The 72,089-nt window shown below is 43.9% G+C and overlaps 1 protein-coding gene across 1 annotated transcript; it reads left to right on the top strand.

Moving 5' to 3' along the window:
• The first annotated feature begins 14,028 nt into the window (after positions 1-14,028).
• LOC119320006 (E3 ubiquitin-protein ligase CIP8-like) lies at positions 14,029-15,355 on the top strand. Its single transcript, XM_037594151.1, has one exon. The coding sequence runs from the start codon at positions 14,162-14,164 to the stop codon at positions 15,083-15,085; it is 924 nt and encodes a 307-aa protein (XP_037450048.1). The 5' UTR covers positions 14,029-14,161; the 3' UTR covers positions 15,086-15,355.
• Positions 15,356-72,089: the final 56,734 nt, after the last annotated feature.

Here is a 72,089-nt window from a genome sequence, read left to right as displayed (position 1 = left end):
TAATGAGCAACCTTCTTTGTGGTCATGTATATTCCATACACAAGCTCCTGATAATGAGGATATCTTTGCTTGGATGGAGTCAAGACTTCAGACAAATAATACACTGGGCACTGAACTTTGAAAGCTTTTCCTTCTTCTTCCCGCTCGACCGTAAGCACAGTACTGACGACTTGTCCTGTGGCTGCGATATAAAGCAACAGAGGCTCTTTGCTGATTGGAGCAGCAAGCACCGGCTGGGTGGAGAGCAGAGCTTTTAGCTCGGCAAACGCTGCATCAGCTTCTGGAGTCCACTCGAACTTGTCTGCCTTCTTCATCAGTCGGTAAAGAGGCAATGCCTTTTCACCGAGTCGTGAGATGAATCGACTTAATGCGGCCAAGCATCCAGTAAGCTTCTGGACATCGTGCACTCGCACAGGGCGTTTCATTCGGAGAATAGTGCCGATCTTCTCTGGATTAGCGTCGATCCCTCGCTCGGAAACGAGAAAACCGAGTAACTTGCCACCAGGAACTCCGAATGTGCACTTTGATGGATTGAGCTTGATATCATACCTTCTGAGGTTGGCAAATGTTTCGGCGAGGTCAGCGAGCAGGTCAGAACCTTTTCGTGACTTGACGACGATATCATCCATATACGCTTCCACATTCCGACTGATTTGAGTGAGTAGACACTTCTGAATCATTCGCATAAATGTGGCTCCGGCATTCTTGAGGCCGAATGGCATGGTGATATAGCAGAAGCACCCGAATGGAGTGATGAAAGCTGTTTTTACCTCGTCGGGTCCGTACAGACGGATCTGGTGGTACCTGGAGTAGGCGTCTAGAAAAGACAATCTCTCGCATCCCGCGGTCGAGTCAACAATTTGATCTATGCGAGGGAGAGGAAAATGATCTTTCGGGCAGGCCCGGTTGATGTGCTTGAAATCAATGCACATTCGGAGTGATTTGTCCTTCTTAGGAACCATGACGACATTAGCGAGCCACTCGGAGTGGTATATCTCTCGGATAAATCCTGCCGCCAACAGTCGAGCCACTTCCTCACCAATGGCTTTTCTCTTCTGGACGGCGGACCGCCGAAGATGCTCTTTGACTGGTTTTGCTGATGAGTCGACTCTTAGGCGATGCTCAGCCAGTCCCCTGGGAACACCTGGCATGTCAGCGGGCTTCCATGCAAAAATGTCCCAGTTCTCACGGAGGAACTGGATGAGCGCTTCTTCCTATTTCGGGTCGAGTGTTGTGGAGATGTGGGTCGGAGCTGCATCGGGGTCGGTCGGGTGAATGTGAACAGGCTTCGTCTCACCGGACGACTGAAATGCAGATTCTGTGGCGGGTTTCTTGGATCGCAGCAAATCACTCGGATCTGCATTTTGCTTGTATTCTTCGAACTCGACCGCTGTCACCTTGGAATCGGCAATCTTTGAGCCCTTCTGAAAGCACTCTTCTGCCTTTTTCCGATCACCGGTGACAGTGATCACTCCTTTGGGGCCGGGCATCTTCAATTTGAGGTACACGTAACATGGTCGAGCCATGAACCGTGCATAAGCTGGTCTCCCCAAAATGGCATGATATGCACTCTGAAAATCCACGACCTCAAACGTCAACTTCTCTTTGCGAAAATGTTTCGAATCACCAAACACCACGTCCAGAGCTATTTGGCCGAGTGACTCGGCTTTCTTCCCTGGTATAACTCCATGAAAGCTCATGTTACTGGTGCTCAGTCGGGACATCGGAATGCCCATTCCTTTCAGTGTGTCTGCATACAACAAATTCAGCCCACTACCACCGTCCATCAGCACTTTTGTCAGTCGAGTGCCTTCGACAACTGGATCGACCACCAAGGCTTGCCTCCCAGGGGTGGCAATATGAGTCGGGTGATCAGATTGGTCGAATGTGATGGGTGTTTGGGACCATCTCAAATAATTTGCTTTTGCTGGGGTAACCATGTTCACCTCACGGTTAATGACTTTCAATCGACTCTTGCTTTCCGCATCTGCAAAGATCATCAGAGTGGAATTGATATGCGGATATCCTTCCTCACTGTCCTCCTTGCCTTCGGCCTTGTCCGACTCCTTTGCCTTGTCTTTAGACTGTTTTCCTTGAAACTGCTGGATCAGGAGTCGACATTGGCGAGTGGTATGCTTTGGGTAAATGATATTCCCCTCTTCGTCTTTCTTCGTGTGGATGTGACACGGCATATCCATCATCTGTTAAACTCCGTGTTAGCGGGGGCACGCTGAGTGCACCCGCTGGGTGTAGTCCCCAAGGCTAAGGTCGACTGCTGGCAGTCGGCCTTAGGCTTTATAATTTCAGTCTTTCTGTCATTCCCTTCTTTATCCTTTACCTTCTTAGGGTTCCAGGATCCTTTTGGTTTCCCTTTAAACTTTCCCTGAGTCACGGCCAGAGCCTCTCCAGGAGCTGCCGGTTCAGCCTTCCGCTTCTGTTTCCGACTGGTGTTTCCCTTCTCCGACTGACTCGGCTTGTGCTTGCCGCTTCAGAGTTGGTCTTCTTCTTCGCCATTGGCGTACTTGGTAGCAATTTCCATCATCCGACTCAAGGTCATGTCACCGGTTCGACCAAATTTCAAACTCAATTCTCTGTTCTTGACACCATCCTTGAAGGCGCAGACTGCCTGATGATCAGACACATTCTCCATAGTATGGTGCAAAGTGATCCACCTCTGAATATACTCCCTGAGAGTCTCATTGGTCTTCTGCACGCAGACTTGCAGCTCCGTCAATCCAGCCGGTCGCTTGCAAGTTCCTTCAAACGTTCTGACGAACACTCGGGACAGATCTTCCCAAGTGTAAATGCTGCTAGGAGGTAACTGAGTCAACCACGCTCTGGCAGAACCTTCCAGCATGAGGGGCAAATGCTTCATGGCCACCTCGTCATTCCCACCACCAATCTGAACTGCCACTCGGTAGTCCTCAAGCCAAGTTTCAGGCTTAGACTCACCGGTGAACTTGCTGACTCCTGTTGCCAACCTGAAATTGGGAGGAATCACTGCGGCTCTAATAGCTCTGCTGAAACATTCTGGACCAGAAACATGCACTCGACTGCTCGTGGGCGCATCTCTGTCGGGTCCACCTCGATGGGCTCTGTTCCGGTCGACCAAGCCTTGCACGATAATGGATCGCGCGTCGAAGCCTGGTTCTCTGGGGTCGACTGGAACTCTTCGCCCTGCACTGAACTGACGTCTGTCATCTTGCTGCCGAGGAGCGTAAGACCCACCCCTCGGAGGGGAAGTGGGCACTCGTCGCCTATCATCTCGGTCGTGTCGGTCTCCATATTAGTCTCGCCGATTCTCGCGCCCTTCATGCCGCGGACGCGATCTGGGACTGTGAGCCGACTGAACTCGTTGCCGCGCGCACTCGTCGAGTGCTCGCTGAAGATTCTTCAAGCGAGCGCGTTCGGCCAAGTTGGCCAAACGTGCCTCCTCCAAGGCGCGAGCCTCGGGGGTTTCTCCTGCGATGGGAGTATGCAGGGCATCCACGTTCCTGCGGCGAAGTTCCTCTCTTTGCAGAGAGTCGAGTGGCTCGGGCTGGTACTCTTCGTGGTCTCGTGCGGGGTCGCCTCCGTCGCCTGCCCCACCATCACGGGCGAAGCCAGGGGGACTGCGGGGCCCGTCGACCATCAGGATTTCCGCCACTGGATCACTGCTATCGCACTCGGATGCAGTCTCTACGGAGCCAGTCGACAGATCGAACAGGCCGTAGAGAGATTCGTCGGGCTCGATCGCCGCGACTTGGGTGGTGGCCGTCTGACGAGCCACCGCGTGCCTCACCCACCGCTGAAGCCTCGACCGGCCCGAGCGCTTACGCTGGCAGGAGACCGGGAGGGTGGCCGATGGGGGAGTCGACCGATACGGGGTCGACGGTTGCCGCAGCAGAACGCCGCGGACACATGCGCGAAAATGCGTCGCACCGCGGACGGGGAGCGCATCGACGTCGAGTGGAGCCTCCTGGAGCCAGGCGGAGTCGTCGGCGACGAAGGTGAGAGCACCGAGACGGATCTCTCGACCCTCGACCAAAACTCCAGCAGCCACCATGATGAAAGTACTCGGAAGAATCGCAACTTCTCCACAAAATCGCTAAAACACCGGCCCCACGGTGGGCGCCAACTGTCGTGGTTCTAAGTCTGACAGTAGAGTTGGGGGTAGGTATGGAGAGGCAAGGTCCTAGCTATGGAGAGGTTGTAAACACAAGAGATGTACGAGTTCAGGCCCTTCTCGGAGGAAGTAAAAGCCCTACGTCTCGGAGCCCGGAGGCGGTCGAGTGGATTATGTGTATATGAGTTACAGGGTGCCGAACCCTTCTGCCTGTGGAGGGGGGTGGCTTATATAGAGTGCGCCAGGACCCCAGCCAGCCCACGTAATGAAGGGTTTAAGGTGTATTAAGTCCGGGGCGTTACAGGTAACGCCCCACATAAAGTGTCTTAACTATCATAAAGACTACTTAATTACAGATCGTTGCGGTGCAGAGTGCTTCTTGATCTTCTGGTGGTCGAGTGAGTCTTCGTGGTTGAGTCCTTCACGTCAGTCGAGTGAGTCCCTCGTAGGTCGACTGGAAGGTGATCTCTTCTAAGGGTGTCCTCGGGCAGGATACTTAGATCAGGTCTGTGACCCTACCCTAGGTACGTGACTCCATCAATATCCTCCTTTTCCAAAAAAAGAAAAGAAAGAAGGAAATGAGAATGGAAGTGTAGATACAGGCTTGCATCAGAAGAAAATATATGATAACAATGACCCAAACCATATACTGCAGTCATAAAATTAAATAGGACTAATGCCAGAAACTCATATATGCAATAACAATGACTCAAACCATATACTGTAGTCGTAAAAGAAAATAAGACTAATGCCTGAAACTCGTATATGCAAGATAAAATACAAACCAATTATACCTTTGGCCTTCCTGCATAATTGTGCAACAAACTGATCTGTGCAGTAACTCTCTCTCATAGTAGATAAAGAGACCTGATCACTGATCTGTAGCTCTTACTCATTTATAACTCCATTCACATTTTAGTTTTATCATACTAAAACTCATAATTTATCCAAACATTAAGTTATGGCCCTGAAATGCATTAAGTACATAAAAGCTAACAAAACCCAAAATAAATGGTTTCAGCGAAGAACTAATCATTTTTAGCCCAACACTTTCGAATTCTAGCAAGTATTAAAAGGACGATCTCAGAAAGTAAGTATTTAATATCTTGTATTTATTTAAGTTCAGAACTTCCTTCAAATATATATATATATATATATATATATATATATATATATATATATATATAGAGAGAGAGAGAGAGAGAGAGAGAGATGAAGCTGAAATGTTGTTGGAACAAAACCGATTGTTGCTTGGGTAACTGAGGTGCATTTACTAAGCCCCGTATAAACTCTAAGAGCATGGTTAATAGTATAGCCAACTGCTGGCTATAAGCCATTGCCATGTCATCTATAGCCCATCTTATAGCCAATATGTACAATAGTTGATTAGAAGAGTATACTATTTTTTTATTATATGGCCCACCTTTCACTCTCACAAAGTGCCTAGGAGCACGTGCTAGAGCTGACTCTTCACCAAGAGCCCGCTTCCCTTCTCTCTCTTCTTCTCTTTCCTCCAACTATACTAGTTTATTTCTTATAGCCAGCTGACTCAGCTTTATTGTACTTGCTCTAACAAGGTCAGATTGTAATAAAAGGAGCGCATAGAGAGCGCACGCAATCTACTGCTTTTCTATCTTTTCCCTTGGCAGATTGCTACGATCAGGATGTACCATTCAGTATACATTGAATTCATTTTCTGTATTTTGATGCTCTTCAATCTATAGACCTTTCTGAGGTTGGTTTCCCTGTCTATTTGTTGGTTTCCTGTCTAGTTGTACGGGTACTCTCAAACGTTAGCAAAGCTGAGGCAAGGAAATGTCGCCAGAAGAGATTATGTCGATCAGTTCAAGACCGACGTGATGGCATACTATGGAATATGGATACAGTGCAGATCGTGCAGATGTTCCCAACCGTTGAGGTTGTTGAGCTACTTAAATCATTTGAGAAAAGACCCCTTGAGTGCTTGCGTACAAACACACTGAAGATGCTCAATCTCTTGATGCATATGTATGACACCACGATTGTATAGTAATCTCTGACTGTCGATTCATCGTTGGTCCATTAAGTATGTCTCTCTTATCTTGTTTGTGGGGTTCACAGACCCGTAGGAGAGATCTAGCTTGCTGCTGCTCTTTCCAAGAGGGTTTAATCTGGATCCTACGAAAGTGGTCAAAGGTTTGCTTTCTTTCAACATATTTTCTTTTACAAGTAAATATTATAGAATATCAAAGCAACCATCGTGGTTTGGACTATTTCAGGTACGATTATCTTTGTTAAGATTTAACATTGTAGCTTTCGACAAGATGGTAATATACCTTCCGCGCTTGGAAACAGTGTAATCAAATACAGTTGTATTTATTTTACATGTGTATCTTACCGGCCACAAGCAGATTTCCAGCCGAACACAAAACGATGGGCAGAGATCTGTATTTTTTTCTACAGGGGTATTTGAGACAAAACGGTAATCCAAACAAGGCCTAAGATGGTCAGCTTTGTTAAATACTACACCTTGTGGAATGAGCTACAATATCAAAGTACTGTAAACATGAAATTCAAAGATGACAAGGCACAAAAAATTGCATAGAGGAATATGCTGCTGCTGCTGCTGTCTTGTGCCCGTCTTGTGCCGCCGTGGCCGCCGAAATTGCACAGAGGAAGCTTAGAACTTGGAAGAGGACCCAGCAGGCAGCGGCAGAGTGGAGGAGGAGGAGCAGTCCGGCGGCGTCGAGCCGTGGAGCCGTCAGCCTGGGAGGACTGGAGGAGGAGGCGCGTCGGCCGTCGGGGTTGGAAATTGGGGATCGTTCTCGATTGGGTTTCTCCAGGTTTTCAGGTCGCTCCGTGAACTGAATCCATCTCATGGGCTGGGCCACAACGTGTATATACTAGTACTATATGGGCTCACTTAAACCATTCAGTTTGCTTGTTCTTCCTCCTCCGGAGCAACTAGTTAACACGAGAGCAACTAATCAATGAGTACTCCTTCGAACAAGAAGCTTGACAACCTTCTTGAAACGTTGGGGGCAAGTATGTTTTGTGTTTTATGTGCAGGTAGCGAGGACTTTGCAGAAGATATTCCTACTGGTTTGATAAACCTTGGCTCTCAATCGAGGAAAATACTTATTGCTAGATTAATTCACACTTACACTTGGGGGTTACTCAACCACACTTACGAGAGAGCAAGCAGCACCCCATTGACATCACCATGGATCCTACACCAACACCCCAAGTGAGAAGAGGACCGATGACTACCCTTAACCTTATAGGAGACATGGCTATACTACCTCAAGCAGAGACCCTATGCATACTCAAGTACCAAGGGAGCAACCATGGAGAAGCAAGGGAACAAGTTCGAGCCATGGCGGAAGAGGAGTAAAGAGAAAAAGAAGAGCCATCGAAAAAACGAGGAGAAGAAGCGAAGGTTGACCATGAACTCAGGTCGGACATCCGGACTCAAGTCCGAACAAAAAGGCTCCCTAGTTGTCCGGACATCCGAACCCTGCCTGTGAGCAGTTCGGCCCAATAGGCCATGTATCCCTCTTTTCCCTCTTAGAATATAAATACTCGTCCCCAACCTCCTCATTAGGGTTATAAAAACATACTCCATCTGTCCTAAAATAAGTGTTGTACTGACTTTAGTACATAGTTGTACTAACGTTGAGACACTTATTTTGGGACGGAGGGAGTATTAGACTAAATTTGAGAGGCCTTTGTTCATCTATCAGTCCTTTTGAAATCAAGGCCTCCTTTGGAGAAGATACATCTTGGTTTCAAGACCTCATCTCTCTTAGAGATTTGGAAGACTATCTACCTCTCAAGACCTCATCTCCCTAGTGGATTTGGAAAGAACTGCCCTAGTTACTTACTGTTTGTCAATCTTGTGACTGTTGTATGGATTTATGGAGAGAGAACATGTGTGATTGGATCTATGTACATGAGTGGTTGTGTTTGTGATTTCTTGTGTTTCCCTTGTGATTGAGTATTCCTCTTGATCCACCCCTAATTCGTGAAAGATTGGGCAACCTAGGGTTTGACACCATATCATGTTTACTTACCGCACTTTTATGTATTGGAGAGATTTCGAAAGATCGTGGATGTCGCCTAGAGGGGGGGGGGTGAATAGACGCTTTAAAATAATTACGGTTCATGCTTGATCAAATGTGGAATAAACCTAGCGGTTAATTTGTCAAGCACAAAACCTACAACAACTAGGCTCACCTATGTGCACCAACAACTTATGCTAAGCAAGATAAACAATTAGGTGATAGCAAGATATATGACAAGAAACAATATGGCTATCACAAAGTAAAATGCATAAGTAAAGGGCTCGGGTAAGAGATGACCGAGGCACACGGAGACGACGATGTATCCCAAAGTTCACACCCTTGCAGATGTTAATCTCTGTTTGGAGCGGTGTGGAGGCACAATGCTCCCCAAGAAGCCACTAGGGCCACCGTAATCTCCTCACACCCTCGCACAATGAAAGATGCCATGATTTCACTAAGGGACCCTTGAGGGTGGTCACCGAACTCGTACAAATGGCAACCCTCTTGGGGCGGTCACCGAACCTGTACACTTTGGCAACCTTTGGGGGCGGTCACCGGAACCCGTCAAAATGCTCGAGGCTATCTCCACAACCTAATTGGAGACCGTGACGCGTGCCCAGAGCTTTACACCATAATGATTAAGCTCCGAACACCACCAACCGTCTAGGGCGCCCAAACACCCAAGAGGAACAAGCTCAAGGGCACCAATCACTCTAGAGTAATAAGCTTCTCAACTTGTAACTTCCATGTATCACCGTGGAGAACTCAAACCGATGCAACTAATGCAATGGCAAGGGCACACGGAGTGCCCAAGTCCCTCACTCTCAAATCCCACCAAAGCAACGAAAGCTATGAAGGAAAAAGAGAGGAAGAACAAGAAGGAGAACACCAAGAACTCCAAGATCTAGATCCAAGGGGTTCCCCTCACATATAGGAGAAAGTGATTGGTGGAAATGTGGATCTAGATCTCCTCTCTCTTTTCCCCCCAAAACTAGCAAGAATCCATGGAGGGATTGAGAGATAGCAAGCTCGAAGAAGGTCAACAATGGGGGAAGAACATGAGCTTAAGAGATAAGGTCCAATGGGGAAGAAGACCCCCTTTTATAGGTGGGGGGAAAATCCAACCATTATCCCCATTCTCCGCTTGCAGCGGGCGGTACTGCCGCTCGGCATAGCGGTACTACCGCTGGGACCTCACACATCGCCTAAGGGAGAAGGAACAAAGAGGAGGGCTGAAGGAAATATGCCCTAGAGGCAATAATAAAGTTATTATTTATTTCCTTATAATCATGATAAATGTTTATTATTCATGCTAGAATTGTATTAACCGAAAACATAATACATGTGTGAATAAATAGACAAACAAAGTGTCACTAGTATGCCTCTACTTGACTAGCTCGTTAATCAAAGATGGTTATGTTTCCTAACCATGAACAATGAGTTGTTATTTGATTAACGAGGTCACATCATTAGTTGAATGATCTGATTGACATGACCCATTCCATTAGCTTAGCACCCGATCGTTTAGTATGTTGCTATTGCTTTCTTCATGACTTATACATGTTCCTATAACTATGAGATTATGCAACTCCCGTTTGCCGGAGGAACACTTTGGGTACTACCAAACGTCACAACGTAACTGGGTGATTATAAAGGAGTACTACAGGTGTCTCCAAAGGTACATGTTGGGTTGGCGTATTTCGAGATTAGGTTTTGTCACTCCGATTATCGGAGAGGTATCTCTGGGCCCTCTCGGTAATGCACATCACATAAGCCTTGCAAGCATTACAACTAATATGGTAGTTGTGAGATGATGTATTACGGAACGAGTAAAGAGACTTGCCGGTAACGAGATTGAACTAGTTATTGGATACCGACGATCGAATCTCGGGCAAGTAACATACCAATGACAAAGGGAACAACGTATGTTGTTATGCGGTCTGACCGATAAAGATCTTCGTAGAATATGTAGGAGCCAATATGGGCATCCAGGTCCCGCTATTGGTTATTGACCGGAGACGTGTCTCGGTCATGTCTACATTGTTCTCGAACCGTAGGGTCCGCACACTTAACGTTACGATGACAGTTATTATGAGTTTATGCATTTTGATGTACCGAAGGTTGTTCGGAGTCCCGGATGTGATCACGGACATGACGAGGAGTCTCGAAATGGTCGAGACATAAATATTGATATATTGGAAGCCTATGTTTGGACATCGGAAGTGTTTCGGGTGAAATCAGGATTTTACCGGATTACCGGGAGGTTACCGGAACCCCCCGGGAGTAATATGGGCCTTATTGGGCCTTAGTGGAAAGGTGAAAGGGCTGCCCACAAGGGTTGCGCGCCTCCCCCCTCCCCTAGCCCTATTAGGACTAGGAGAGGTGGCCGGCCACCCCTCTCCCTCTTTCCCCCTTGGGAATCCTAGTTGGAATAGGATTTGGGGGGGGGGGGAGTCCTACTCCCGGTAGGAGTAGGACTCCTCCTGCGCCCTCCTCCTGGCCGGCCGCCCCCTCCCCCTTGGATCCTTTATATACGGGGGCAGGGGGGCACCTCTAGACACACAAGTTGATCTTCGTGATCGTTCCTTAGCCGTGTGCGGTGCCCCCCTCCACCATATTCCACCTCGATCATATTGTAGCGGTGCTTAGGCGAAGCCCTGCGACGGTAGAACATCAAGATCGTCACCACGCCGTCGTGCTGACGGAACTCCTCCCCGAAGCTTTGCTGGATCGGAGCCCGGGGATCGTCATCGAGCTGTACGTGTGCTAAGAACTCAGAGGTGCCGGAGTAACGGTGCTTGGATCGGTTGGATCGGGAAGAAGACGTAGGACTACTTCCTCTACGTTGTGTCAATGCTTCCGTTGCGATCTACAAGGGTACGTAGATCATACTCTCCCCTCGTTGCTATGCATCACCATGATCTTGCGTGTGCGTAGGAAATTTTTTGAAATTACTACGTTCCCCAACAAGGGCTATTGAGCAGCACTAGTAGTGGTAGTGGCGGTACTACCGCTTACAAGCGGTACTACTGCTCCTATTGTCGCTGAACCCGACATGAGACACGCAGGTCTCGAGTCGAGGCGGTACTAGTGCGGAACCGGAGCCGTACTACCACCTATGGCCGTGGGCGGTACCACCGCTGTGAAACAACGGTACTGCCGCTTATGGCTTTCAGCGGTATTGTCGCTCTTGGGCCGCGGTACTACCGCTGGCACCTCCCTTATGCCACTTCCACGGAAACAAGTATACTTCAAGGAAAACCAGAACTGCCACACCTCCTGCAAATGAGCTCCAAAATGAGCAAACTCAAGTTTGTTGGATAGATGACGACGAGTACCCTCCAACAACAACTGGTTATAGTAAGAAGAGGCAGGGGAGGTATGCCTAACATATAGAGGAGTGAACCCTCCAACAGAGAAGAACCGACATAACCTCCAACATCGAAAATATCATAGAAGATGCATGTGAACTTTGTTTTCGATGAACTCGAGCTTGTCATGAAGATGACGAAGCTCTAAAACTCACAAAGAGAAACACCAAACAAGAACCAAGAAAGATGGTGCAAGGATGCAATAGTTTGAGCTCTCTACGAACGATACGATCAAGTTACTCATCAAGAGCCCCCGTTGATAGTACGACAACTGATCCTATAACCCGGTCTCTCAACTACCACCATGAGACCGGTAAAAACATAAACCTATCAAGGGCAAATCTTTGCCTTGCGCATGATCCACTTGAGCTAGATGATGACGACCTTGTCATCCTCAAGATGGACCATCTTTCTTGATTGCGTTGGGTCGATGAAGATTAGTTGATTGCTCCCCCATAATCCACTATGAATGAGCCACTCTTCCGCACATCTTCACAAGTCCATTGTCACAATGGACGGCAAGCTTCAAGCACTTGATCTCTTCATGATGCTCCACTTGAACGTGCACACGACAATCTTGATGACGATCACCACTTGATGTCATCCTCTCCATGGGTTGTATGATATCTTCTTCTTGACGCAAGCCCATGGACACATACCTAACCCCACATAGAACTCTCACACAGACCATGGGTTAGTACACAAAACGTAATGGACAATGCTTACCATACCATGGGATCACTTGATCCCTCTCGGTACATCTTCTACGTTTTGTGAGTTGATCAACTTGATTCACTCTTGACTTAGTCTTGATCAACCTCGAATCTTTCCAACTCTCTTCATTTGGATGATGCCTTCAAGGTAAACATGAATGATCACACAATCTTTGGATCACTTGCCTCCACCGCCACGCCCCCCGCCCGCGGCCCGCGAGATGATGCTTACAATCTTCGTACCATTTATCCTTCTGTGCAAACTTTTGGACGCAAAAAAACACCCATGTCTTGTGAGATATCATACATCTCTAACCTAACTCTCTAGGCTCACCGACTCATATCCACCGATCTTAAGAGGACACACCTCTAACCTAACTATCTCCCCCGTGTTTTTTAAGAGAATAACATGATAGTATGGCATCGAAAGCAAAGCATATGCAAGGTGAAGGCAACTTGGCGGACTGACAACAGCTATATATCTTCTGGCAGACGAGGTGCCCATTTTGCCAATCAATAAAGCACGTCATGAAGGTTTTTAGGGGACACCACCGGCAGGACGCCGCCCCTCACTACCCTGATAGCCTCTAGTTTTTTTCTTTATTGTCTTCGTTAGGGTTGCGTCGCTATGTACCTGCCTTCGGGCTTGTATTAGTTTTGCTGTGTTGTTTCGCTAAACTTTGTTGCACTTTGGCGGGCGTGTCGGATTGTAAGGGCCTCAGTTTAAGGCCGGGCAACCGCCTCCTTTCTAAAAAAACGACATGAAGGTTTTTTATAAAAAAAGAGAGAGAGAGACTTAGGGCCAGTTTATTTTTTTTATTTTTTTGCGAGTACGTAGGGCTGGAGCTGAGCCTATTGGGCGGGCGTCGTTTCGGCTAGGGATGGCAATGGGTAGGGTATGGGCGGGTACAACCTCCTTCTGCCCAAACCCATACCCATAGAAACCTTCTATACCCACCCATTGCAATACCCATGGGTATAAATCGATACCCATGCCCATACCCATCGGGTATCCTATACCCAATGGGTATCCAATGGGTACAATCTATGGTATTTAAATTTATAAAAAATAAAGAAATAAGTCTAAAATTCAAGTGATGATAAGCGAGTAGTATGGCATCAACACAGCCTCCTCCGGTGGGTGGCCTCTTGGAGGAATCAAGCGAGTATGAGCAACGGTTGGTAGAATCTCGACGTAGTGGGAGACGGCTATGGGAATTGGGGATCGCTGGATCGAGAGATGGACAGGAGTTTTCGACGACGAGAATTCAAGATTTCATCTTTTCGAGAAGACATATATGATGTAGGGGAAGTGGCGAGAAAGCGCGTGTGAGCATCTGAGCTATGGCCGGTTTAGGGAATACAAGATTTAGGGATAGGCCATGGGAGTTAGATGTTGGCACCACATATCATAGGACTTATTTTTATTTATTATTTTTTTGTGGGTATCCATTGGATTATCCATGGATGCAATTTCATATCCATACCCTACCCATATGTTTTGCGGGCATGGATACCCATTACCCATGAATACAAAACCTCTTCATGTCTTGCCCATGCCCATTATATTCGGATAGGGTACCCGCGGGTATCCGTGCCCATGGGCAAAACCTAGTTTCGGCCCAGGAGCGAGCGAGCACAACGGATCCGTTGCTCACCTGCAGACGCCGTGCACGCCCACCTCGTTCCCGTCGCCGGCGCCGGACGTCCGGTACACCAACCCAACCCAAACCCATCCCATCCCAATTTTAAAGCGCGCACAAAAGGTGGGGGAGAAAAACAAAACAAAACAAAAGCCAGGCGCGGGGCAGCGCAGCGAGTGGACGAAAGCAAACAGGGCAAAGAGAGGGAGAGCGAGCGAGCAGCACCGGCAGCGCAAACGTCCCCACCCCACCCCCACCGCACCCTGCCTTTGTGGCGCTGCCACCAATGGCGAATAATTCGCTCTCCCACCACCTCCTCCTCCCGCTCGCCGGCGACGACGACCCCGCCGCCTCCTCCTCCTCCGCCTCCGCCCTCACCTTCCCCTCCTTCTGGCCGCCCTTCCCCTCCCTCCTCCCCGACTCCGACTCCGACGCGCCCTTCTTCCCTCCCCGCCGCATGGACCGCTGCGTCGCCGCCCGGCAGGAGACCGCCGCGGCGTTCCTCGGCCTCGACTTCCACGACGAGGACTACGGCGCCGACTGGGCGGCGCTGGACGAGCCCGGCCTGCCGCTCTGCTGGGACTGCCTGCAGCTGGAGGAGCACGACGCCCACCAGCGCTGGGACCTCACGCTGAGCGACGCCGACGAGTGGGAGCAGGTCGCCGCCCGGGGCCACGAGGAGGCCGAGCCCCCCGCGGCGCGGAGCCTCGAGTGGGAGGTGCTCGTCGCCGCTAACAGGCTAGGCAGCCTCATCATCGACGAGGACGTCGACGACACCGGCGTCGGCGTCGGCGGCATCGAGACGTACTTCCTCGACGGCGGCGCCGACGACGAGGACGACATGCTGTTCGGGCAGCTGGCCGCGGAGGCGGAGCACGAGCCCCCGGCCAAGGGCGGGCGCGCGGCGGCGAAGGCCGCCGTGGAGGGCCTCCCGACGGTGGTGGTCGCGGTCCGGGGCGGCGCGCAGTGCGCGGTGTGCAAGGACGGCATCGAGGACGGGGAGGGGGCCCGGAGGCTGCCGTGCGCGCACCTCTACCACGACGCCTGCATCCTGCCGTGGCTCGCCATCCGCAACACCTGCCCGCTGTGCCGCCACGAGCTGCCCACCGACGACCTCGAGTACGAGAAGTGGAGGGCCAGGCGGGCCGCCGGCGATGCCAATGCCAACGGCGACAGGTACGGCATCGCCGCCGGTCATCGTGCTGAATGATGACTAAAGAGATCAGTAATTTGCTTCATGGATTAGGCATTGTGGTGCCAGTACATTTGCGGTAGCTCGGTCTGTTGCAGAAATTCTTTTTGATCATGAAGGGAAGCGGGATGAAATCGATATGAATTGGCGGGTTAATTTTTTTTTTCATACAGAATGATACGAATAAGGTTCATTTTGAATTCGAATAATGGTGTATGTAGATGCAATCAACCAATCCGATGAGACTGTTCTTTTCCAATGGAATGCAAAGAGAAGGAATAAGAATCACTGACGAGCCCTCCACTCTGTCGCTGAACGATATCTGTATCTAGCGGCCTAGCCACCCAAAATTCAGCAAAGTTCTTCCAGCAATTACAGATCATCTTGGAAGGAGAAACAATCCAAACTGGACAATTCTTCCAGCAAAGTTCCATTAGAGAAACTCGTTTCTGACGAGACAGGGCAGGTTTATGCACTCTGCTGGCACTGGACCATCCTGAATCTGAAGTGAAACGAAATGAGAAAATCCCAAACAAAGTGGGGGCAAAATACTCAAACACATACTGCCAACTAAACTCGTGTGTTTCTTGCTCTGCACGAGGCGTGGCGCTTGAGATAGTGCCACCCGAGTGTTGACCCTGCCAGGAGAAAGTCAGCGGGACGTTTCTGCCGTTCCAAGATAGAGTAGGCCCTTGTTGCCCCGCCGCTTTGCGTATGGAAGTAGCGTCGCCGTTCGCACGTATGCGTCGCGACGTGAAGGAGAGGAGAGGAGAGGAGGAGTACGTAGCGGAGATGCGCGGCGCCTCAGCAAACGTGTTGTGCAAAGGCGGCCACCACGCCGGCGTGCCTCGTCAATGCCAATTGCCGCATGTGCTTGCTTGTTTTCCGCACGTAGTAGTAGCTAGGGGTGGGCACTTTTGAACCGAAAACCGAAAAACCGAACCGAACCGAACCATATTAACCGATTTATCTATTAATTCGGTGATTCGATTTTTTGTTCGGTGGGAAATTTTAAGGTTGTTCGGTGTTTGGTTTTTGTTCGGTTTCCAGTGTCCAAAAACCGAATACACCGAAAAAACCGATATGTACGATACCCCATGCAATACCTTGTTTTCGAAAGTGCAGCGGGGGCGCGTCCTCTGGCAAATACTTGTTGGTTGTGGCAGACGTCAGGCCAGCCGCTAGATGAGTTTCTAATCTCACAATTTAACTAGTACTCGTAGGAGTATGTATACATGCCCGGCGCTTGGTTATGGAAGTAACTAGCAATTAGTGTATCAATTAGTGCATGAGTTGCTTAGTTTACACGCATCACACATATTCTTCGGTACATAATACATGTAACGCCCCATGTGATTTTACACTTAGTTATGTTCACTAGTTTGCTTGACCGAATAAAGCACGGACTGATGTTAAGGTTGCTAGCTCTTGTGATATATACTGATGAGTGCATGTAAATTTTGGTTTTTCGGTTAACCAAATAAACCGAACCGATATATTATGGTTAATATGGTTCGGTTTCTAAATATTGTATGATTAATTCGGTTTCCATTTCTACAAAACCAAAATTATAAAACATCGAATAAACCGAACCGTATTAACCATATAAACCGAATGCCCAGCCCTAGTAGTAGCAGTAGCTTGGAAGCACGGCGTGCTCGCTCGAAAAAGGAGTGGCCCGGTGCAAGGAATGGAATCGATCCCTCCTCCCGCGGAAGGAACCAATGCATCTGTTCTATTCGATCGGCAGCCTTTGCTTTTTTTTAATACAAACGCGTAGCCCTCATTTATACGCGCATACGCTCACCCTATATGAACGCACGCACGCACACTCTATCCTTATGTGCATCTCCGAAAGACTGAGTTGGCATATCATCTTGAGATTTTACGAGGTCACCGTAGATGTCTCGTAGTCGACGGGAACATCTCCTCCCACTAAACACGCATCGCCAGAAATCCTAAAATAAATGCAGGATAAATGCGACCATCAAGACTTGTACCTGATGATAGCAATGTCCACCTAACCATTCAATCGCATGTTGGTTCGCCTTGTCTCGCACCTTTGAACCGTGATTTCTAGAGGAGCTAGCATGGTTCCTTTGTTGATGTAGAGCGCACATGAATGTGATGCATACAACGGGGTTGCGACCGTGCATTACTATGCCAGTGCATCAAACCTTTTTCCTGGCTTGTCGCATGTGTTTGTTGGTTCTAAAATGAAAGAAAATAAAAATCGCGTGACTATATATCGTGGGACGGGATTTGTCTCGCATAAAACAATGTTGAAAACAAAAACATTTGTAGCACTAAAAATGTTCCCGCGTTTCAGACAAAATGTATGTGACATTTAAAAAAACTCACATAATTCAAAAAAGATATGTGCCATTTAAAAAAAAGTCCATGCATTTCAGTAAATGTGTTACTTTTTAAAAGGTTAATAGAATGTAAATAAATGTTCATGTAGTTGAAAAAATGTTTAGTATCATTCAAAATAAATCAAAGCTTGGTTAAAAAATAGCACTTTAAAATATTCACAGCATATATTTAAAAATGTTTGTCATGTATACAAAAACTGTACAATGTGTATAAAAATATAGACATGTGTTATAAAAAATAAAATAATAAAACTAAAACTAAAACAATAAAAAGAAAAAAAAGTAAAGAAAAAAAGAAAAAATAAACCAAAGAAAGTTGAAACCCAAGATAGAAAACATAAAAGAAAAGAAAAATAAAATAAATAAATAAATAAGAAAATCAAGAATAAGAAACAAAAAATGCAGGAAGGTTGTAAAACAAGTCCAAGCTGGTCTATAGAACCTTCAAAACCTGTTTTAATGGGCCAGCCCACTAGAAAGGAACAAGCCACAGAGCCAGAAGCGAGCCTACCGTAGCTCTGGGAGCCCCTAGTCAGCGCTGCAGGCGCCCGTTAACAAGTTGGCGCTTGCACTATCGCTGGCATGGGCCGGCCCACGAGTGTGCTCCCTCGCTCGCTTGGGGAAACAAAAACGGTCGAAATCAGTAGTTGAGGAGCGCTCCCCGCAACGATTAGTCGGGGAGTGCTCCGGGCTCGACAAGTGTCACGCGTGGGGCGGTCCTGAGACTTTTTCGGAGTGCTCCGCGCACGACACTTGTCGCGCGGAAGGGCTCTCCTGTGATTTTCAGTTTTCAGTTTTCCTTTCTGGTTTTTCCTTTTTTCACTTTAGCCCTTGTACTTTTAGTGTTTTGTAATACACTTTCGATTTGTTTCTCTCTGCTGTGGTCGAATCGTCGCCATGGAATTGTTCTTTCGTTGCCGTCGTCGTCGCCCGTCGCGCCCGCTGATCTTGTCGCATGTTTACGGCAGCGCCCGTCGCGCTTGTCGTCTGCTTACGGCGGTCCTTCTTTACCGTGGAGCGCGCATCCTCGTTCCTCTGATCGTCGTTTCCTACCGGTTGCATTCATGGGTTCCCTCTTTCCTTTTTGTTTCCCTTTTTGTTCCAATTATATTTCTGGGATATGGAGATTTATGGGGTAGTTACGGGTGGGGGCTATCAACACTATCGGATGTGAAGTTTCAACTCGGTTTGTGCAATTAGTTCTTGATAATCATTGTGTTCTTTGCAGGTACGGCTTGTCCTTTTTGCCGTATGCCGGGTGGCCCTTGTATGTGTGTTGATTTTTCTATAGATGTGTTCACTGTGGTTCTGGATCGGCGTTGTTCGACTCGTGTTGTAAGAATAACATTTTATATTTGATCAATTTTTGGCACACATGCTTATTTCTTTTGGTGCTGCTATTGCTGTTTTGAATGGAAATTATTTTAGGTTTTTTATTATGATCATTTATTTTGCATTATATTCCGTGCAGTGTTAGAGCTCATCTTGCTCGTTACATCGAGGAGTGTAAGGCTTTAGCCATAAGGAGGGGTGACAAAGATACTGATCTTGCTTTTCACTCTAGTGAGGGTTATTTGTATGGTGTTCTGTTTAGTCATGGTCGTGTGAGGAGCAAATTTCATGGTTCTTTCTGGGAGGATTTGGTCATTGATTATGGTCTTCGTCATCGTGATAGAATGACCGTTAGGCTTGAGCTCTATGGAAAGTTGATTGGTGTTGACTTTTATCGGGGTGGAAATATGTTGTCTCCTTTATCTTTTGTTGGTAAGGTTTATTTTTAAGGAAGTATTTCATTTGTTTCATTTCATATGTTTTTTCTGTTCCCTTGAACCTGTGTAATTTTATTTTGTAGCTCTTGATGGATTTGAGGGACTCTGAGAAAGAACTTATTGGGAGTTGTTTTTACACTCGTGGTGTTTATCTCAATTACCACCAGATGTATTTCATGATGCATCAACTCTTTGATGATGAGTATATACTCTGTTGTCCTTTTGTTCACAGGATTAATTCCATGAATGTTAATGCTCATAAAATAGTCAGTTTTATTTTCCAAAGTTTTTCTTTGCTTCTGTTTATTTATTTATTATTATTTCTTCTATTTATAGTTTTTAATTTTTGTTCTATTATTAATAGCTAGATGTTTTTGTTAGGTTATTCCTGGTATGGTTGTGAGGAGTTTGAAGGAGTTCGTATCATTTCCGAGGACTGGAGTTTAACTCTTGAAGTTACTTTGGAATCTCGTGATGATATATATATATATATATATATATATATATATATATATATATATATATATATATATATATATATATATATATATATATATGTGTGTGTGTGAGCACTCCTTGCTCCTACTTCATTGGCTTGGATAATAGAATGGTGTTCAAAAAGGAAGGGTTCAGTGATTTTCTGCAGGCATCGTCTATTGAAGTAAACAGCTTGGTGCTCATAACTTTCAAAGAGCGTGATGGGAGGCTTGTTGTTATCTTCAATCTTCTATCGCAGTGATGTTAGTTATAGCCTTTGAAAAGAATGGATGTTGTTTAATAATCTATATGCTACAGTATAATGTTATTTAGATATATAAAACGAATATGAACCTAATTGTTCATGTGTTGTTCTTCGTTTGTAGAAGAGGCATGGCTGTGCATCTCTTTTTTAGATGTTCTTTTGGATGGATGTTAGTTCATTGGAGGCATAGTTATACATAAATTAGAGGCACGTGTATGCCTTTGTTTTTTCTATGTTCCCTCTGACATGGTTGTAGAGAGAGGAATGTCTGTGCAACAGCAAAGAGACACGGGCTATCATGCATGAGCAGCTTGTAGAGTCACGACGCGTGTTACGCGAGGCACGGGTATGTAGGCACCAGAGTCACGTGAGTGAAGCCTGAGGCAGGGGGCACATATATAGGTTGTCGGCATGCGGCAGCACATGTTCGTCAAAAGAGGAACGTATGTGCAGCACCAAAGTTGCACGGGCGATCACGACAGTTTTCATGTGAGGCACGTGGATTGAGTGACCGGAGGCACGGAAATGAATTCAATACAGGTATGGAAGTGAAGTCAGTACAGGCTCGATTTTGTGGCTTCTCGAGGCACATGTATCAACCCTCTTGAAGTACAAAAGGTGTGAAGTTTCTAGAGGCATGAAAGTATGGTAGCAGAAGCACCGGTCCGAATACTTTGTTAGAGAGGCTCGGTTGTGGATGCACAGGTGTGAAGTCTCTAGGGTCATGGGTGTGTGGCACCATAGGTATGGGTTTGAATAGACATTTGTAGAGCCAGGGTTGTACATAGGTCAGTTGCACACAACTGTGTAGTTTTGTGGCAACGGATGTACGGAGAGGAACCTGTGTGCAATAGCAAGGATTTTCTCAATGTATAGAGCAATGTTTGATGTCAAATTGTTGCTGTGTGATTTTTTTCCAATGTGGTTAAACTAACAAAGTGCTTGTACCTTGCCTCTGTGTACCGAATGTTCTTCTGTGATATTTATTTATTGTTCACGCCAGTGTTGAATAAGCATTTTACATAAAGTTAACAACGATACAATCAAATATTCTTGTAAATGCCTCACATGAATTTCTAGGTCCCAGGATTTCTTACCATCAAGTTGGTAAATAACCTTGATTTATTGGCAATTGCTACAACTATTTATGATCTATTTTGTAAATCCTTTTCTTTGTTTACACTATTTTTTGTTTATGAGATGTCTGGAATTCTTTATTTATATCCCATGCAACAGAAGAGAATTCAAGGCAAAAGGCGAGAACAATAAAATTAAAATTTCATGTGTGGCACGAGGATTGAGTAACCGGAGGCACGGAAATGAAGTTAGTACAGGCATGGAAGTGAAGTCACTACAAGCTCGGTTGTGTGGCTTCTCGAGGCACGTGTATCAACCCTGTTGATGTACAAAAGGTGTGAAGTTCCTAGAGGCACGGAAGTATGGCAGGAAAGGCATCGGTCCGAATACTTGGTTAGAGAGGCTCGATTGTGGAAGCACATGTGTGAGGTCTCTAGGGTCACGGGCGTGTGGCACCATAGGCTGAAGGAAATATGCCCTAGAGGCAATAATAAAGTTATTATTTATTTCCTTATTTCATGATAAATGTTTATTATTCATGCTAGAATTGTATTAACCGGAAACTTAGTACATGTGTGAATACATAGACAAAACATAGTGTCACTAGTATGCCTCTACTTGACTAGCTCGTTGAATCAAAGATGGTTAAGTTTCCTAGCCATAGACATGAATTGTCATTTGATTAACGGGATCACATCATTAGAGAATGATGTGATTGACTTGACCCATTCCGTTAGCTTAGCACTTGATCGTTTAGTATATTGCTATTGCTTTCTTCATGACTTATACATGTTCCTATGACTATGAGATTATGCAACTCCTGAATACCGGAGGAACACTTTGTGTGCTACCAAACGTCACAACGTAACTGGGTGATTATAAAGATGCTCTATAGGTGTCTCCGATGGAACTTGTAGAGTTGGCATAGATCGAGATTAGGATTTGTCACTTCGATTGTCGGAGAGGTATCTCTGGGCCCTCTCGGTAATGCACATCACTATAAGCCTTGCAAGAAATGTGACTAATGAGTTAGTTGCGGGATGATGCATTATGGAACGAGTAAAGAGACTTGCCGGTAACGAGATTGAACTAGGTATTGAGATACTGACGATTGAGTCTCGGGCAAGTAACATACCGATGACAAAGGGAACAATGTATGTAGTTATGCGGTTTGACCGATAAAGATCTTCGTAGAATATGTAGGAGCCAATATGGGCATCCAGGTTCCGCTATTGGTTATTGACCAGAGAGGTGTCTCGGTCATGTCTACATAGTTCTCGAACCCGTAGGGTCCGCACGCTTAACTTTCATTGACGATATAGTATTATATGGGTTATGTATGTTGGTGACCGAATGTTGTTTGGAGTCTTGGATATGATCACGGACATGACGAGGAACTCCGAAATGGTTCGGAGATAAAGATTGATATATGGGATAATAGTGTTTGGTCTCCGGAAGGGTTCCGGAATTCACCGGAAGGGGTTCTGGATGTTTCCCGAAATGTTTGGGTATGAGAACACTTTATTTGGGCCAAAGGGGAAAGACGACAAGGTTTCTGGAAAGTGCAAAAGGAAATTTTGCGGAGTCCAGGGGCCATACGCCAGGGTCCCTAGCGTCTGGGTCCAGACGCCGGGAACCCTGGCGTCTAGCCCTGGAGTCCGAGAAGGACTCTTGCCTTTTGGGTGAAACCGACTTTGTGGAGGCTTTTACTGTTGGAAATATGCCCTAGAGGCAATAATAAAAGGATTATTATTATATTTCTTTGTTCATGATAGTTGTCTTTTATTCATGCTATAATTGTATTATACGGAAATCGTAATACACATGTGAATACTTAGAACAAAACATGTCCCTAGTGAGCCTCTAGTTGACTAGCTCGTTGATCGACAGATAGTCATGGTTTCCTGACTATGGACATTGGATGTCATTGATAACGGGATCACATCATTAGGAGAATGATGTGATGGACAAGACCCAATCCTAAGCATAGCACAAGATCATGTAGTTCGTTTTGCTAGAGCTTTTCCTATGTCAAGTATCTCTTCCTTAGACCATGAGATCGTGTAACTCCCGGATACCGTAGGAGTGCTTTGGGTGTACCAAACGTCACAACGTAACTGGGTGACTATAAAGGTGCACTACAGGTATCTCCGAAAGTGTCTATTGGGTTGACACAGATCGAGACTGGGATTTGTCACTCCGTATTACGGAGAGGTATCACTGGGCCCACTCAGTAGTGCATCATCATAATGAGCTCAAAGTGACCAAGTGTCTGGTCACGGGATCATGCATTACGGTACGAGTAAAGTGACTTGCCGACAACGAGATTGAACGAGGTATTGGGATACCGACGATCGAATCTCGGGCAAGTAACATACCGTCTGACAAAGGGAATAGTATACAGGGTTGCTTGAATCCTCGACATCATGGTTCATCTGATGAGATCATCGAGGAGTATGTGGGAGCCAACATGGGTATCCAGATCCCACTATTGGTTATTGACCGGAGAGCAGTCTCGGTCATGTCTGCATGTCTCCCGAACCCGTAGGGTCTACACACTTAAGGTTCGGTGACGCTAGGGTTGTATGAATATGAGTATGCAGCAAACCGAATGTTGTTCAGAGCCCTGGATGAGATCCCGGATGTCACGAGGAGTTCCGAAATGGTCCGTAGGTAAAGAATTATATATAGGAAGTGCTATTTCGGCCATCGGGAAAGTTTCGGGGTCACCCGGTATTGTACCGGGACCACCGGAAGGGTCCCGGGGGTCCACCGGGTGGGGCCACCTACCCCGGAGGGCCCCGTGGGCTGAAGTGGGAGGGGAACCAGCCCCTAGTGGTCTGGTGCGCCCCCCTTGGGCCCCCCTGCACCTAGGGTTGGAAACCCTAGGGTGGGGGGGGGCGTACCACTTGCCTTGGGGGGCACTCCACCCCCCTGGCCGCCGCCCCCTTGGGAGATTCCCATCTCCAGGGCCGACGCCCCCCCAGGGGGCCTATATAAAGGAGGGGGAGGGAGGGCAGCCGCACCCTGAGTCTTGGCGCCTCCCTCCCCCTGCAACACCTCTTCCTCCTCCCGCAGTTGCTTGGCGAAGCCCTGCCGGAGTCCTGCTGCATCCACCACCACGCCGTTGTGCTGCTGGATCTTTATCAACCTCTCCTTCCCCCTTGCTGGATCAAGAGGGAGGAGACATCACGCTGACCATACATGTGTTGAACGCGGAGGTGCCGTCCGTTCGGCGCTAGGATCTTCGGTGATAGGATCACGACGAGAACGACTACCTCAACCCCGTTCTCTTGAACGCTTCCGCACGTGATCTACAAGGGTATGTAGATGCATCTCTCTCTCATTGCTTAGATGAACTCATAGATGGATCATGGTGAAACTGTAGGAATTTTTTTATTTTTTGCAACGTTCCCCAACAGTGGTATCAGAGCTAGGTCTATGCGTAATTCTCTATTGCACGAGTAGAACACAAATCTGTTGTGGGCGTAGATCTTGTCAACTTGCTTGCCACTACTAGTCTTTTCTTGCTTCAGCGGTATTGTGGGATGAAGCGGCCCGGACCGAACTTACACGTACGCTTACGTGAGACAGGTTCCACCAACTGACATGCACTAGTTACATAAGGTGGCTAGCGGGTGTCTGTCTCTCCTACTTTAGTTGGAGCGGATTTGATGAAAAGGGTCCTTATGAAGGGTAAATAGAAGTTGACAAAATCACGTTGTGGTTATTCATAGGTAAGAAAACATTCTTGCTAGAACCCAATTGCAGCCACGTAAAAGATGCAACAACAATTAGAGGACGTCTAACTTGTTTTTGCAGCAATTGTCATGTGATGTGATATGGCCAGAAGTTGTGATGAATGATGAATGATATATTGTGATGTATGAGAACATGTTCTTGTAATAGGAATCACGACTTGCATGTCGATGAGTATGACAACCGGCAGGAGCCATAGGAGTTGTCTTAATTATTGTATGACCTGCGTGTCAATGATTTAACGCCATGTAATTACTTTACTTTATTGCTAAGCCGTTAGCTATAGTAGTAGAAGTAATAGTTGGCGAGCAACTTCATGGAGGCACGATGATGGAGATCATGATGATGGAGATCATGGTGTCATGCCGGTGACGATGATGATCATGGAGCCCCGAAGATGGAGATCGAAGGAGCTATATGATATTGGCCATATCATGTCACTACTTTATATAATTGCATGTGATGTTTATTATGTTTTATGCATCTTGTTTACTTAGAACGGCGGTAGTGAATAAGATGATCCCTTATAATAATTTCAAGAAAGTGTTCCCCCTAACTGTGCACTGTTGCTAAAGTTTGTCATTTCGAAGCACCACGTGATGATCGGGTGTGATAGATCCTTACGTTCACATACAACGGGTGTAAGACAATTTTACACATGCAAAACACTTAGGGTTAACTTGACGAGCCTAGCATGTACAGACATGGCCTCGGAACACAAGAGACCAAAAGGTCGAACATGAGTCGTATGGAAGATATGATCAACATGGAGATGTTCACCGATGATGACTAGTCTGTCTCACGTGATGATCGGACATGGCCTAGTCGACTCGGATTGTGTAACACTTAGATGACTAGAGGGATGTCAATCTGAGTGGGAGTTCATTAAATAATTTGATTAGATGAACTTAATTATCATGAACTTAGTCTAAAATCTTTGCAAAATATGTCTTGTAGATCAAATGGCCAACACTCATGTCAACATGAACTTCAACGCGTTCCTAGAGAAAACCAAGCTGAAAGATGATGGCAGCAACTATTCGGACTGGGTCCGGAACCTGAGGATCATCCTCATAGCAGCCAAGAAAGCATATGTCCTAGAAGGACCGCTAGGTGAAGCACCCATCCTAGAGAACCAAGACGTTATGAACGCTTGGCAGTCACGTGCTGATGATTACTCCCTCGTTCAGTGCGGCATGCTTTATAGCTTAGAACCGGGGCTCCAAAAGCGTTTTGAGCGACACGGAGCATATGAGATGTTCGAGGAGCTGAAAATGGTTTTTCAAGCTCATGCCCGGGTCGAGAGATATGAAGTCTCCGACAAGTTCTATAGTTGTAAGATGGAGGAAAACAGTTCTGTCAGCGAGCACATACTCAAAATGTCTGGGTTGCACAACCACCTGTCCCAGCTGGAGATCAACCTCCCGGACGAGGCGGTCATTGACAGAATCCTTCAGTCGCTCCCACCGAGCTACAAGAGCTTTGTGCTGAACTACAATATGCAGGGGATGGTGAAGACCATTCCAGAAGTATTTTCAATGCTGAAGTCAGCAGAGGTTGAAATCAAGAAAGAACATCAAGTGTTGATGGTCAATAAGACCACTAAGTTCAAGAAGGGCAAGGGTAAGAAGAACTTCAAGAAGGACGGCAAAGATGTTGCCGCGCCCGGTAAGCCAGTTGCCGGGAAGAAGTCAAAGAATGGACCCAAGCCTGAGACTGAGTGCTTTTATTGCAAAGGGAAGGGTCACTGGAAGCGGAACTGCCCCAAATACTTAGCGGACAAGAAGGCCGACAACACTAAAGGTATATGTGATATACATGTAATTGATGTGTACCTTACCAGTACTCGTAGTAACTCCTGGGTATTTGATACCGGTGCCGTTGCTCATATTTGTAACTCACAGCAGGAGTTGCGGAATAAGCGGAGACTGGCGAAGGACGAGGTGACGATGCGCGTCGGGAATGGTTCCAAGGTCGATGTGATCGCCGTCGGCACGCTACCTCTACATTTACCCACGGGATTAGTTATGAACCTCAATAATTGTTATTTAGTGCCAAGTTTGAGCATGAACATTGTATCTGGATCTCGTTTAATACAAGATGGCTACTCATTTAAATCCGAGAATAATGGTTGTTCTATTTATATGAGAGATATGTTTTATGGTTATGCCCCGATGGTCAATGGTTTGTTCTTAATGAATCTCGAACGCAATGTTACACATAGTCATAGTGTGAATACCAAGAGATGTAAAGTTGATAACGATAGTCCCACATACTTGTGGCACTGCCACCTTGGTCACATTGGTGTCAAGCGCATGAAGAAGCTCCATGCTGATGGACTTTTAGAGTCTCTCGATTATGAATCATTTGACACATGCGAACCATGCCTCATGGGCAAAATGACCAAGACTCCATTCTCCGGAACAATGGAGCGAGCAACCGACTTATTGGAAATCATACATACTGATGTGTGTGGTCCAATGAGCGTTGAGGCTCGCGGAGGATATCGTTATGTTCTCACTCTCACTGATGACTTGAGTAGATATGGGTATGTCTACTTGATGAAACACAAGTCTGAGACCTTTGAAAAGTTCAAGGAATTTCAGAATGAGGTAGAGAATCAACGTGACCGAAAGATAAAATTCTTACGATCAGATCGTGGAGGAGAATACTTAAGTCACGAATTTGGTACACACTTAAGAAAGTGTGGAATCGTTTCACAACTCACGCCGCCTGGAACACCTCAGCGTAACGGTGTGTCCGAACGTCGTAATCGCACTCTATTGGATATGGTGCGATCTATGATGTCTCTTACCGATTTACCGCTATCATTTTGGGGATACGCTCTAGAGACAGCTACATTCACTTTAAATAGGGCACCGTCTAAATCCGTTGAGACGACACCGTATGAATTATGGTTTGGGAAGAAACCTAAGCTGTCGTTTCTAAAAGTTTGGGGATACGACTTATGTCAAGAAACTTCAACCTGAAAAGCTCGAACCCAAGTCGGAAAAATGCGTCTTCATAGGATACCCTAAGGAAACCATTGGGTATACCTTCTACCTTAGATCCGAAGGCAAGATCTTTGTTGCCAAGAATGGATCCTTTCTGGAAAAGGAGTTTCTCTCGAAAGGAGTAAGTGGGAGGAAAGTAGAACTCGATGAAGTACTACCTCTTGAACCAGAAAGTAGTGCAGCTCAGGAAAATGTTCATGTGGTGCCTACACCGATTGGAGAGGAAATTAATGATGATGATCAAGGTACTTCGGATCAAGTTGCTACTGAACTTCGTAGGTCCACAAGGACACGTTGCACACCAGAGTGGTATGGCAACCCTGTCCTGGAAATCATGTTGTTAGACAACGGTGAACCTTCGAACTATGAAGAAGCGATGGCGGGCCCAAATTCCAACAAATGGCTAGAAGCCATGCAATCCGAGATAGAATCCATGTATCAAAACAAAGTATGGACTTTGACTGACTTGCCTGATGATCGGCGAGCGATAGAAAACAAATGGATCTTTAAGAAGAAGACGGACGCGGATGGTAATGTCACCATCTATAAAGCTCAACTTGTTGCTAAGGGTTATCGACAAGTTCAAGGGGTTGACTACGATGAGACTTTCTCTCCCGTAGCGAAGCTGAAGTCCATCCGAATCATGTTAGCAATTGCCGCATACTATGATTATGAGATATGGCAGATGGACGTCAAAACGGCATTCCTTAACGGCTATCTTAAGGAAGAGCTGTATATGATGCAGCCGGAAGGTTTTGTCGATCCTAAGAATGCTAACAAAGTATGCAAGCTCCAGCGATCCATTTATGGGCTGGTGCAAGCATCTCGGAGTTGGAACATTCGCTTTGATGAAATGATCAAAGCGTTTGGGTTTATGCAGACTTATGGAGAAGCCTGCGTTTACAAGAAAGTGAGTGGGAGCTCTGTAGCATTTCTCATATTATATGTAGATGACATACTTTTGATGGGAAATGATATAGAATTCTTGGACAGCATTAAGGCCTACTTGAATAAGTGTTTTTCAATGAAGGACCTTGGAGAAGCTGCTTACATATTAGGCATCAAGATCTATAGGGATAGATCGAGACGCCTCATAGGTCTTTCACAAAGCACATACCTTGATAAGATTTTGAAGAAGTTCAAAATGGATCAGTCCAAGAAAGGGTTCTTGCCTGTATTGCAAGGTGTGAGATTGATCTCGGCTCAATGCCCGACCACGGCAGGAGATAAAGAAGAGATGAGTGTCATCCCCTATGCCTCAGCCATATGATCTATTATGTATGCCATGCTGTGTACCAGACCAGATGTAAACCTTGCCGTAAGTTTGGTAGGTAGGTACCAAAGTAATCCCGGCAAGGAACACTGGACATCGGTCAAGAATATCCTAAAGTACCTGAAAAGGATAAAGGACATGTTTCTCGTTTATGGAGGTGACGAAGAGCTCGTCGTAAAGGGTTACGTCGACGCTAGCTTCGACACAGATCTGGATGACTCTAAGTCACAAACCGGATACGTGTATATGTTGAATGGTGGGGCAGTAAGCTGGTGCAGCTGCAAGCAGAGCGTCGTGGCGGGATCTACATGTGAAGCGGAATACATGGCAGCCTCGGAGGCAGCACATGAAGCAATTTGGGTGAAGGAGTTCATCAACGACCTAGGAGTCATACCCAATGCGTCGGGGCCGATCAAACTCTTCTGTGACAACACTGGAGCTATTGCACTTGCCAAGGAGCCCAGGTTTCACAAGAAGACCAGGCACATCAAGCGTCGCTTCAACTCCATTCGTGAAAATGTTCAAGATGGAGACATAGAAATTTGCAAAGTACATATGGATTTGAATGTCGCAGATCCGTTGACTAAACCTCTTCCGCGAGTGAAACATGATCAACACCAGAACTCTATGGGTGTTCGATTCATCACAATGTAACTAGATTATTGACTCTATTGCAAGTGGGAGACTGTTGGAAATATGCCCTAGAGGCAATAATAAAAGGATTATTATTATATTTCTTTGTTCATGATAGTTGTCTTTTATTCATGCTATAATTGTATTATACGGAAATCATAATACACACTTGGACCAAAACACGTCCCTAGTGAGCCTCTAGTTGACTAGCTCATTGATCAACAGATAGTCATGGTTTCCTGACTATGGACATTGGATGTCGTTGATAACGGGATCACATCATTAGGAGAATGATGTGATGGACAAGACCCAATCCTAAGCATAGCACAAGATCGTGTAGTTCGTTTTGCTAGAGCTTTTCCTATGTCAAGTATCTCTTCCTTAGACCATGAGATCGTGTAACTCCCGGATACCGTAGGAGTGCTTTGGGTGTACCAAACGTCACAACGTAACTGGGTGACTATAAAGGTGCACTACAGGTATCTCCGAAAGTGTCTGTTGGGTTGACACAGATCGAGACTGGGATTTGTCACTCCGTATTACGGAGAGGTATCACTGGGCCCACTCAGTAGTGCATCATCATAATGAGCTCAAAGTGACCAAGTGTCTGGTCACGGGATCATGCATTACGGTACGAGTAAAGTGACTTGCCGACAACGAGATTGAACGAGGTATTGGGATACCCACGATCGAATCTCGGGCAAGTAACATACCGTCTGACAAAGGGAATAGTATACGGGGTTGCTTGAATCCTCGACATCGTGGTTCATCCGATGAGATCATCGAGGAGTATGTGGGAGCCAACATGGGTATCCAGATCCCGCTGTTGGTTATTGACTGGAGAGCCGTCTCGGTCATGTCTGCATGTCTCCTGAACCCGTAGGGTCTACACACTTAAGGTTCGGTGACACTAGGGTTGTATGAATATGAGTATGCAGCAAACCGAATATTGTTCAGAGTCCCGGATGAGATCCCGGACGTCACGAGGAGTTTCGGAATGGTCCGGAGGTAAAGAATTATATATAGGAAGTGTTGTTTCGGCCATCGGGAAAGTTTCGGGGTCACCCGGTATTGTACCGGGACCACCGGAAGGGTCCCGGGGGTCCACCGGGTGGGGCCACCTACCCCGGAGGGCCCTGTGGGCTGAAGTGGGAGGGGAACCAGCCCCTAGTGGGCTGGTGCGCTCCCCCCCTTGGCCCCCCTGCGCCTAGGGTTGGAAACCCTAGGGTGGGGGGCGCACCACTTGCCTTGGGGGGCACTCCACCCCCCTGGCCGCCGCCCCCTTGGGAGATTCCCATCTCTAGGGCCAGTGCCCCCCCAGGGGGCCTATATAAAGGAGGGGGGAGGGAGGGCAGCCGCACCCTGAGTCTTGGCGCCTCCCTCCCCCTGCTACACCTCTTCCTCCTCCCGCAGTTGCTTGGCGAAGCCCTACCGGAGTCCTGCTGCATCCACCACCACGCCGTTGTGCTGCTGGATCTTCATCAACCTCTCCTTCCCCCTTGCTGGATCAAGACGGAGGATACGTCACGCTGACCGTATGTGTGTTGAACACGGAGGTGCCGTCCGTTCGGCGCTAGGATCTCCAGTGATAGGATCACGACGAGAATGACTACCTCAACCCCGTTCTCTTGAACGCTTCCGCACGCGATCTACAAGGGTATGTAGATGCATTTCTCTCTCTCTCTCTCATTGATTAGATGAACTCATAGATGGATCTTGGTGAAACCGTAGGAAAATTTTTATTTTCTGCAACGTTCCCCAACATTTACTCCAAGTTTCGACTCCAAGGCTCAACATATAGATAGAGAGGCAGAGCTAGCACCAAAGACACATCAAGAAACACCAAGCCATGTGCCGGCAACCCCGTCCTCTCTAGTTTATCCTCCGTCATAGTTTCCGCAGTGCTTAGGCGAAGCCCTGCGGAGATTGTTCTTCACCAACACCGTCACCACGCCGTCATGCTACCGGAACTCATCTACTACTTTACCCGTCTTGCTGGATCAAGAAGGCGAGGACGTCATTGAGCTGATCGTGTGCTGAACGCGGAGGTGCCGTATGTTTGTACTTGATCGGGGCGGATCGTGAAGATGTACGACTACATCAACCGTGTAGACGAACGCTTCCGCTTAGCGATCTTCAAGGGTATGAAGATACACTCCCCCTCTCGTTGCTATGCATCACCATGATCTTGCGTGTGCGTAGGAATTTTTTTGAAATTACCATGTTCCCCAACAGTGGCATCCGAGCCAGGTTTATGCGTAGATGTTATATGCACGAGTAGAATACAAGTGAGTTGTGGGCGATACAAGTCATACTGCTTACCAACATGTCATACTTTGATTCGGCGGTATTGTTGGATGAAGCGGCCCGGACCGACATTATGCGTACGCTTATGCGAGACTGGTTCTACCGACGTGCTTCACACACAGGTGGCTGGCGGGTGTCAGTTTCTCCAACTTTAGTTGAATCGAGTGTGGCTACGCCCGGTCCTTGTTGAAGGTTAAAACAACACTAACTTGACGAAATATCGTTGTGGTTTTGATACGTAGGTAAGAACGGTTCTTGCTCAGCCCGTAGCAGCCACGTAAAACTTGCAACAAAAAAGTAGAGGACGTCTAACTTGTTTTTGCAGGGCATGTTGTGATGTGATATGGTCAAGACATGATGCTAAATTTTATTGTATGAGATGATCATGTTTTGTAACAGAGTTATCGGCAACTGACAGGAGCCATATGATTGTCGCTTTATTGTATGCAATGCAATCGCCCTGTAATTGTTTTTACTTCATCACTAAGCGGTAGCAATAGTCATAGAAACAATAGTTGGCGAGATGACAATGATGCTACGATGGAGATCAAGGTGTCGCGCCGGTGATGATGGTGATCATGCGGTGCTTTGGACATGGAGATCAAAGGCATAAGATGATGATGGCCATATCATATCACTTATATTGATTGCATGTGATGTTTATCTTTTATGCATCTTATTTTTCTTTGATTGACGGTAGCATTATAAGATGATCTCTCACTAAATTTTAAGGTACAAGTGTTCTCCCTGAGTATGCACCGTTGCTAAAGTTTGTCGTGCCGAGACACCATTTGATGATCGGGTGTGATAAGCTCAACGTTCACCTACAACGGGTGCAAGCCAGTTTTGCACACGCAGAAATACTCGGGTTAAACTTGACGAGCCTAGCATATGCAGATATGGCCTCGGAACACTAAGACCGAAAGGTCGAGCGTGAATCATATAGTAGATATGATCAACATAGTGATGTTCACCATTGAAACTACTCCATTTCACGTGATGATCGGAACTGGTTTAGTTGATTTGGATCACGTAATCACTTAGATGATTAGGGGGATGTCTGTCTAAGTGGGAGTTCTTAAGTAATTTGATTAATTGAACTTTAATTTATCATGAACTTAGTCCTGATAGTATTTTGCAAATAATGTTGTAGATCAATAGCCCGCGTTGTTGCTTCCCTATGTTTTTATATGTGTTCCTAGAGAAAACTAAGTTGAAAGATGATAATAGAAATGATGTGTACTGGGTCCATGATCTGAGGTTTATCCTCATTGCTGCACCGAAGAATTATGTCCTTGATGCACCGCTAGGTGACAAACCTATTGCAGGAGTAGATGCAGACATTATGAACGTTTGGCTAGCTCAATATGATGAATACTTGATAGTTTAGTGCACCATGCTTAACGGCTTAGAATCGGGATTTTGAAGATGTTTTGAACGTCATGGACCATATGAGATGTTCCAGGAATTGAAGTTAATATTTCAAGCAGATACCCGAGTTGAGAGATATTAAGTCTCCAACAATCTCTATAGCTAAAAGATGGAGGAGAATAGCTCAAGCAGTGAGCATGTGCTCAGATTGTCTGGGTACTACAATCGCTTGAATCAAGTGGGAGTTAATCTTCCAGATAAGATAGTGATTGACAGAGTTCTCTAGTCACCATCACCAAGTTACTGGAACTTCATGATGAACTATAGTATGCAAGGGATGACAAAAACGATTCCCGAGCTCTTCATGATGCTGAAATCGACGAAGCTAGAAATCAAGAAAGAGCATCAAGTGTTGATGATTGACAAGACCACTAGTTTCAAGAAAAGGGAAAAGGGAAATAAAGGGAACTTCAAGCATAATGGCAAGAAAGTTGTCACTCCCGTGAAGGAGCCCAAAGCTGGACTAAAGCCTGAAACTGAGTGCTTCTACTGCAAAGGAAATGGTCACTAGAAGCGGAAATACCCTGAATATTTGGTAGATAAGAAGGATGGCAAAGTGAACAAGGGTATATTTGATATACAGGTTATTGATGTGTACCTTACTAGTGTTTATAGTAACCCCTGGGTATTTGATACTTGTTCGGTTGCTAAGATTAGTAACTCGAAACAAGAGTTACAGAATAAACAAAGACTAGTTGAGCGTGAAGTGACGATGTGTGTTGGAAGTGGTTCCAAGATTGATATGATCATCATCACACACTCCCTATATTTTCGAGATTAGTGTTGAACCTAAATAAATGTTATTTGGTGTTTGCGTTGAGCATAAATATGATTAGATCATGTTTATTGCCATACGATTATTCATCTAAGACATAGAATAAATTGTTATTCTATTTACATGAATAAAACCTTCTATGGTCATACACCCAATGTTGATGGTTTATTGAATCTTGATCATAGTGATACACATATTCATAATATTGATACGAAAAGATGCAAAGTTGATAATGATAGTGCAATATATTTGTGGACTGCCGTTTGGGTCATATCGATGTAAAGTGCATGAAGAAACTCCATAAAGATGGACTTTTGGAATCACTTGATTATGAATCATTTGATGCTTGCGAACCATGCCTTGTGGGCAAGATGACTAAAACTCCGTTCTCCGGAACAATGGAACGAGCTACTGGCTTATTGGAAATAATACATACCGATGTATGCGATCCAATGAGTGTTGATGCTCATGGCGAGTATCGTTATTTTCTGACCTTTACAGATGATTTGAGAAGATATGGGTATATCTACTTAATGAAACACAAGTCTGAAACATTTGAAAAGTTCAAAGAATTTCAGAGTGAAGTGAAGAATCATCGTAACAAGAAATAAAGTTTCTATGATCTGATCGTGGAGGAGAATATTTGAGTCACACCACCCGGAACACCACAGCGTTATGGTGTGTCCGAACGTCGTAACCACACTTTATTGCATACGGTGCGATCTATGATGTCTCTTGTCGGTTTACCACTATCATTTTGGGGTTATGCATTAGAGACAGTTGCATTCACTTTAAATAGGGCACCGTCAAAATCCATTGAGACGACGCCTTATGAACTGTGGTTTATCAAGAAACCAAAGTTGTCGTTTCTTAAAAGTTTGGGGCTATGATGCTTATGTGAAAAAGTTTCAACCTGATAAGCTCGAACCCAAATCGGAGAAGTGCGTCTTCATAGGATACCCAAAAGGAAACTGTTGGGTACACCTTCTATCACAGATCCGAAGGCAAGATATTCGTTGCTAAAAATGGATCCTTTCTAGAGAAGGAGTTTCTCTTGAAAGAAGTGAGTGGGAGGAAAGTAGAACTTGATGAGGTAATTGTACCTTCTCCCTTATTGGAAAGTAGTTCATCATAGAAATCAGTTCCAGTGATCCCTACACCAATTAGTGAGGAAGTTAATGATGATGATCATGAAACTTCAGATCAAGCTGCTACCAAACCTCGTAGGTCTTCCAGAGTAAGATTCGCACCAGAGTGGTACGGTAATCCTGTTCTGGAAGTCATATTACTAGACCATGGTGAATCTACGAACTATGAGGAAGCGATGATGAGCCCAGATTTTGCAAAATAGCTTGAGGCCATGAAATCTAAGATGGGATCCATGTATGATACAAAGTGTGGACTTTGGTGGACTTGCCCGATGATCGGCAAGCCATTAAGAATAAATGGATCTCCAAGAGGAAGACGGACGCTGATAGTAGTGTTACTATCTACAAAGCTCGACTTGTCGCAAAAGGTTTTCGACAAGTTCAAGGAGTTGACTACGATGCGACTTTCTCACCCGTAGCGATGCTTAATCTGTCCGAATCATGTTAGCAGTTGCCATATTTTATGAAATCTGGCAAATGGATGTCAAAACTACATTCCTTAAATGGATATTTCTTAAAAGAAAAGTGGTATATGATGCAACCAGAAGGTTTTGTCAATCCTAAAGGTACTAACAAGGTGTGCAAGCTCCAACGATCCATCTATGGACTGGTGCAAGCATCTCGGAGTTGGAATATACGCTTTGATGAGTTGATCAAAGCATATAGTTTTATACAGACTTGCGGTGAAGCATGTATTTACAGGAAAGTGAGTGGGAGCACTACAACATTTCTGATAAGTATATGTGAATGACATATTGTTGATCAGAAATAATGTAGAATTTTCTAAAAAGCATAAACGAGTGTTTGAAAGGAGTTTTTCAAAGAAAGACCTCGGTGAAGCTACTTACACATTGAGCATCAAGATCTTTAGAGATAGATCAAGACGCTTGATAAGATTTTTCAATGAGTACATACCTTGATAAGATTTTGAAGTAGTTCAAAATGGAACTGTCAAAGAAGGAGTTCTTACTTATGTTGCAAGGCATGAAGTTGAGTAAGACTCAAAACCCGACCACGACAGAAAATAGAATGAAAAGTCATTCCCTATGCCTCAGCCATAGGTTCTATGAAGTATGCCATGCTATGTACCAGACCTATTGTATACCCTGCCCGGAGTTTGGCAAGGGAGTACAATAGTGATCTAGGAGTAGATCACTCGACAACGGTCAAAATTATCCTTAGTAAAATAAGGAAATATTTGTCGGTTATGGAGGTGACAAAGAGTTCATCGTAAAGAGTTACGTTGATGCAAGCTTTGACATGGATATAGATGATTCTGAGTCTCGATCGAGATACATATTGAAAGTGGGAGCAATTAGCTAGAGTAGCTCCGTGCAGAGCATTGTAGACATTGAATATTTGCAAAATACATACGGCTCTGAATGTGATAGACCCGTTGACTATACTTCTCTCACAAGCAAAACATGATCACACCTTAGTACTCTTTGGGTGTTAATCACATAGTGATGTGAACTAGATTATTTACTCTAGTAAATCCTTTGGGAGTTGGTCACATGACGATGTGAGCTATGGGTGTTAATCACATACAGATGTGAATATTTGTGTTAAGTAACATGATGATGTGAACTAGATTATTGACTCTAGTGCAAGTGGGAGACTGAAGAAATATGCCCTAGAAGCAATAATAAAGTTATTATTTATTTCCTTATTTCATGACAAATTTTTATTATTCATGCTAGAATTGTATTAACCGGAAAATTAGTACATGTGTGAATACATAGACAAAACATAGTGTCCATAGTATGCCTCCACTTGACTAGCTCGTTGAATCGATGGTTAAGTTTCCTAGCCATAGACATGAGTTGTCATTTAATTAACAGGATCACATCATTAGAGAATGATGTGATTGACTTGACCCATTCCGTTAGCTTAGCACTTGATCGTTTAGTATATTGCTATTGCTTTCTTCATGACTTATACATGTTCCTATGACTATGAGATTATGCAACTCCTGAATACCGGAGGAACACTTTGTGGTCTACCAAACGTCACAACATAACTGGGTGATTATAAAGGTGCTCTACAGGTGTCTCCAATGGTACTTGTTGAGTTGGCATAGATCGAGATTCGGATTTGATGAGGACATGACTACCTTGGATAAGACCAAAAATACTGCATACATGCATATTTGTCAGGTGATTTCTAGTACAAACTATTCAATAATCTATTTATGTTATCCAGAACAAAAATACTTCACACACTTTTGTGTTTTGTCTAATTGCAGGTGTATGGGACATTTGTACAATCCACATATGAAGATAAGGCAAAAGGAGAAGTTTGGGTTCTGTTCAAAAAGTTCTCTCACGTCACTTTTTGCCCAAGAAAAGATAGAGTCCAAGTCTCTCACGTTTTGGATTCAGATTCGGACTGCGCAGACATACCTGACTCAAAATGCCAACAACTTTTTCATACGAACTCTGAATTGGGTGATTCTTTTTTTGTTGGAAAGTAGATTTCGTGCTCTTTCCAACCCATTTGGATTCACCTTCAAATTCGTCGGGAGCATTGAGATATTGATGAAACAATCTGACGCTGCAGCCGAATCCGAGTCAAACAACAAGTCCAAAGGTGTTGCATCACCTCCACTTGGGCCCATGAGCCTTGTACAACCTAGGGTTGGTTTTAGGCTGCCTTGGGACATTCTCCCACCTCCTTGGCCGCCACCCCTTGCTCCTATATAAGTAGATCCATCTAGTAGCTTTTTCCTTGGGAGTTGTTTAGTTAAAAGTTAGCCAACGCAACTTCGTGTACTTCGTTTGTGTCCAACGACCACACCAAGACCAGTTTCGGATCCCCACCTTTATCAATACTTTATCTATATTCGCAATATTTAGATTGCTTTATCATATTCTTGCTTGTTCTTCGATTGCTTGCAGGAATAGACCTTCGTGGTCAGGTTGATCGTGCTCCGGCGTGGTTAATAACCTCTCGGAGTTGGTTTAGCGATTGCAAAGGCGCAACGTCATGCACGTTTGTAGTCAGATCGTCAAAGTCATCTTCACCAAATCGATAGTTATCATCTCATCGAAAGATCGGGACCCTCGCCTCTATCAAGTGGTATCAGTTTTCAGGTTGCTCGGTGAGAATTTCCAGTTTTCCCTAGATTAGATTTATTTTCTTACCTATTGTCCAAGAAAAAGCCACAAAAAAAAGTTAGATCTATTCATCCTTTGTCCAAGCCAGTCTGAGGCTTTGCAATTTTCTTTTCATTGTTTGCACTATTGAATTATCAGTTGCATCGCCGTGTCGAGTTGCTGGTCTTAGTGTCTAGTTCCTTTAGAGTTTCGAGTTCTGTTCATATTAGTCACGCCGCTGCTGCATCATTATCCCTTCCGCTATCCACCATCTCATCCATCAATTTCCACCATGTGCTACGCACTGTTCATTGTCATAATCATAGTTGAGGTCATTCACATCTTCGCCTGATCCAATCTACATCTTATCTAGTTTGTCTTGGAAAGAGGGAGAGAAAAAAAGATAGAGAAAAAAAGAGAAAAAAGGAAAGAAAGAAAAAGTCAGAGAAAAAAGAAGAGAAAGAAAAAAAAAGTGTGAGAAAAAAAAGAGAAAAAAGGGAAAGAAAAAAAGAGAAAGAAAAAGAAAAAAAGTGTGAGGACAAAAAGATAGAAAAGAAAAAAAAACAAAATCCGGATCTATCTAGACTCAATCTCGTAGTTGAATTCGGACTGGAATCTGTTTTGTGCACTGGTCAGTATAAAAGGCATAACTTTCTCATACGAAGTCTGTTTTGGCTCCACAAATACTCAAATTAAAGCTAGCGACTAGACGTATCTGAATAGTTGCAAAAGCATGTTCAATATTTGGTGTCTCAAAATCAGCTTCTAAATAGGTCTTTTTGCCCTCTAAAGTTCGCGCATATAGTTTGTTCTAGTTTTTCAGGCCAGTTTTAAAATTCTTCGACTCCTCATATCAATTCGGAATTGAGTGATTCTTTTTGCGTTGGAAATCTTGAGTTAGTGGACGTGGAGTTTCTGGACCAGAGCTCATATGAGCTCGGGTGAACAGTAAAATCGGAAAAAAATCAAAAAAATTTCAAAAAATTCCAATCTTTTTTGGTAGAAATATTGACAAAAGGTTTAAGTGCTTGCAAAAATTCGTCATGAAATCACATTTCTAGAAGGCGTGGCAAAAAAAAACAAAATTGGTACTCTGAAAATGCTACTTTCAAAAGCATTTTGGAGGCTGAATTTGTTTTTTTTTTGCCACGCCTTACAGGAATGTGATTTCATGATGAATTTTTGCAAGCATTTAGAACTTTTGTCAATGTTTCTCTGAGAATTTTTTTGGAATTTTTTGATTTTTTTTCGATTTTACTGTTCACCGAGCTCAAATGAGCTCGGGAGCACAAAGGCACTTTCGTGAGTTAGTAGCAAACTTTTCAAGAGGAAAGTTGGAGGGAGAGTTGTTATATATCCTACTTGGCAGTTGTTATTCATCATTATCTTTACTGCCGTTGTGATCTTTATTTATATCTTGCTGTCCAGAGCTACTTATCCTTAATTGATGCTAGTTGTGCTATGCCGTGACCTCATTAGTGTTCTAGGCTTGCGTCTCTAGTCCGGTCTAGCCTAGGACCAGCACAGTACCATCGTTTAGCGTTTATTCAACATTGCATCTTTGAATTGATTATTGCTAATCTTTTGCTACCATATATAGCCAACCCAGCTCCACATATTTCTACACCATGTATACGTATGTTCCCCTGGCAATCGCTTTACACAATCTTCGGAGTTATTTGACACCGCTGGTTGCCTGTCACCACCTGTAGCATCGTAAGAACTTGTAAGATATTGATATTTGCTTTATTGTGAGCACGTTACAACCACATCCTAGTAGTTCATAGGAACATTATTCTCGAATTTTGTTTCTTGTTTCTACTAATCATGACAGGTTCCGAAGAAATAAGTTCTTGGACGACGAACACATCTTCACCATCACGAGAGTTGGGACAACACACACAAGCACATGGTCAGGTTATCTCTTTACCATCATTTGAGGGTAGATTTAATGCTGCTATTTATCTAGCTTGGGAGCTTGAAGTAGAACAAGTTTTTAGTTACCATGACTTTTCTGAACTTGAGCGAGTATGAGCTGCCACTAGAGCATTTACTGGTTTTGCTTCTGTTTGGTGGAGTGTGCATTGTAAGAAAAACATTGATAACCAACCCACAACTTGGAAAGATTTGAAACATGTAATGAGATAACAATTTTCCCTCCTTACCATCGTCGTGGATTGCTTTGCAATTTTGAATAATTTAAACAAGGCAATAACACTGTTCATGCTTACTACCAAGAGTTCAAATCTTATATGCATCATTGTGACATAGAAGAATCTGAGGATGATACAATGAGTAGATTTTTTTGGTGGTTTGAACCATGATATTCAGGCAAGATTTAGGTATATTTCTCATTGCATTACTGGTATGTATGTTCGTGCTTGTACCTTTGAGAGACATTTACAGGAGGATGCATTGGGTGACTACAACAACTACTATTCCAATTCATGTTCACTACCATCAGTTGATTCCTCCACTGTTGCACCTACTAGAGCAGCCACACCTCAGATTTTGAGTGCGACATCATCTCAAGTGTATGGTACATTATCATTGCCCATACCGACATCAGCTACGTCTTTGCGACAAGGTAACAATAAAGGTGTTGATGATATAACCTCACATGAGAATGATGCATCCCTAATTAACTTAAATACATCATGTGTTGAGTTACCTGTTGATTTGAGCACGCCACCTATTTTAGAGAATCATGTTACTATCATGAATGCATCATGTGATCAAACAACTGAAATACCAACAATTTTGAGTGCGCCCATTGAATTAACTGTTGATGTCAAAGAACCATGTGAATCAGGAAATAAATCAGATTTGGATCAAATACATTTTAAAACAATTGTGCCAATGTTGAATCATTTTAATATGACCTCTAATGTTGGTGATCATTCTGTGTCAAATGACTTATTGCATGTTTTATTATTTAAGCATGTTGTAGCATGTAAATTTGATGCACGTAAGGTTTATTCACCAATGTTGGGATGGTTTAATGATGAATATTGTCAATCTTTTGATATGAATAAGAGCTTCACTTATATCTGCAAACTGAGTTACACTATTTTCATGCCTTCTACTTATGATAATATTTTGGCTTTATATTTTATAATCTATGAAGGTTCCTCATGTATACATGTGTCATATGTGCAAAAATCAAGGGAAGTAAAAATGGATGACATATACATATACAACATGTACACCTTGTCTCTTTTCTTAGCCACATTTCAGATTAAGCAACGCCGAGGACGACTTTGTTTTCAAGAAGAGGAGGATGATGAGGACATGACTACCTTTGATAAGACCAAAAATATTGCATACATGCATATTTGTTAGGTGATTTCTAGTACAAACTATTCAATAATCTATTTATGTTATCCAGAACAAAAATACTTCACACACTTTTTTATGTTTTGTCTAATTGCAGGTGTATGAGACATTTGTACAATCCACATATGAAGATAAGGCAAAAGGAGAAGTTTGGGTTCTGTTCAAAAAGTCCTCTCACGTCACTTTTGGCCCAAGAAAAGATAGAGTCCAAGTCTCTCACGTTTTGGATTCAGATTTGGACTGCGCAGACATACCTGACTCAAAATGCCAACAACTTTTTCATACGGACTCTGAATTGGGTGATTCTTTCTTTGTTGGAAAGTAGATTTCATGCTCTTTCCAACCCATTTGGATTCACCTTCAAATTCGTCCGGAGCATTGAGATATCGATGAAACAATCTGACGCTGCAGCAGAATCCGAGTCAAACAACAAGTCGAAAGGTGTTGCATCACCTCCACTTGGGCCCATGAGCCTTGTACGACCTAGGGTTAGTTTTAGGATGCCTTGGGACGTTCTCCCACCTCCTTGGCCGCCACCCCTTGCTCCTATATAAGTAAATCCATCTAGTAGCTTTTTCCTTGGGATTTGTTTAGTTAAAAGTTAGCCAACGCAACTTCATGTACTTCGTTTGTGTCCAACGACCAGATCAAGACCACTTTCGGATCCCCACCTTTATCAATACTTCATCTATATTTGCAATATTCAGATTGCTTTATCATATTCTTGCTTGTTCTTCGATTGCTTGTAGGAATAGACCTTCGTGGTCAGGTTGATCGTGCTCCGGCGTGGTCAATAACCTCTCGGAGTTGGTTTAGCGATTGCTAATGCGCAATGTCATGCATGTTTGTAGTCAGACCGTCAAAGTCATCTTCACCAAATCGATAGTTATCATCTCATCGAAAGATCGGGACCCTCGCCTCTATCAGGATTTGTCACTCTGATTGTCGGAGAGGTATCTCTGGGCCCTCTCGGTAATGCACATCACTATAAGCCTTGCAAGCAATGTGACTAATGAGTTCGTTGCAGGATGATGCATTACGGAACGAGTAAAGAGACTTGCCGGTAACGAGAATTAACTAGGTATTGAGATACTGACGATCGAGTCTCGGGCAAGTAATATACCGATGACAAAGGGAACAACGTATGTTGTTATGCAGTTCGACCGATAAAGATCTTCGTAGAATATGTAGGGGCCAATATGGGCATCCAGGTTCCGCTATTGGTTATTGACCAGAGAGGTGTCTCGGTCATTTCTACATAGTTCTCGAACCCGTAGGGTCCGCACGCTTAACGTTCGTTGACGATATAGTATTATGTGAGTTATGTATGTTGGTGACCGAATGTTGTTCAGAGTGCCGGATATGATCACAAACATGACGAGGAACTCCGTAATGGTCGGGAGATAAAGATTGATATATGGGATAATAGTGTTTGGTCTCCAGAAGGGTACCGGAATTCACCGGAAGGGGTTCCGGATGTTTCCCGAAATGTTTGGGTACGAGAACACTTTATTTGGGCCAAAGGGGAAAGCCCACAAGGTTTTTGGAAAGCGCAAAAGGAAGTTTTGCGGAGTCCAGGGGCCAGATGCCAGGGTCCCTGGCATCTGGGTCCAGACGCCGGGAACCCTGGCGTCTGGCCCTAGATTCCGAGAAGGACTCTTGCCTTTCGGGTGAAACCGACTTTGTGGAGGCTTTTACTCCAAGTTTCGACCCCAAGGCTCAACATATAAATAAAGAGGCGGGGCTAGCACCAAAGACACATCAGGAAACACCAAGCCGTGTGTCGGCAACCCCGTACCCTCTCGTTTATCCTCTGTCATAGTTTCTGTAGTGCTTAGGCGAAGCCCTGCGGAGATTGTTCTTCACCAACACCGTCACCACGCCATCGTGCTGCCGGAACTCATCTAGTACTTCGCCCGTCTTGCTGGATCAAGAAGGCGAGGACGTCATTGAGCTGAACGTGTGCTGAACGCGAAGGTGCCGTACGTTCGGTACTTGATCGGGGCGGATCGTGAAGGTGTATGACTACATCAACCGCGTTGATAAACGCTTCCGCTTAGCGATCTTCAGGGGTATGAAGATACACTCCCCCTCTCATTGCTATGTTTCACCATGATCTTGCGTGTGCGTAGGATTTTTTTTTGAAATTACCACGTTCCCCAACATAGGCATGGGTTCGAATAAGCATTTAGAGAGCCACTGCTGTACATAGGTCAGTTGCACACAGCAGTGTAGTTTCATCGCATCCTGCAGAACGGGTGTACGGAGAGTCTCGGTTGTTGTGTGATTTTAATTTTTTTAGTGTGGTCAAACTAACAAAGTGCTTGTCCCTTGCATGTGTGTACCGAATATTCTTCTGCAGTATTTATAAATTGCTCATGCCAATGTTGAATAAGCAATTTACAGAAAAGTTAGCAATGATACAATCACATATTCTTGTAAATGGACGATGCATCTTGTACATGATAAGTATGAAAATTATAATACAATACCGTGTGATATATTTGTCCTTCTATAATCATGGATACAACATATGTTTTCTCAATACTAGGAGATAACTTACTAATTGCATTTAGACATGAAAAACGTATTATGCATTTGTACATGAGCACACCATTGTGTTCAAATGTAAAATAGTAATATACTACACACAGAGCCTTTGAGCAACAACAATCATATTTACAACATAGGTTCATTCAATCTAAATTATCATAATACTAGTTAGTACTAGTTTAATGTAGACATCCATTTTCTCGCAATTGACCAACCATTGTTTCCGTTCTTGCACTTCCAGCCGTTGGAAGATCCGTCGTGTTTGTTCTTATGTGGGCTGAGTCTTTCCTTCATTGGTTGTTGGTGGAGGTGACGTAGCCCGTGCTTGATGATTAGGATTCTACGGTACAACTCGTAGCTAACATACCCATCTTTTGCTGCATACTCAAGGTGTAGCGGGGATAGTGGCTTCCACTTCCAGAACTGGTGCTTCTCCTTTGGGAATGATTTCTTCATGTTCTTGTAGGAGGGGTCGATGATGGCCGCTGCAAGGTCACCCATGGAGTCCCTTTCTTCACCGCCCTTGATACAGAATTTCCTCTGGATGTCGACGTGGTACTCATCTGGAATTTTAATCCATGCATGGGCCAACATGGTATTGTCGCTCCTAGTGTCGACGCTAACGAAAGTTACCGCTTTGTGTTGCAGGAAGTCAAGTAATGCCTGGGAGCGCTCAGACCTGCAGTAGTGGTATACAAGGACATGCTCGTGCATTGCAAGTTGGACGACGGCGATCCCTTGTCGCATGTAACTGCTCTTACGTGTGTACTCGAGGTCGAGGCCGACGAACTTGTTCTTCTCCTCCTTGAGCCATTCCTCGTACTTTTTGATGATTCTCTCCATGGTCTTTGGGTCATTGGTGTACACCACTTCCAGCATGGTTGTACCGTGGGTAGTGATGTGTTCGGTGCGTGTTGTTAGTTTCCCCTCGTCCATGGCTGCAGGTGTGCGATGGTGAAATTTTTGTGGCCAGTGAGAAACGTCCGAGGAAAAAGATGGAAATGTACTCGGTGTAATGAAAGGGATCTTTAGTTTGTCATGCAAAAAAGGTAACCGTCAAAGAGCAGTTGTTAGCCATCCGGCGGTTCCAGGCATAGATTTACGGAACAGGCATTTGTTGGATCAGTTTTTTTAATATTTCCAGTTATCTTGTTCAATTAAATGTTTTAATCGTCGCGTGTTACCTACGTGATCCATGTGTGTGTGTTCCATCCTTGTCTGTGAATGTAGTCGAGTAATAGTGGAACACTCAACAAAGTCATGGTCGTGCCTTTGTTGTCAAAACATTTTTTGGGTCATCAACATTTCTTAGTCAACGAGGCACTGTTGCTATGTTATTCGGTGCACATTTGTATGTTTAAAAAAAGTTGGTGAAGTAAACATAGTGTGCATTTGAAAATGGAGTCCTCTTTGGTGTTTAATTGAGATATGTTTCACTAGATGGTTTGAATAACTTTAATAACATGGCATTGCTATAGGTTTTGATTCAAAAAGTGATTCTTGATTTGTTTGATTTTTGAAATAGAGTTTAACAGAAAATGAATTGTTTTTGTTTTTTGGTTTTTGGAATTGTGAATTTTTCGAAGGTTAACCAGCTACTTGAGTGTCGATAAGAAATACATTTATTCCAAAGGATCATTCCGACAGTTTAAACAACTAGTTGAGGCTCCATAAGAGCTCCATAAGTTCCAAAAGATCATTCTGATAGTTCAAGCAACCACTTGGTCCGTAAATAGTTGCATTACTTCCATTCTAATAAGCAAACTTATAGTAACCAGTGTTTTGCTCCTGGGAGGCACCATCATGAAACAACCATTGAAAATCCTAGGAGATGCACTGTTTCTTTCATTTTAGGTGTTGGTTCCAACAGAAATCTATGGAATGCGCTGAATGATGATGGACACAGAATGATCATGGCGCTCTTTGAAAGTGATCAGAACAATGTTCTTTTCAACAGAGGATGCAGCTGATATGAAGTCTCTGAAAGAAGTCTTTTCTATTACCATCCTACTGTCTTTTTTGCAGATGTAGTACGGCGAAGGAGTGATGACATGGGTAGGTTCTTCAGGAGCTTCAAGGGTCACCTTGCCATTGGTTGGCATGTCCACCCATATTTTCAGTGTCGAGACAACGCTCCTCGGAATTTTCTAGAAGAAAGCAAAATTAAATAGAATTAAAACCGTTGATTTGCCACTTGGACATCAAATAAAAGAATGGCTGCATACGGTGAGTGCGCAATCATTAAGATATTCCATATTGAAAGTAATATATTTCATGGCATGTTCAGGTTTGTGAGTAAACAGATAAAACAATATATTAAGAGAACAACAAGAGTTTTGTTTTTTAGGATTAATAAATAGGTCCTTTATCATTTTATATATAAGCAAGATTATGTCAATATCGTTTATTTTACATATAAGCAAAATATGTTTGGCATTTTAACGAGGATAGTTATAACCAACCTTGACGCAGTCTTTGGTGTTAGTGGTAGTCAACACGTGGACAAATGGACGGCAACGGATGAAAGTATCTCTGAAAAGGCGTTGTAGAAAGAATCGTGTCTGGCCGTAGGTAATCTCAATATCATTTGAGTAGACACAACACTGAACATGGTCGAAATCGTGAGAAGAAAGATCGTCCAGAGCTAGAAAAAGAACAAGTATTCAAAGTTAGATATAGTTATATCCAACACGGGGTTAATATTATTCAGTTTGATGCATGCATATAAAAATGCTATGAAAGAAGATAACTTTGGAATATTAAATACCTACCAACATGGGGTAATGGAAGCAACCTTTTGTCATCCCGATATGTTTGTATTTCTAGATTGAGTCCCTCGTCTAGTAGTTCAAATTCTATGCGGTCTCCAGCACGTAGTTCATAATCATCCGCAAAGGTGCACCACTCACCATCACAGAACTTTGTGTAGTTTGCTCTATGCTTAAACAAAGCATTATAAGACTTTCCTTCATGTGTAAGAAGGGTTGGCTCTAGCTGCTTTTTTATGCAATATTCTTGCTTCTTCCTTCCTCTCATCAATGTATTCAGTGAGATAAGCTCTGACATTACAAGGTACATACTGGAAAAAATAGTAAAAATAACAACATGTAAGTATAAATTTTAACTCACGGATCATTAACCTTAAAAGTTTTCTTAGCTTGCATCTGATTTTTTGATAAAAATTAAAGATAATAACTGTTGACACCAGATTTTGGCACGGTCAAGAACTTATTTAAGATAGCCTCAAATGGAGAAGTGATCTACATGAAAGAGTTCCGTATTATTGATATGAACATCTTTGAAGTTTGGGTCATGACCGTCCGATATCATCTCGAAGGCCGAAACTATGCTCAAAGAACTAAGATCTTATATTCAGAGTACAGTTTGGCCGATTAATCCCCCAAGTCTACCTCAAATGGAAAAATGAACTACACGGATTGTCTTCATCTTGTCAAAATGATTGATTTTTGATATAAACATCGTCCAGATCCGAGTTTGTATGCAGAAGTTGGAGCAATCGGAGTGCAGCCCTGTCACGAGGCGAGATGTGGCGTGCCCCACCACACGCATGTCTGATGGGTAGCGCGAGGGAATAGGCTGTTTTGCGCGACCGATTTGACCCTCAAGATGACCTCTGATAAAAAAACGTTCAACATGAAAGTTGTTCATCTCGTTGAAATGGACAAGATTGCTTTTGGGCTCGTTTCAGTCCGACGTCGTTTACCACATTAAAAATTACCCGCAATGTGCAGCCAGTTTAAACCGAACAGTTTTGGAAAGTTTGGACAAATCCAATCCGAATTTGACTAGGGTTTTGGACGTGAATACAAGCCTTTTCCTTGCACGTGAAGTCCAGCTGCCTCTTGTATACCTAAGGGGTGACGGCCGATTGAACAACACACAATCGATCAATTCATCTACCACTTTTTATCTTTTATCTTTTCTCCTTAACCCTAGTTCTTCTTCTTCCTCATTCTTCATTCATTCTTCTTCATTGCAGGGTGGCGAACCTCGAGGCCCTAGGGGTGATCAGGTCGACCTAGGGCAGCCCATAGCTGCCGCGCGCCCTGACAGGGTCCCTCCCGGGCGTGTGGGGTTTCGGGTCCTCAAAAGCACCCGCCGGATTGCTTGTGTACCGTGCTTCCGGACGGGTCTCCTTCGACGTGAGCTGCGGTGCATCACCCTCGGCATCGAGGGTACATGGTGACGTGTTCGTGTGTGAACACACTATTTGGTGACTCCGCTGGGGACGAAGCTTTCAATGGTCTCCAGCCCGTTCTTGCTGCGAAGAGATCGTCTTCTAGGATTGAATCTACAAAGGTAATATGAATACCCAATTCACTTATGTAGATGCAAATAATGCATATGTTGTTACTAGATCATTTAATGAGCATAATGTGTCGGCTAGCCCTAGTTTTATCAATCATGCATCTAGTTATGTGCAACAGCCGATTCAGAATAATCTTCATGCTTCAACTGCATATAATTTTAGCAACATGCCACATATGTATGCCAACTCCCATGCATCGGCAACCCCACAAATCTGTATGCCGATGAACAACATGATGAGTTCGGTTAATCAAGTTGAGACACCGCATGTAGGAACTTCCAATAATATGCAGCAAAGTGTTTCAACTTTTTATTCATCGGCAAGTAATTTGCAATATGCTAATCCAAACATGCCGGTGGATAGGGGAATTGGCCATGCTACTGGAAGTTATTCGACCAATTACCCTCAAACATCATATGCTACACCTCATGCTACTAATTTTTCGGCACCATACGCAACTGTTGATGTCCATAATTCGGCTCCGCACCTTCATGGTCATGGCCGAATAAGTGAAACTTTTGTAGGAGCACAAATGCCTTTACCTATTACGGTGGCATATCATGTCCCCCCTACACAATTATAGAATTTTGGAAACATCTCATTACCGAAAGAATCACAAAGCATCGGGGGGCAACCATATCCAGACTGGGTAATTGAGAACAAACTTACATTCTCTTGGGATTTGTGCAACTCTATTCGCCAGGAACTAATAGAAGGCGGGAAGCCTCATGATTTTGCTGCTGTAAAAGCTAGGGTTATGCAAATGATGCAGTCGTCCATTGTTGTACCATCCAGTGTACCCTCTAAACAATTGTAAAGTTTCGGCACCTCATTGCCTAAAGAGTCTCAAAGTATTGGGGGGAAATCTCATGAGTGGATGGAAATTGATATGAAAAGTTCAAAGTCCGCCAAGCTGAGATGTGGGCTGAAATTAGACAAGAGCGAAAAGCCTTGCAAATTCAAAAATATAAAAGTATTGATTCAAGTAACAAATAAAATTTAGTTATTGAAAAAGCAGAATTAAATATTATATCGGTCGAATCTATTGAAGAAAGGGATTTTTGCATTCGTGCCCCTAGTTGGGTCACGCTCGACTGATTTGCCCCTAGTTTTCCAACAATTGCGGTTTTGCCCATCTCACTTCACTCGCTTTGTGTTTTTGCCCTTCTGGGGCGGTTTCGAACAATCATGGTTTGCCACGTGGCGACTGCTCATTGGTCGGAACCGCCCCGGAAGGGCAAAAACACAAGGCAAGTGAAGTGAGCTGGGCAAAACCGCAATTGTTGAAAAACTAGGGGCAAATCAGTCGAGCGTGACCCAACTAGGTGCACCAATACAATTGTTCCTTGAAGAAAAAGAGGATGCCAAGGCGTTGGAGAGCCAACTAAAAGCGGAACAAAGTATCATTCAAATTACACCAATGTCATGCTCTCCCAACATATTCAAAGAGGTATGTCTAGCAAGTGATTTACCTATTTTCATATTTGGTCGCAACTTTATTGTTAATACATCTATTAGAAAAAAATCTTATAAGTAATTTTGAAAGACCGATGATGAAGGGAAATTAACTTATTAGTAATAAAATTGTTACAAAGCATATCGGTCAATATATTGTACCATTTAAAGAGACCGATAGTGACTTATTACTACAACCAAAGCATTTCCCATTGCTTTATTTAAAGTTCATATCTAATTGGGTATCTTTGCTTGCTTCATACTTGGCTTACACATGGGATCAATTGAGAAATGTATGTTCTAACTACTTTGATTTCGGAAATTTAAAGCCAATGTTATACTCTGCCGAGAAAACTGATGATAATATAATTCCCTTTTCAAAGTCATCGGAGATAGAGTGCAAAACACAATTCATAGAGGAATGGGGTAATGCAAAATCTGAACCATTCGTTTGCTTAACTCCAAAGCCGTTCTCACAGCAAGATCGGCAAGATTATAAAAAGTTTACCTTCAATTCAAGTATGTGTGATCAAATATTTGATTTGTTGCTGAAAAATAATTACATTAGAGTTCTTGATCACCATGTGAAGCCATCAATCCAAGGACGAATGTATAGCAAGTTGCATGATTCGTCCAAGCATAATTTTGAGGATTGCAACATGTTTCGTCAAATAGTTAAATCGACCATTGGTAAAGGACGATTAAAATTTGTTGAAATGCCAAGGGATGCCCAGTCTATTCCGATTGGTCCTAATGGAATTTTTTTTTGAATCAGCTGCTTCAAGACGATTCCTTTAAAGATAAGAAGGTAAAAACTACAGGTGATGGGATCAAGCTTTCAAGTGAAGAAGTTGTTCAAGAGCACAATGAAAATATTCTTGAAGGCATGAGTTCTATTGAAGATACAATGAAGACGCCAGGGACTGGGGGGCAACAAAGCAGTCCAAAGATCGATGGAAGCAAAATCAAAGAAGATAAAGGCTGCAATAAGCACAAACACAAGAAATCTAAGGTCACTTTTGCACTGTTATTAGATAAATATCGAAAGAAAAGTGAAGAGAATGGTACTTATCGGTCGAGTAATACAAAAGCATCAAGATCACCCCTAGGCGCAAATCCAAGGATCAGTATTGGCAAGAAGAGAATTTTAATGCAACGTGTTCATATTCTTATTTTGGGTTGCCAATGCCAATGCCGTGGATGCCTCCCTATGCTCATGTAGATTCATATCCATCATGGGACAGGTATGATACAAGGGCACATTCTCCATCTTATTTTAGACCGTCTCACCAATATTATGCAGCTTCGAGAAGATCAACATTTGAACAGTTACATGTTAAAGACCGTTTCAATCATAAGGAATCGGTTAAGAGCTCAAGGAAGGATGAAGAGGTGGTCAAGCAAGTTTACCGTGTTAAAAGAGATGGTCATAAGAGTGCTACATCAGATTTGATCTCAAATAAAAAGGAGCCAATTAAAGTATTAACATTGGCTACTAAAGGCAATGAGGCAAGTCAATCAAGTGCCAAATCTGAAGATAAGAAGTTGAGAGTGCACAAGGTAAAACAAGAATTACCATTACTTCAAACAAAATCACAGTGGAGGTGCCCACTTGGTTTATTGTATTGGCAAAAGAAGGAATTACAAAAGCTTAGTGCATGAGAGCTGAAAAAGAAGAACATGGCATGGGTTCCCAAGAGGAGCAGTCAAAATAAAAATGATGTGCAACCTTCTATTGCAACAAGGGTTACAAAAGTGAAGGAAGAGAAGGATGGAAGCGAAAAATAATTAAGTTGAAGGTGTGCATCATCCAATAAAAATCTTCGGTTAGCATGTCATCCATATTCGTCAAACATGCCATTGAGGTCTTTGCCATGGAATTCATCCCCAGGTATGAATGGTTACATTCCATGGGCTTATTTTCATCCATGGATGCAATATAATTTCTTATATCATGAAAGGGTATTACCAAATCACTATATATTTGATTAGTTATAGTTGTTGCTGATCCAGAGGGCCAAAATACTTGATTTGTTATTTCATTTGTTTATTTCGGCTATACATGCTTTGGTGGATGAAGTTTACATGGACCTTATGTTAACAGCCGATATTTACCTACCGCCCTAAGAATATGTTAAAGTATGGCCGGTGTAGTATTCTAACATCGTCCTTAGTTCGATTGGAGAGCGAGACAAGTACTATGGAGATTATGTTTTGATAGTTGAATTCATAACAATGGCCACGGTGTTGGTGTTGTTTATATATCCCCATATAGTGTTGTTCTATGAAGACTCATGCCTCTTAAAATATTTATTGCACAATAATCAAAGCCGAATATGCAATGTTATTCGGTTTGGAACTTTCGTCATATGTGCTAAACATATTAAGGCTTTCGGTGATTCATTATGAGTAGTGCAATAAATATCCAAGGGTTATCAATATTTTGACGAATCACTTATAGTTTATCTTGGGGTATGTCTAGATGCAAAATTTACCTTGGGTTGCTTTAAAATTGATCATATATCTAGGCATGAAAATTTGAGAGGGTTGGCATAGCAAACATCTGGCTACCATGTTGGTCATGGTGTATTGCACGTCTATCAATAGCCGATGCTTATTCTTGCCAACATAGGTAAGGCCGAATTGGAGCTCACCACCTCGGCCACTAATGAAACTTTTATGCAGGCAAAGTAAGGATTCGAGAAAGTTCATTGTTGATTATCTGCAAGATCCTAGCAGAAGGGTGGATCATATGGTTGATGGATGGTTTTGGCATGCATACCTATGGAACTTTATAGTCGGATTAATGAAGTTGAGAAAGTTTCACCCAAGCTTGCATCAAATATTCACACAAGCAATGGTCGATATAAACTTATCATCCTAAGAATATGAAAAATGGCTGAGGGAGTGTTTACATTGTCCTTAGAGCAAGCTATGCGCAAGTTATTTTTCGGCACACAAGCTTTGCCGAAAAACAGAGGGCATGTGTTGACACCAGATTTTGGCATGGTCAAGAACTTATTTAAGCTGGCCTCAAATAGATAAGTGATCTACATGAAAGAGTTCCATATTGTTGATATGAACATCTTTGAAGTTTGGGTCATCGCCGTCCGATTTCATCTCAAAGGCCGAAACTATGCTCAAAGTACTAAGATCTTATATTCTGAGTACAGTTTGGCCAATTAAGCCCCCAAGACTATCTCAAATGAAAAAATGATCTACACAGATGTCTTTGTCTCGTCGAAATGATCGATTTTGATATAAAAATCGTCCAGATCCGAGTTCATATGCAAAAGTTAGAGCAATCGGAGTGCAGCCCTGTCACGAGGCGAGATGTGGCGCGCCCCACCAGGCGCATGCGTGATGGGTAGCGCGAGGGAATAGCCTGTTTTGCGTGACCGATTTGACTCTCAACATGAACTCTGATCAAAACACGTTCAACATGAAAGTTGTTCGTCTTGTTGAAATGGTCAAGATTTGTTTTGGGATCGTTTCCATCCGAGGTCGTTTATCACATTAAAAATTACCAGCAAGGTGCAACCAGTTTAAACCGAACAGTTTTGTAAAGTTCGGACAAACCCAATCCAAATTTGACTAGGGTTTTGCACGTGAATCCAAGCCTTTTCCTTGCATAGGAAGTCCAGCCGCCTCTTATATACCTAAGGGGTGACGGCCGATTGAACAACACACAATCGATCAATTTATCTACCACTTTTTATCTTTTATCTTTTCTCCTTAACCCTAGGTCTTCTTCTTCCTCGTTCTTAGTTCGTTCGTCTTGTTACACGGCGGCGGACCTCGAGGCCCTAGGGGCGGTCAGGCTGACCTAGGGCAGCCCATAGCCACCGCACGCCCTGACGGGGCCCCTCCCAGACGTGTGGGGTTTCAGGCCTTCAAAAGCACCCGCCGGATTGCCTGTTGATACGTCTCCGTCGTATCTATAATTTTTGATTGTTCCATGCCAATATTCTTCAACTTTCATATACTTCTGGCAACTTTTTATACTATTTTTGGGACTAACATATTGATCCAGTGCCCAGTGCCAGTTCCTAGCTGTTGCATGTTTTATGTTTCGCAGAAAACCAATATCAAACGGAATCCAAACAGGATAAAAACGGACGGAGAATTATTTTGGAATATTTGTGATTTTTGGGAGGTGGAATCAACGCGAAACGGTGCCCGAGGTGGCCATGAGATAGGACCACGCCACCCCTCCAGGGGGGCGCACCCCTATCTTGTGGGCCACCCGTAAGGAGGTTGAGGCTCTACTTTTGCCGCAAGAAAGCTAATTTTCGGAAAAAAATCACGGCGAAGGTTTCAGGCCAATCGGAGTTACGGATCTCCATATATACACGAAACGGTGAAACAGAGCCAGGAGAGAACGCAGAAACAGAGAGATAGATCCAATCTCGGAGGGGCTCTTGCCCCTCCCAAGCCATGGAAGCCAAGGACCAGAGGGGAAACCCTTCTCCCATCTAGGGAGGAGGTCAAGGAAGAAGAATAAGAAGGGTCCCTCTCTCCCCCTTGCTTCTAGTGGCGCCGGAGCGCTGCCGGGGGCCATCATCATCACCACGATCTTCACCAACACCGCCACCATCTTCACCAACATCTCCACCAACTCTTCCTCCCTCTATGCAGCGGTGTAACCTCTCTCTTACCCGCTGTAATCTCCACTTAAACATGGTGCTCAACACTATATATTATTCCCCAATGATGTATGGCTATCTTATGATGTTTGAGTAGATCTGTTTTGTCCTATGGGTTAATTGATGATCGTGATTGGTTTGAGTTGCATGTTTTATTATTGGTGCTATCCTATTGTGCCCTCCGTGTCGCGCAAGCGTGAGGGATTCCCGCTGTAGGGTGTTGCAATGCGTTCATGATTCGCTTATAGTGGGTTGCGTGAGTGACTGAAACACAAACCCGAGTAAGGGGATTGTTGCGTATGGGATAAAGGGGACTTGATGCTTTAATGCTATGGTTGGGTTTTACCTTAATGAATCGTTAGTAGTTGCGGACGCTTTCTAGAGTTCCAATCATAAGTGCATATGATCCAAGTAGAGAAAGTATGTTAGCTTATGCCTCTCCCTCAAATAGAATTGCAACAATGATTATCGGTCTAGTTATCGATTGCCTTGGACAAATAACTTTCTCGTAACAAAAAGCTCTCTACTAATATTTACTTTATTGTTTCTTTATCTAAACAGCCCCTAGTTTATGTTTACGTGCTCTTTATTATCTTGCAAACCTATCCTATCACACCTACAAAGTACTTCTAGTTTCATACTTGTTCTAGGTAAAGCGAAGGTCAAGCGTGCGTAGAGTTGTATCGGTGGTCGACAGAACTTGAGGGAATATTTATTCTACCTTGAGCTCCTCGTTGGGTTCGACACTCTTACTTATCGAAAACTATTGCAATCCCCTATACTTGTGGGTTATCAAGACCTTTTTCTGGCGCCGTTGCCGGGGAGTCATAGCGTGGGGTGAATATTCTCATGTGTGCTTGTTTGCTTTATCACTAAGTAATTTTTATTTGTTGTTCTTAGTTGTTCTCTATCTTCAGTTATGGATATGGAACGCAAAATACCAAAAAAATTAGCTGTACTTGCTACTCATGAAGATGGGGTAACTCCTAAAACCCTCGATTCTCATTATGCAAAAGATATTATGTACTACTTTGATAATCCTGAGAAAGCCCCATTCAACTTTATAATGGGAGACACGTTGGATCAACGTGAATACTTTAGGGATTATCGCTCGACACAAAAAGGGAAACTATTATGGGATCAATTTATTATGTTGCGTTGGTATGCCTGGAATCTATGCTTGAGATATGATATTACTCGCTGCTCTAGGATGGAGGCTCCACACCTTCCCCTTTCATGCAAATTTAATGACAATGAAACCTTAGCTTCTTATGCTAATGGTATATATGATTACTATGATGTGGAACAAATAGAAGAATTTGTTGCTTTTAAGGCTGCCTATGATATTGAAGCTTTGTTTGAAAAGTATGAAGCTTTTGATGATGATGGTTATAGGCCTGAAAATCTTGCTATACTTGGATATTGCTATGAAAATTATGAATACAATTACTATATTAATGCTTTTATGAAGAAAGTCAACGATGTCCAAGAAGAGAATAATATTTTACAGGAAGCTATGGAAGAAGAAATTGATGAAACTATGAGCTCATTGGATGAAAAATATGATGAGGAGAGCGAAGAACAAAAGGAGGAAGAGCGGATTGATCACCCGTGCCCACCTTCTAATGAGAGTAACCCTCCAACTCATACATTATTTAATTCCCCTTCGTGCTTACCGAAGGATGATTGCTATGATGATTGTTATGATCCTGTTGATTCTCTTGAATTACCCCTTTTTGATGATGCTTGCTATGCTTGTGGCCTAGATGCCAATATGAATTATGCTTATGGAGATGAACTTGCTATAGTTCCTTATGTTAAACATGAAATTGTTGCTATTGCACCCACGCATGATAGTCCTATTATCTTTTTGAATTCTCCCTACTACACTATATCGCAGAAGTTTGTGCTTATTAAGGATTATATTGATGGGTTGCCTTTTAACATTGCACATGATGATTTTGATGAATGTAATATGCATGTTCTTGCTGCTCCTACTTGCAATTATTATGAGAGAGTAACTCTATCTCCGCCTCTTTATGTTTCCAATACGATGAAATTGCAAGAAACTGCTTATACTATGCATTGGCCTTTACTTGGTGTGCACGAATTATTCTTTTACGACATGCCGATGCATAGGAAGAGAGTTAGACTTCGTTGTTGCATGATATATGTTGCTTTGTGCTCACTACTAAATTATAAATCATTGTTAATTAAAATTGGCTTTGATATACCTTGGGATCCGGGTGGATTCATTACTTGAGCACTAAATGCCTAGCTTAATGGCTTTAAAGAAAGCGCTGTCAGGGAGACAACCCGGAAGTTTTAGAGAGTCATTAAAGAGTCATTTATTTCTATTGAGTGCTTTCATATAGTTTAAAAACAAAAAAATAAAGAGGGGAACACAAAAACTTTTCAAAAAGGAAAGTGAAAGTGAGAGAGACAAGCATTGTTGAAGTGGGGGAGCTCCTTGAACTTTGTTCATGCTCACGGAAACTTTGTGAATCTCTATTACAGAAACTTTTCATCAAAAATAATTATCTCCTTGTACAATTCCATTGTATTATAAAAATAATGTGCCAAGGTTTGCCTTTAGGATGTTTACAATGCTTGTTGGTTTGTACGGTGCAGGATAGAAACTTTGGCTATAGTGCGCGATTTTACATTTTTTACTGAAACGTCAATTGGTTATGATTCCTTTTGAAATTTCTTGCTATACAACTTGTTTATTTTTCATAATTTAGGTAGAATTGTTGGGGTACCAGAAGTATGGTGGATGTTCAGATTGCTACAGACTGTTCTGTTTTTGACAGATTCTATTTTTGATGCATAGTTTGCTTGTTTTGATGAATCTATCAATTTATATCAATGGATTAATCCATGTAAAAGCTATATTAAACTAGACACAATGCAAAAACAAAATATGAATTGGTTTACTACAGTACTTAGAGTGGTGATTTGCTTTATTATACTAACGGATCTTACCGAGTTTTCTGTTGAAGTTTTGTGTGGATGTAGTGTCTAATCGAGGATGTCTCGATATGAGGAAAATGAAGAGAGGCAAGAGCTCAAGCTTGGGGATGCCATAGGCACCCCAAGTAAATATTCAAGGAGACTCAAGCGTCTAAGCTTGGGGATGCCCCGGAAGGCATCCCCTCTTTCTTCAACAAGTATCGGTATGTTTTCGAATTCGTTTCGTTCATGCATTATGTGCAAGTCTTGGAGCGTCTTTGCATTTAGTTTTCACTTTTATTTTATACACCATGCTGGTATGATATAGTCCTTGGTTGATTTATAGAATGCTCATTGCACTTCACTTAAATCTTTTGTGTATGGCTTTATAGAATGCTTCATGTGCTTCACTTATATCATTTGAAGTTTGGATTGCCTGTTTCTCTTCATATAGACAACCGCCATTTGTAGAATGCTCTTTTGCTTCACTTATATTTGTTAGAGCGTGGGCATATCTTTTGTAGAAAGAATTAAACTCTCTTGCTTCACTTATATCTATTTAGAGAGATGACAGGAATTGGTCATTCACATGGTTAGTCATAAAATCCTACATAAACTTGTAGATCGCTGAATATGATATGTTTGATTCCTTGCAATAGTTTTGCGATATAAAGGTGGTGATATTAGAGTCATGCTAGTGGATGGTTGTGGATTGTAGAGACACTTGTGTTGAGATTTGTGATTCCCGTAGCATGCACGTATGGTGAACCGCTTTGTGATGAAGTCGGAGCACAATTTTATTTATTGATTGTCTTCCTTATGAGTGGCGGTCGGGGACGAGCGATGGTCTTTTCCTACCAATCTATCCCCCTAGGAGCATGCGCGTAGTACTTTGTTTTCAATGGATTGTAGATTTTTGCAATAAGTATATGAGTTCTTTATGACTAATGTTGAGTCCATGGATTATACGCACTCTCACCCTTCCATCAGTGCTAGCCTCTTTGGTACCGTGCATTGCCCTTTCTCACCTTGAGAGTTGGTGCAAACTTCGCCGGTGCATCCAAACCCAGTGATATGATATGCTCTATCACACATAAGCCTGATTATATCTTCCTCAAAACAGCCACCATACCTACCTATCATGGCATTTCCATAGCCATTCCGAGATATATTGCCATGCAACTTCTATCATCATCATATACATGACTTGAACATTCATTGTTATATTGCCTTGCATGATCGTAAGATAGCTAGCATGATGTTTTCATGGCTTGTCCATTTTTTGATGTCATTGCCACGCTAGATCATTGCACATCCCGGTACACCGCCGGAGGCATTCATATAGAGTCATATCTTTGTTCTAGATATTGAGTTGTAAGTAAATAAAAGTCTGATGATCATCATTATTAGAGCATTGCCCTAGTGAGGAAAGGATGATGGAGACTATGATTCCCCCACAAGTCGGGATGAGACTCCGGACTTTATGAAAAATAAAAGAGGCCAAAGAAGCCCAAATAAAAAAGAGGCCAAAGAAGCCCACCAAAAAGAAAAAAAATAAAGAAAAAAAATAAAGAAAAAAAAATAAAAAAATAAAAAAAATAAAAAAATGAGAGAAAAATAGAGAAGGGGCAATGTTACTATCCTTTTACCACACTTGTGCTTCAAAGTAGCACCATGTTCTTCATAGAGAGAGCCTCCTATGATTTCACTTTCATATACTAGTGGGAATTTTCATTATAGAAGTTGGCTTGTATATTCCGATGATGGGCTTCCTCAAATGCCCGAGGTCTTCATGAGCAAGCAAGTTGGATGCACACCCACTTAGTTTTCAGTTTGAGCTTTCATACACTTATATCTCTAGTGCATCTGTTGCATGGCAATCCCTACTCACTCACATTGATATCTATTGATGGGCATCTCCATAGCCTGTTGATTAGCCGCGTTGATGTGAGACCTTCTCCCTTTTTGTCTTCTCCACATAAACCCCACCATCATATTCTATTCCACCTATAGTGCTATGTCCATGGCTCACGCACATGTATTGCATGAAAGTTGAAAAAGTTTGAGATTATTAAAGTATGAAACAATTGCTTGGCTTGTCATCTGGGTTGTGCATGATTAAATACTTTGTGTGATGAAGATAGAGCAACAGCCAGACTATATGATTTTGTAGGGATAACTTTCTTTGGCCATGTTGTTTTGAAAAGACATGATTGCTTTATTGGTACGCTCGAAGTATTATTGTTTTTATGTCAAATGATAGACTATTGCTTGGAATCACTCGTGTCTTAATATTCATGCCATGATTAGACATATGATCAAGATTATGCTAGGTAGCATTCCACATCAAAAATTATCTTTTTTATCATTTACCTACTCGAGACGAGCAGGAATTAAGCTTGGGTTTGCTGATACGTCTCCGTCGTATCTATAATTTTTGATTGTTCCATGCCAATATTCTTCAACTTTCATATACTTTTGGCAACTTTTTATACTATTTTTGGGACTAACATATTGATCCAGTGCCCAGTGCCAGTTCCTGTCTGTTGCATGTTTTATGTTTCGCAGAAAACCAATATCAAACGGAATCCAAACGGGATAAAAACGGACGGAGAATTATTTTGAAATATTTGTCATTTTTGGGAGGTGGAATCAACGCGAAACGGTGCCCGAGGTGGCCATGAGATAGGACCACGCCACCCCTCCAGGGGGCGCCCCCCTATCTCATGGACCACCCGTAAGGCGGTTGAGGCTCTACTTTTGCCGCAAGAAAGCTAATTTTTGGGAAAAAATCACGGCGAAGGTTTCAGGCCAATCGGAGTTACGGATCTCCATATATACACGAAACGGTGAAACAGAGCCATGAGAGAACGCAGAAACAGAGAGATAGATCCAATCTCGGAGGGGCTCTCGCCCCTCCCAAGCCATGGGAGCCAAGGACCAAAGGGTAAACCCTTCTCCCATCTAGGGAGGAGGTCAAGGAAGAAGAAGAAGAAGAAGGGGCCCTCTCCCCCCTTGCTTCCGGTGGCGCCGGAGTGCTGCCGGGGGCCATCATCATCACCGCGATCTTCACCAACACCGCCACCATCTTCACCAACATCTCCGCCAACTCTTCCTCCCTATATGCAGCGGTGTAACCTCTCTCTTACCCGCTGTAATCTCTACTTAAAAATGGTGCTCAACGCTATATATTATTCCCCAATGATGTATGGCTATCTTATGATGTTTGAGTAGATCCGTTTTGTCCTATGGGTTAATTGATGATCGTGATTGGTTTGAGTTGCATGTTTTATTATTGGTGCTGTCCTATTGTGCCCTCCGTGTCGCGCAAGCGTGAGGGATTCCCGCTGTAGGGTGTTGCAATGCATTCATGATTCGCTTATAGTGGGTTGTGTGAGTGACTGAAACACAAACCCGAGTAAGGGGATTGTTGCGTATGGGATAAAGGGGACTTGATGCTTTAATGCTATGGTTGGGTTTTACCTTAATGAATCGTTAGTAGTTGCAGACGATTGCTAGAGTTCCAATCATAAGTGCATATGATCCAAGTAGAGAAAGTATGTTAGCTTATGCCTCTCCCTCAAATAGAATTGCAACAATGATTATCGGTCTAGTTATCGATTGCCTTGGACAAATAACTTTCTTGTAACAAAAAGCTCTCTACTAATATTTACTTTATTGTTTCTTTATCTAAACTGCCCCTAGTTTATGTTTACGTGCTCTTTATTATCTTGCAAACCTATCCTATCACACCTACAAAGTACTTCTAGTTTCATACTTGTTCTAGGTAAAGCGAACGTCAAGCGTGCGTAGAGTTGTATCGGTGGTTGATAGAACTTGAGGGAATATTTATTCTACCTTTAGCTCCTTGTTGGGTTCGACACTCTTACTTTTCGAAAACTGTTGCGATCCCCTACACTTGTGGGTTATCACCTGCGTACCGCGCTTCCAGACAGGTCTCATTCGACGTGAGCTGCGGTGCATCACCCTCGGTGTCGGAAGTACACGGTGACGTGTTCCTATGCGAACAACAACATAATGGTATTATAAATTAATGAATACAGATTTTTGGGATAGGTTGACAAATTTTAATTAGAAACTGAAGATGCACTATAATAATTAAGGCATAGGCAGGCAAACTAATGGAAAAAGAAAACACAAGACACGTGCAAAAGAAGTGACAACAGGGGAACCTACCATAGGTGCAAAGGGGTATGAGTAACAATGATGATTTGTACTGTGTTGTAAGCAACTAATATGATATAAATGCTTACTAACCATGCGGCTCCAGCATTTTTCATCAAGAATAACCTGAAACTGCTGGGGAACTTCAGGGTGTGGTTCGCAAGGGCCGCCTGGTTGGCGGCAGGTAGGGCAAACCATACCTAAATAATTTAGAACAACTATGTTAAGAAAACAAGAATATCATAACAATTTAAAACAAGCTTCAACGTTGAAGGTAGACAACAACTAGCTTCAACTATGTTGGCCATATTAAAAATATCGGTACGAAGGCAGACAACAACTACAAATTTACTTGAAATCTTCTGATCTACTCCTTCCAGAAAAGCAGTATATATGATAGTGTTTAGATCACTTGTTTAGATTTTCAAACGTTTTTTATATTCCTTCAATAAATGAAGTCGTTGTATCGGATCTAATACTTCAATAACTATCAAATGAAAAACATGAACGTACAACAATAATAATTTAAATATCGTTTTCAAAACGTAAATACGGATCAGAGCATGCTACTTACGCATATGCTTTTTACCTATGAAAGAAGAACAATGGCCGTCGACAAACGGAGACTGGGGTACGGGAAGCTTAGGGCAGCACCCACGAGCAATCTACAAGAGAAGCACGGCTTAGAAATTAACCGAGAGACCCAATAAAAACTCTATAATAACTTGTTTGGAATTAGATTGTGTGCGGCGAAGAAGCACGAACCCTAGAAGTAGACGACATAGAAGGCGGATGGGTTGTGATGTGGCTGAGGGAGTCGGGGCTGATTGAAATATAAAGGAGTCGCGAGAGAGCAAGAGTAGTAATGAGTGCTTGTTTTTTTATTTTTTATTCTGCGAAATGGAATGAATACTGGTTGTAAATGGTGTGTGCATTCCGAGGTGTTATGGGGACACGAGATGTTTGACTCGTCCAGCTGCCTCCCACTGGAGTTGTTATGGTGTGCTGCCTCCCACCGGACTCTTCTACGTGCCTATCCTACCCCAGAGATCTATGTGAGGAACGGTTATACGAGCTGAAAAGCATACTCGTGCTTTTGTGATTTAATTGTTTTTAATCACATGTTTAATCAGATAGTGTTGTACGTGTCTTTACGAGAGGAGCGGTAATGACGTTATTAGATGCAAGGTTGTTGAAGCAGGAGATGCATGATCATGCACCTCAGTGTTATCCATTGGAATATGTATGATAGCCTACGGTTATACGTATGTCAGAAGCATGGCCGTGCCTTTGTTTTGGAAATGTTTTTGGTTTTACGCAGAAATAGAGATGCAGGTCCGTCGATATCACTGAGGTTTGTCTTCAACAAAGTGGAGGCACGCGTGTGGCTTTTCTCCTAGTCGAACCGTGCTTCTGTTTTGGTTCACTCCCTGTGTAGTATTTCTATTCCAGGGTCATCATTTGCCTCCTCGCATTCTTCTCTCGGTCAAAAGATGTGCTTGTGACCGATGGGATGGCTATTGGTTGTTAGTATATTCAATGTTCTAGATACCGTGCTAGAGTTAATCTAGAGGCTCCTTGATTACCGTGTGGCAACCGTGAATTTTGAAATGCATGGTTCCACAAGCTGCAGAAGCACAACCGTTTACTCAAGGTTCCCAATGCAATTTAATGGGCGCATGGTAACCGAGTCGTCTCTCCCCAAGTTTAAATACTAGTCTATTCTGGGAGGTCACAACATCTTATTATTGCCACAGAACTGCAGGCGGTTCACTTCATCCTTTCACCACGTATGAGTGATGGCGGAGAAGCACAGTCAAACTCCATTGTCACTCTGATCCTTGTTTCCATGGAAGACTTTAGGAATACCACTGAGCGTCTCTTTATAGATGCCGGCGGTAACACCAAGCTCGAGGTGTGGTACACCAATGAGTCCTACAAGGTGGAGGAGACTCTTTCTCTTTATGAGGAATGGCTGCGTGAGGACAGGTACAAGTTTGTTGGTCTTGATCTGGAGTACACACGAGAGGATTATTTTGATCAGAGCAGAAAAGTCGCTGTCATGCAACTGGCGATGCGCAAGCATGTTCTTGTCTACCACTTGTGCAAGGCCAGGACGGAGTGCCCTGCTCTGGAGGATTTCCTTGGGAACAAAGGTATAAGTTTCACTAGTGTCGATGTCAGGAACGATAGAGATGTTCTCGCAAATCGTTTCCTCAAAATTCCAAGAGAGTATCACATCGACCTTCAAGAGGAGCTCATGATGAAAGGAGGGAATCTAAGGGATTCCATGGTAGATTTGGCAAGAGTCGTTATAGACAAATCTTACTTGAGTATGAAGTCATCTTTTCCACGAGGTTAGCATGACTATTGGGAATGGAAGCCGCTTTCCCTTGACCACCTGAAATATGCGGCAATTGTAAGTGAAAATTTCATTTTTGTGGATTTTCTGTCTTTATATTATTTTTATTGCAACAACAGTACTTTTTTTCCTTTACCTATATCTTCATTTTCATCCTCTTTTTGTTTTAGGATGGGTATGTCAGCTACGAGCTCTACCACCGAGTTTGTGTTGATAAAGGACATGATGCATCCTCATTGTCTTCCCGACCGCAGATGCCGTGGATGTTTTTGAGCAGAGCTCCAACTGAGTAGAATGGACACCGAGAACATTGATGTGGACATTTGTGAGCAGAATGGACACGTGGAAGGCTTTCATTTCTTCTTTTTTCATATGATTAATGAGTACTTTTAGTTCAATCCTGTGGAGTACCATTTTGGGATTTTGGTTTTATTTTCACAGTATCATGTTTGGCTTGTCTCATGATACAAGTTCATTGTTGACGTTTGCGCGAGTTCAGGTACATTTAGAGAATCTGTCGAAGTGGCGCACATGTATTGTTTGGGAGAAGCACCATTTGTGTTTGGCTTATATTCAGTGTCGTGCGATTGTGTTTGTATTGTTGTCTTTTGCACGTTCGCACAAGAGAGGCACGTCTTCTAATGTACGAGGTAACATTGTGCATCAAGGCGGACATATGGATTTGGCATTTTAGTTTTGAATGTTTCCTTTTATTTGTTCATCCTGAGGTGCATGGCGTTGGAATGCTAGAGGCATGTATCTTTGTGTACACGAAGCAATTCCAGGGCCGTACTCGTGCCTCGCAAAGCCGTAAGCCCGTAGCTCAGTAGACTTCTTGACTCTAGCACTCTGACTTAGTAATCCGACCTCTCCAAACACAATTTCGTGCACCCAGAGTGTTGATATCGAGCGAGGTCTCTAAAAGTCGTACGGCCGTGCCTGTGGAACCTACAAGTTTGTGAGTCCCGTTCCTGCATCCATGTGCTTCACGTGAAAACTGGCTTGACTATATGTGTTTGCTGTTACACACACCCGTGGCTCTTGAGACTTCACTTATGTGCTCCTCTATTTGAGTAATGGGACGCATGCGTCCACCTGCACACTTTTGTGCATCTAGAAGGTTGATACCCATGCCTCATGTCCCTGCCTGTAGAGGCTTCATACATATACATATACTGCATGATAATATCTTGGATGGATACCTGTGGTCTCACGCGCCAGTGGCTCTAAAGACTTCACAATCATGCCTATCTATCTAGGTATGTGGACAGATGCCTCTACTACCATATTCTTGTGCATGCAGAGGGTTAGTAACCGTCCCTCGAGAGGGTCGACGTGTGTGCCTGTAGAGGCCTCACTGCATGCCTCCGGTACATTTAGAGAATCTGTTGAAGTGGCGCACATGTATTGTTTGGGAGAAGCGATGTTTGTGTTTGGCTTATATTCAGTGCCGTGCGATTGTGTTTGTATTGTTGTCTTTTGCATGTTCGCACAAGAGAGGCATGTCTTCTATTGTACGAGGTAACATTGTGCATGAAGGCATACGTATGGATTTGGCATTTTAGTTTCGAATGTTTCCTTTTATTTGTTCATCCTGAGGTGCATGGCGTTGGAATGCTAGAGGCATGTATCTTTGTGTACACGAAGCAATTCCAAGGACGTACTCATGCCTCACGAAGCCGTAACTCCGTGCCTGAAGAGGCTGTAGTTCCGTGCCTTCGCTGCCTGCATTCACGTGTTTCGGGTGACACGCTGCCTGTGATTGTACGTGCCTGTAGTGCCAGACCATTGCGCCTTAGCCGATATGCTGGTTGTGACTTGTCGTGCCTCGGTTGCTACACGCCCGTGGCTCAGTAGACTTCTTGACACTGGCTCTCTGACTTAGTAATCAGACCTCTCCACACACAATTTCGTGCACCCAGAGTGTTGGGGATATGACTATTAGGTATGACCTGCCAGGAGGGTGTCGGGTTATACCTATGGCGGTTCATCAATACAAAGCCCATGAGGAAGTTGAATATGGTGGTTCATGAAGCGAATGCCCAAGAGCGACTTAAGGCCAATAGGAGTAAACCGCCATATGCATATGACTTGTATTGTAAGGCAGGTATATTTATTCACCGAGCCGGACACGTTGTTTTATGAGCCGGCCGGGACTCCGTGAGCCATTGGGCATCAACCTGTATATATAAAGGGACGACCCGGCGGCGGTTCAGGGCAAGAAACAAGAGATCGAAAGCTAGTTCAAGTGTATTCGCTCCCTGGTAATCGAGACATAAGCAATACCACCTCAAACCAGATTAGGCCTTTACCTCACTGCAAGGGGCCGAACCAGTATAAACTCTCTGTGTCCTTTGTCACATTAAACCCCTTTAAGCTAACCTAGTTGCGATGGCTCCACAACTAAGTCCTCACACTAGGACATCTACCGTGACAATTCTATGACAGCTGGCACCCACCATGGGGCCAGCGCACTGTGGTTTTGAGTTCTTGAAGGGCAGCTTCGAAGGGATCAAGGGATACGCTGTGGGCCGGATGACCAAGAGTCGTCGTGGCAAGGTCTACATCAACGATGCAGCCTGTGGTCCCGAGGCCGGCTCAATTGAGTACGGATACCGGGTCCCCTTCAGCGGAATTCACGTCTTCATCAGCAAGATCGGCAAGCCGGGCCCTGAGCCGGACATCTGCACCGACATCATCGAGACGGCTTAGCGTGCACGACCCGCCCGAGCTCAGCCCACCGTGAAACGTGCCTTCATGGGATTCATCCATGGGACAGAATTTGAGGAAGGATCCATGTCTAGCGGTGAGACGACCATCTATTCTGATGGTGACTCATCCACGGGCGAGACTACTTCATTGAACCAGCTGCAAGACAGTAGGCTTGGGGGCTGTTCTGATGGCGACAGTATTCTAGACCCCTATGAGCTGCCAAATAGGGTTGCAATCTTCATGGCCGGTACACAGCCCGTGCAGTATTCTTCGACTGCGGCAACAATGGTCTCTGGGTCAGCAACGGCGATGACAGCTGGGGCAGGAGGCCATGTGCGCTCGCCGGCTTAGGTTTTGACTGATTTGCTGGATAATCTGATAGCCTTGTTAACAGCGGAGGTTAGCCCGGCAAATCAAGTTCAGCATAACACAGAAATTGCAAAATTGCGTGACGAGGAAGCGCAAGCCAAGGAAGACCTAGCGGCGGAGATTGCTAGGATGACTACAGAGCGGGCCGCCCTAGATGCTCAGGCACCGTGGATTCAGTCAGAGGCCTTCCGGCTCATGATGGATCAAAACGCTTCAAATGAAGTCATGAGGAGGAGGCATCAGCCTCATCTACCTCCGGTTTACGAGGCGAGGAAACTCTTTTGCACACCTGGAGCGGGGACCAGTAACCAACCAGGGATAAACCGGGTTGAAGCACCTGGGGTAGGAGCACCGGCTCGGCTGCACACGACGGAATCACCTCATCTGAATACTACTCTGCCTCAGTATGTACCGACACCATCGGGTCATTATTCTAACCCTTTGGATAACATGATTGTCGCAGCGACATGGCTGGTGGCTCTACCGGTTGAGGGAGAATCACTGACTACGATGGAATTATGATGAGCTGGGGAGCTGCTACAGACGGCTGTGGCTCAACAGGCGGCTTACTCATACAGCCGGGACCGCATTCACTCAACCCCTCGCCCAAGCCGGAGCTATAGCAGACACATGGACTCACCGGCCATTTCAAGCAGTGACAGGCACCGTAACTAGCCGCGTGGACATGACCCAGCGTGCGATGGTGCTCAAGATTTGGTGGACCAGGACAGGGCATGTCGACAAGCTGAGCTGGCGGCTCAACATGCGGCTCATCAACATCTTCCGGCTTATCCGACGATTTCGGGTGAGGCAGGCGTAACCTCTAGAACCGCGGGTGTGCCGTGTTTAGTGCCAGCTCTGCGTAATGAATGTTTGCCCAAGGATTTCAAGGGTCCTCACAAGGTACCTAACTATATAGCCGATTTACCCCCTGAGGCATGGGTTGAGAGTTATGAGATGTCCATGGAACTTTTGGATGTTAGCGACGCTGTGTGTGCTAAGTATTTCACCATGATGTTGGATGGGACAACTCGTACTTGGTTGAAAGGTCTTCCTGCTAACTCCATTGGGTCATGGGCCGAATTAAAAGCCCAATTTATTTAGAATTTTAAAGATACATGCATGCAACCTATATAATTGTGGATTTGGATGCCTATGTCCAGGAAGAGGGCGAATCAGCAACCCATTGGGTGCGCCGGGTCTCAACTATCCTGCACTCATCGGATCGCATCAATGCCGGCTCAGCGGTGTTGATGTTAGAGAAGAATTGCCGTTTTCCCCTTAAACAGAAGGTAGGGTGGCTTAAGCGCCACTGCAGCGACATGGGGGAGCTGATGGCGGCTCTCGTTAAGTTTGCCGACTCTGATGGTACCAAGGACCCCGAGTCTGATGATGAAAGGCCGGGAAAGGGAAAGAAGAGTGGAAACACCAAGGGGTAACATCATAACCCGGTAGGTCAGGGGGGCAATGGTAAGCGCAAGGCTAATAATAGTTTGGATTTTGTGGCCAATACCAACACGCAGAATTACAACCAACGTCATAAGGGGAGGCCGGTTCAGTCTGGAGGAGGAGAGGTCAACCTAGAAGCACTGATGAACCAGTCGTGTCCAAGGCATGTAACGAAAGAAAGGCCATCTATGCATTTGTGGAAGGATTGCTTTATCATGAAGCAGCTCAAGGAGTCTCATCTTTTCCAGCACAGCCATGGCCCGAATGGCGGCTCAGGTTCCGGCTCACAAGGTCTGGGTTACGGTGGTGGGGGTTCTAGTTACGGTTTCTAGGGCAACCAAAACCATCAGGGTAATCAGGATGGATACAATCAACAATCCGGTCAGGGGGCTCAGAAGCAGCAGCAGTCTGGATATCAAAGTCATCCAAAGAAGTTGAATAGAGGGCAGTACCATGTCTTCACCTCAAGTTTATGCAAGCGGGATCAAAAGCTCCATAAAAGGGTTGTGAACGCAGCCGTTGAGCTGGCAGTTCCCCATTACTTGCGATGGTCTGAGCAACCCATTATGTGGAGTCGAGAGGATCACCCGCCCCGGGTTGATAATCCGGGTCACTTGGCTTTGGTGGTGGCGCCTCAAGTTGGTGGATACAAATTCACTAAGGTACTCATGGATGGGGGTAGCAGCATTAATATCCTTTACTATGATACTTTCCGTCGCATGGGGTTGACTGATAAAAGTCTTAAGTCGTCCAATACTGTTTTCCATGGAGTGGTGCCTGGTAAGTCGAGGTATCCTGTAGGCAAGATTGATCTAGAAGTAGCCTTTGGGGATGAACATGATTCTAGGGCCGAGAGATTAACCTTTGAAGTGGTCAAGATTAAGAGCCTGTATCATGCTCTGTTTGGCCGGCCGGCTTATGCCAAGTTCATGGCACGACCTTGTTATGTTTATCTGCAGCTCAAGATGCCGCATTACAAGGGGACCATCACAGTGCATGGAAGCCGGAAAATAGCTTTGGAGTGTGAAGAAGGTGACGCTGCTTATGCTGAATCTGTCTGTGCAATAGAGGAATTGAAGTTTTACAAAGACAATGTTAATCCGGCGGATATGACGTCTTTGGAAAAGCCAACTACAGAGCATGATCTGGTATTGAAGTTTAATTCGGCCGATGACACTAAGCTGGTTGACTTTGTTCCTGGCGATTCATCCAAGCAGTTTAGTATCAGTGCTAACCTGGATCCAAAATAGGAAAGCGCGCTCATTGAGTTCATCCGTGAGAACCGGGACATCTTTGCATGGAAACCTTCTGATATGCCAGGTGTACTGAGAGAACTCGCTGAGCACACTCTTAATATTGATCCAAAATTTAAGCCGGTCAAGCAATTCCTTCGTTGCTTCAATAAGGAGAGGCGTAAGGCCATTGGTGAAGAAGTGGCCCGGCTCTTGGCGGCTGGGTTCATTATTGAAGTCTCTCATCCTGAGTGGCTGGCTAATCTGGTGCTGGTACTTAGGAAGAATGGCACTTGGCGTATGTGTGTGGACTACACGGACTTAAACAAAGCATGCTCGGTGCTACGTCTTGAGCTTGCGTTGGTTTTCCTTGAAGAGGAAAGGGTGATGTAGCACAGTAGCGTAAGTATTTCCCTCAGTTTTTGAGAACCAAGGTATCAATCCAGTAGGAGGCTCCTCAAAAGTTCCATGCACCTACACAAACAAACAAGAACCTTGCAACCAATGCAATAAAGGGGTTGTCAATCCCTTCAGGCCACTTGCGAAAGTGAGATCTGATAGAGATAATATGATAAGATAAATATTTTTTGGTATTTTTATGATATAGATTGAAAAGTAAAAGATGCAAATAAAAGTAGATTGAAAACTTATGTAATAAAAGATAGACCCGGGGACCATAGGTTTCACTAGTGACTTCTCTCAAGATAGCATAAGTATTACGGTGGGTGAACAAATTACTGTCGAGCAATTGATAGAAAAGCACATAGTTATGAGATTATCTAGTCATGATCATGTATATAGGCATCACGTCCGTGACAAGTAGATTGACTCCTGCCTGCATCTACTACTATTACTCTCCACATCGACCGACTCCTGCCTGCATCTAGAGTATTAAGTTCATGAAGAACAGAGTAACACATTAAGAAAGATGACATGATGTAGAGGGATAAACTCATGCAATATGATATAAACCCCATCTTTTTATCCTCGATGGCACTGGGAAAGGACACCGCAAGATTGAACCCAAAGCTAAGCACTTCTCCCATTGCAAGAAAGATCAATCTAGTAGGCCAAACCAAACTGATAATTCGAAGAGACTTGCAAAGATAACTTAATCACACATAAAAGAATTCAGACGAGATTCGAATATTTCTCATAGATAAACTTGATCATAAACCCACAATTCATCGGATCTCGACAAACACACCTAAAAAAGAGTTACATCGAATAGATCTCCAAGAAGATCGAGGAGAACTTTGTATTGAGATTCAAAGAGAGAGAAGAAGCCATCTAGCTAATAACTATGGACCCAAAGGTCTGTGGTAAACTACTCACAACTCATCGGAGAGGCATTGGAGATGATGTAGAGGCCCTCCGTGGTGGATTCCCCCTCCGGCAGAGCACCGGCGACGGCTCCAAGATGGGATCTCGCGGATACAAAAGGTTGCGGCGGTGGAATTAGGTTTTTGTGGTTGCCTCTGCTGGTTTCAGGGTACATGTATATATATAGGAGGAAAAAGTACGTTGGTGGACATTCGAGGGGCCCATGAGGGTGGGGGGCGCGCCGGGCACCCTCTTGGCCGCCTCGCTTGTTCCCTGACCTCCACTCCAAGTCTCCTGGTTGGCATTTGTTACAAAAAGATCGCTCTTGAATGTTTCATCCCGTTTGGACTCCGTTTGATATTCCTTTTCTTCGAAACACTGAAATAGGCAAAAAAAAAATAGCAATTCGGGTTGGGCCTCCGGTTAGTAGGTCAGTCCCAAAATTGATATAAAAGTGTAGAATAAATCCCATCAACATCCAAAACAGGTAATATAATAGCATGGAACAATCAAAAATTATAGATACGTTGGAGACGTATCAAGCATCCCCAAGCTTAATTCCTGCTCGTCCTCGAGTAGGTAAATGATAAAAATAGAATTTTTGATGTGGAATGCTACCTAGCATGATTCTTAATGTAATTTTCTTTATTGTGGCATGAATGTTCAGATCCAAATGATTCAAAATAAAAGTTCATATTGACATAAGAAATAGTAATACTT

This window comes from Triticum dicoccoides, chromosome 6B (assembly GCF_002162155.2).
Source record: "Triticum dicoccoides isolate Atlit2015 ecotype Zavitan chromosome 6B, WEW_v2.0, whole genome shotgun sequence".
Lineage (NCBI taxonomy): Eukaryota > Viridiplantae > Streptophyta > Magnoliopsida > Poales > Poaceae > Triticum > Triticum dicoccoides.
Note: the sequence above shows the minus strand (reverse complement) of the source record. Positions and strands in the feature narration are given on the sequence as shown.

Bases quoted from the DNA above. Each gene is read 5' to 3' on its own strand.
- LOC119320006 (XM_037594151.1), top strand. From the start codon at position 14,162: ATGGCGAATAATTCGCTCTCCCACCACCTCCTCCTCCCGCTCGCCGGC.